Source organism: Phaethon aethereus (genome assembly GCF_964289735.1).
Source record: "Phaethon aethereus genome assembly, chromosome: 2".
NCBI lineage: Eukaryota > Metazoa > Chordata > Aves > Phaethontiformes > Phaethontidae > Phaethon > Phaethon aethereus.
The window spans coordinates 26,494,107-26,566,195 of NC_138582.1; positions in this window are offsets into that span (position 1 = coordinate 26,494,107).

Here is a 72,089-nt window from a genome sequence, read left to right on the forward strand (position 1 = left end):
AGTCCAACCACGGAGCAGAGCTGCAGAGCCTGCTTAATGCTGAGCTGGTTTCCTCTCATATGTAACCATCCTGAGTTTTTCAGAAGATGTTTTAAATGGTTTGATCAACCTAATTCAAATGTCTCTGGGGGAAAAACCTATCAGAAGTAATAGTTTTGGGATGATGCAGAGTTACGAACTGGTCAATGCTGGCTTTATGTAAAATACAGCCTTTCTTTGCAAGTGCTGGGTCGAATGAAATTGCTGAAGTGTTTCAGCAGGCAGCAGATGACTTGCAAAGGCTACACAGCAAGACACTGCTGGATGGATTGGTAAGGGCTGAACAGGTACATCACAACCTGTTCAGCATACCAGGGAAAAACAAGCTAACCCCTTACTGTGTTCCAGTAGTACAGCCTACTCCCCGTTCCTGCTCCTACATCCACCCTAGTATAGCTGTGGTTTTGGTCACCATTTTCTTTCTCCTCAGGGTGGTGGGGAGGAGGGAGCACAGGGATCTGCTTGCTGTGCTTCCAAAAGCAGGGTTTTCTTTCTGGCCTGTGTCCTGCTTTTGACAGAACAAAGCTGGAGGAAGTTTTCTGAAGTTCTGTCCTTTCATCTGTTTTCTCACTGGAGCTTATGTTGTCTGCTGCTGTAGAAACCATGTTGCAGAGACAAAAGTGGAGGATGACCCCACATATGCTGTTGTGGTTTAACCCCAGCCAGCAACTAAGCACCACTCAGCCGCTCGCTCACTCCCCCATGGTGGGATGGGGGAGAGAATTGGAAGAGTAAAAGTGAGGAAATTCATGGTTTGAGATAAAGACAGTTTAATAGGTAGAGCAAAAGCTGTTCACGCAAGCAAAGCAGAACAAGGAATCCATTCACTGCTCCCCATGGGCAGGCAGGTGTTCAGCCATCTCCAGGGAAGCAGGGCTCCGTCACGCGTAATGGTTTCTTGGGAAGACAGACGCCATCAGTCTGAACGTCCCTCCACCCCTTCCTTCTTCTTCGTCCCAGCTTTATATACTGAGCATGACGTTATATGGTATGGGATATCTCTTTGGCCAGTCTGGGTCAGCTGTCCTGGCTGTGTCCCCTCACAGCTTCCCGTGCACCCCCAACCTTCTCACCAGCAGGCCAGCACGAGAAGCTGGACTGTCCTTGACTACTTAGCAACAACTCAAAACATCAGCACATTATCAACATTTTCTCATCCCAAATCCAAAACACAGCCTCACACTAGCTTCTATGAAGAAAATTAACTCTATCCTGGCTGAAACCAGGACATAGGCTTATGGGAGAAGCAGAGCATCTTTCAGGTTAGAAGGAGCCCAAAAGATCCCTGAGCTCAGCAAAACATCTCCTTACTCTTTGTTGGCCTGGTTAGCTAAGTCTGGCTTATACTTTTGCACTTAGAATTTATTTTTGCATGGGACTGGCAAGATTCAAATCTCTGATGCTTACCTGTGCTTGGCTTTCTTCCTTACAACCCTTGTATGCCAGATTTGAGACTCCCCCGCCTCTCCCTGTGCGTTCCTGTCTCCCCTGTCTCATACCCCCAGCTGCTGCAGCATGGTACAGCACAAAGCATCATCTGTCCCCCAACCCAGTGCCCACCCAGGCTCCCCCTTCCACCTTTGATGACTCCTAAGAGATGGCAACTTGTGTTCATGTGTGGTGGATGGACACACCGATTTCCCCGGGGCTCGTTCCCTGCAGTGGGAGCCTCTGACAAACGCTGTGTTCACTGCAATGCAAAGATACCAAATCTTTCTAAAGTGAAAATAAATTAGCCCACAACTGCTAGGCAAAACAGGCTTGATAAATGGAAGTTTTAGTCAGCGATGTTTAAAGTGAAATCAGTAAAGTGTGCATAATGATGGATGAGTGCAGAGTTTTTTATTAAATACAATAGCCTAAAGAAACATAGGGCGCTATTATAAATGAAGTGAATGCTAGTTTAACTAAAACAACCTTTGTTTAGAAAAAAATGTTGGGATTTATTATCCTATTAGTTGCTTTTTTTCTCCTCTTTTTTTGTAAGGAGCAGCTCTCAGGGTGTCCCGGGCAGAAAGTCAAATTCTCCATTTACCCAAGATGTTTAAAAAACATCCTCTTGAAAGTCGAAACTACTGACTTTTTGATGGGACAACATAAATATATTTGAACTGTTGTCAGTACAAACTAGGCATCTTGAAAAGTGTAGTACATCTCCACTGGACATAATATTATTAATGTCTTTGAAACAATTTGGCATTTATTTTTAAATAGCAAAGAGTTTTGATTTGCTTCCAAAAGGAGCTGTAATCCAAAAATGTCTCCTATTATAATATTTTAAATGACTAGATGTACAGAAAGACAAACATGGTATTTTTCTGAGGCTCAGCTGACTGAAAATTAGTTTGGAAATGTCTGATGAAGATTGCCTCCAGTGCTGCTAGCCCTCCTGGACCTGCTCTCACCCTGACAGGAGTCAGTCAGGGAGGAGAAGGGGAGGAGTAATGTCTGAAGCAGAGAGGTCTTCAACTACCTCCCACTTTTCAGGTGGTGTTTTGGGAAACAGGGCAGATTGAGGCAAGCTACCCTCGGTTGGGTCATGGTCTCTGTTTTTCTCATCTTCCCATTCTGTCTTCCCTCCCATATGAAGAATTGGTATTGAAACAATCTGCTTTGATGAATTTTCCCAGTATGACCCAAAACTTCAGAGTTCATTGCTACGCAACGCTGAACCCGCTGCACATTTTGAACAACTGAGTGTCAAATGGTTAAAACAGTGTCAGATGGTTAAAAATGGTCTTGGGTTCTGTGTCAAACTATTTCCAGTCTGCTTTCACCATAGCGAGCACTGTGAAGTATTTCTTACTAATGCTATAGAAAAAGAAAGGAAAACAATTCAAAAATTCACATGTAAATGACTAAATAAGGCTTGCAGTGGAAGAACTGTTCCCTGTCCTTTTAGCTCTAAAGTATGTCTGGGAAAACTCCTGGCTTGAGAGTAATTTAGATGGCTTTTGAAAGGACAATTCTGAGAGAAAAGTTAGCTGGCAAGGGTAGAACCTAGTTTTTTGATTCAGTCTTATTCCCTTGAAGACATAAGAAGTCCCCAAAAAACACCCAAAAGGAGAAAGAGAAGAGCAGCAAGATAAAATTCAGTTTCTGCTTCTGGTGCTGCTTTTTCTTGCAGCCTTACGGCAGATGAAGTGCTCAGCATCGGTGGCCTTATTGCTAAACCTGAGCCTGGGGAAAAGCTCGTGTGCCAAAGAATTTCTTGAGGGATGCTGAAAAGCAGGTGACTGGCAGTGGGTGAGGATCAGGCCAGTGTCCTGGTGGACTGGAGAGCTGACAGGGCTCAGGGTCGTGCCTCTCACGCACAGTTGTGGTCCCAGAGGCAAAGAGTGGCCAATGGGGGATGTCAGCTTTCAGCCACTAGCACTATCTAATCAAACATCTTATTGTTGCTTTAAATGTAAAGCTTCTCCTTAACAGTGATGTTTATCCTCAGAAACTGTATGTATCACACCTGGCTTCTGTTCCTCAAGATAAATTAGGCCATGTCTAAACTGGTGGACCAGGTAGATCCTGGTTCTGTCCCGCCCCTGTATCAGTCGGAGACCTGGATGCACCCCAGCCTCAAGATGCAGAAATGAAATCAGGTGCACGAGCAGAATGGAGCCGTGGCACAACTGGCTGGGTCACACACCTGCATCCTGTCGGGTCAGGAGGTGCGTTTGTCCCTCAGTCCCTCATTCAGACAGCTTTAGGAAACAGCTCCTTGCATTCCCTTCAAGGTGTCCGTGGCCTGTGCAGCATCTCCCGACGTTTCCCTGGGAGGCAACACGAGGGACTGATGACTGTGCCAGGAGGACTGTTCATGTGGAGCTCACCAGCTAGCAACTATCTGGCCTGGATTTTGCAACAAAGCCCATTCACTTTTTAGCAATCTCTGCTTAAAAGGATACAGACACGTAAGATGGGATTTAAGGCAGAACTCAAAGAGGTGAATTACATCCCCCAAAAAGTCTTTAGTAAGCACCTCACACTGACTTCAGACGTCCAGCAAATGAGAAGGAGGGTGGTGCTGCTGGAGATTGACATCTAAGGCTGAAACAGCCCTGTCTTCTCACACCTGGCCCAAGAACTGTCCAAGCTTTTTAAATTGTAGCACTGGAGAAAATACAAAAATTTGTATGGCCGTTAAGTTGGAAATAAACAACAAGCCAACACAGTGAAAGTAATATTTTCCTGTGTCCAGACTGGGTCACCTGCCTTTCCTTTATCCTCTTAGGATCTGGAGAGAGAGGCCACAAAATATATTGCATTAGTGACGATTCCTACTACAGCCAGCCCTTGCTGCCGCTGATGGCTCTGGAGGGCTGCTTTGAGCTGGCCCAGGTCTGCACAGGCACCTGCAATTCCTGCTGAGTTGTCATTCCTGCCAGGCTCCAGCTGCCATAAGGAGCAATTCCCATAATCCAACACATCAGGACTGTCAGCTCCAAGGTAAGCAGATCAGAACGGAGCTTGGGTTTCTTGAACACTGCTGACATATGCCCGTTTTGGAGCAATAATCCTCGGCTCGAGGCCCGTGACTCAAGATGTGCCTCATCCATCTGGCACATGTGCTGGCCACTTTGGGTGACTTGCTGCTCCAGGCTGGTGCTCACACTTGCAGGACCTCTCAGGTGGCAAGATCCATCCTCATTTTCCTGCCAGGCAGGAGGGGAGATTGGCAGAAGAAATGTCTTCCTCTACTCCAGTTTGACTGCCAAGGAGAGGTGCAAACCTCATGGCAGAAAGTTTTGCTGTTCTTGCTCAGGGAATTAAGAGAGGAGGTGGATAAGCCAGCCTGAGAAGAGAAATATTTGTGCTGGACAGGAGATGCCACTAGAAATACACGTCCAGAATTAACCACTTGCCTTGTGCACAAAGTCTGGCAGTTTTCTTCCTTTCACACACGATATCTGCAGAGTAGTAACAAAATGTGGTCCCTTTCACCCTATGCAGATTGGTTGAAATTACTCATTAACAGCTTTTTTTCCTTTGACATTAGTATAAAAGTGTGATCTGGTATGAAAGAATTAGCCACATGTGTAAATATCTCAGGAGGTCATACCAGCATTGAGGACCCTGAGCACCGTACCTCCTGAGAAGTGTCATCAGCCTCATTTACAGATAGGGACACTGAGGCAGGGCAGACTGCAGCCACTGTTTTCAGCCTGGTATCCCCCAAACTCAGGTGCCAACTGTTTATGGCCTGGCACAAGCAAGAGTTTACCAGCAGACACCAGGAACCCTTGGCACCTGAGGGCAGACCTGGCCACAGCTAGAGAAGGCTTCTTTTTTATTGGAGGTCCTCAGTCCTAGGACAGTCCACCTACCCTTTGCCCTGGTGCAGCTTCAAGGCAACCAACCAGCTGGATTTTATTCAGGTAAATTTTGGTTAATTAGCAAATTCTATCTCAAAACCAGCCAAACCTATGGACAATATGCTTTCATAGTCAGTATCTAAGCTGTTACATCAACAGGGGACTTGGTCGTTTCCATCTAGGTTAAAAGGGAATTTAGCAGGCAGTTCTTCCTGACACCGTCACTGTCGCAGCTGCCTGCTGGCAACATCCCCACACTAACTGGGAATGAGAGGATGCTGAAGAACCGGCTTTAGGAAGAGATGTGAGAATCCAGCTATGCTGGATCAGCATGCTCTCTCAGGGTTGCCTTCTTCTATTTAAGGCTAAATGAAAAGAATCCTTTTTCTTCCTTTGGAAATATGCATTCTCAAATAATTCCCAGTCCACCTATTAGGAGCTCAACCCATTAGCAGTCTACGTGTTTCTACATGCTTCTGGCAAGCTTTAGACATCTCTGATCAAGACAAAGTCTTAGTGAAAATTTGCCAAAGCTGTGTGTCTGTAATCACATCACTGCATTTGGCAGCGGGATTGGTACATATGGCAAACTTCAAAGATTTGGCAAAGCAACCTCACCTTCAAAGAGAGTGTTCTGAGTTACTGGAAAATGAATTGTGTTTGACTGGTGCTAAGTGTTGAAATTTTTTTCTTACAGCAATAAAACTGAATCCAATTAGAAGTGAAGAAATGCATTTTCAAATACAATGATGAACAAATGTTTATAGGATATCAAACTCTTATAGACTAAGTTACCAGGTTAAAGCAACCCAAGGCAAAATGGCTATTAATTCAGCTAGACCAGAATTCATGTTGCCCTGAGACTGATACTTCCATCAAACTGACCCCTGGTGTTTCCTCTGTTCAATTTGACTTTTCTGAAATTTGTATTCTTTCTGGAACACTGCACATCCATGTGGATAAAAGCTGTGTCTTTGCTGTATCTGTACTGCAGGTAAAATAGTTTGAAAGAACAGTATCAAAACTGGAATGTCAAGAATCTTAAAGTTAGGTGTGGTGGGTTGACCTTAGCTGGACGCCAGGTGCCCACCAAAACTGCTTTATCACCCCCTTCCTCAACCGGACAGGGGAGAGAAAGTGTAACTAAAAGCTCATGGGTCGAGATAAGGACAGGGAGAGATTGCTCAGCAATTAGTTATGGGTAAAACAGACTCGACTTGGGGAAATTAATTTAATTTATTACCAACCAAATCAGAGAAGGATAGTGAGAAATAAAACAAAATCTTAAAAACACCTTCCCCCTCCCTTCCCTTCTTCCCAAGATTAACTTTATTCCCAAATTCTCTCCCTCCTCCCCACCAGCGGCACAGGGGGATGGGGAATGGGGGTTGTGGTCAGTTCATCACACGTTGTCCCTGCTGTTCCTTCCTCCTCAGGGGGAGGACTACTCACACTCTGCCCTGCTCCGGCACGGGGTCCTTCCCACAGGAGACAGTCCTCCAAGAACTTCACCAATGTGAGGCCTTCCCACGGCTGCAGTTCTTCACAAGCTGCTCCAGCCTGGGTCCCCCACGGGGTCACAAGTCCTGCCAGCAAACCTGCTCCAGCCTGGGCTCCTCTCTCCATGGGGCCACAGGTCCTGCCAGGAGCCGGCTCCAGCGTGGGCTTCCCACGGGGTCACGGCCTCCTTCGGGCATCCCCCTGCTCCAGCGTGGGGCCCTCCCTGGGTGCGGGTGGAGATCTGCTCCCCCGTGGAGCTCCATGGCTGCAGGGGCACAGCCGGCCTCACCGTGGGCTTCCCCAGGGGCTGCCGGGGAACCTCTGCTCCGGCGCCTGGAGCCCTCCTGCACCTCCTGCTGCTCTGACCTGGGGGCTGCAGGGCTGTTCCTCTCACACATTCTCACTCCTCTCTCTGGCTGCAGTTGCAAATGGGTTTTTCCCCCGCTTCTTAAATCTGTTATCCCAGAGGCGCTACCACCATTGCCTTGGCCTCAGCCAGTGGCGGGTCCATCTTGTGGCCGGCTTGTGCTGGCTCTGTCGGAGGCAGGGGAAGCTTCTGGTAGCTTCTCACAGAAGCCACCCCTGCAGCCACCCTGCCACCAAAACCTTGCCACACAAACCCAATACGTTAGGAAACACTAGAATTAAAGTTACCTCTGAAGTGTTAATCATCTGCCCTGTGCTCATACATACGGGGTAACCTTGGGTACACTCGTGCATGTACCTTTTTCTTAGGAACCCTTTCTTGTGCCATGCAACCGTGACACAGGTGGAGGGGCTGAAGCCCTTCCTGCCCACATGCAAGTTCTGCATTATAGGGTGGGTGCAGGTCCTGCTCCTCCTCCAACCCCCAGCCAACAGCTGGAGCCCAGCCCCTGCTCTAGCAACACTCCGCAGCAGAGACACTTGCCTGTGCCTGGCACAGACCCAGTGGGGATGCTCCAGCCCACGGGGGCTAATGAAGAAGTTCAAGGAAGGACTGAGAGCCCTCTTCTTTCTGAGAGTAAATCTGTGCCTGTTACTAACGTCAGCACTGACGTTAATGCCCAAACCACACGTACAGTCAATAGATCTTTTACAGGATGATACAGGGCACTTTGTTCAGGGATGCCTCTCTCTACTAACTTTCAGGGATCCTAAACTACTGAATCATTATGGTGATAGCAAAGGGATAACTTGGGGGGTGCAGAGCAGTTCAGCAGTCAGCAACCTGGACAAAGAGAGTCTATCCTCTGACGGGCATAGCCTGCTCTACACAGGACATACACACACCTATGTGGAGCAAAGCAGAGGTATGGAGTCTCCTCTGCCAGAATTACAGCAGTTGCTGGACAGACATTTGGGAGCAGGGACTGGTGGTGTGCTTCAGTGCTCATGCAGAATCAGCTTCTTCACGCTCACAGCATCCACATGTCCAAAGTGGTCACAAGTTCTCCGTTACAGACACCTTCTGTAACTTTTCCATTTCTTTCTTTGAAGCAGGCAATGTCTATGCTTGACTCAGCAGTTCTTTTTCCTTTCTCATTCTTTTTCTTTCCTCATTGGCTAGATTCCTTTCTTTAGCTTTCCCAGGAGGGTCTCTTTGCCTTTTCTTGTCTCCTTATGTCTTGAATAACTGCAGGGCAAAACAACTTAGTCATTATTTTGGAAGCAGGATGCAAATATGGGCTAGTTACACTAACAGTTGATCATATATACTGCAAGATACTTGGTCTACAGTGCCATTGATCTCGTTTTGTTGTAATGCTGTCACTGTTAACTACCTATTCTAAGAAGGTAATCTAGGCATTTCCTACTTGCCCACAGTAATAGCAGCTATTTATTAGCTGGGAGATCTTTCAAAAACAGCGATTACACAATTCAAACACTAGCAACTTCTGAATCAAAACAAAGAATGATTGCAAGGTTCTTTTGCATGAGTTGAATATACGTTGTATACTGTGGTTTAAAAACATCTGTTGACCGGGTTGTATATAGTAAAGATCCACAGAACACATGGCACTGCATTTGCATATAGTATGTCACTGCTGTATTAAGAGTGGAGAAAGATCACCTGAAAAACCTTATAAAGCCAGCAGAACGTAAGATGACAGCTGTATAAGTCACGGAGAGCACTGTGGTAACACAGTAAACATTAACAAAACTCTGACAAACTTAGGGCACTTGCAGTAAGTTTTCAGTAAACTAGCAAAGATCTGGTAGCTGTGCTCACACTGGCAGGTTGTTAAAATGGCCTTGAAGGGGGATAGATTGCCTTTGTACCTTCTTTTTCCACTATGATGCATAAAGAAAGCTCAAACAGTAGTTTCGAGTCCATTCTTGTTCCCCCATCTTTACAAACACCTCTGGCCTTTAGTGATAGTAGACCATTTTTAACTATTGCCAGAGCCTTTTTGTTCATGGGAGCTATGTACCAAAATCTCCATATGGCTAGCACATCCCTCAGAGGCCTTATGGAATGGTGAAATCCAGGAATGATTCATAAATGAGAGATGAGAACCAATCTTCAACATTTGTGTTTTTGGATGAGGCTGGGCTCGGTGCACCTCCTCATCTCAGGGAGCCCTTGCACTGTTGGCTGTTGCAGCTCCATTTGACTCACCTCCTCCAGTAACCAGAGGTCCAGGTCCCGGCATCCTTGGTACCAGCATGGTCGTGCTGCTGGCCACGGGATATATCCTCAGCTGGAAGGCTGCAGCTGAAGTCCAGGGTAAACAGTGTTGCAGCCTTGCCAAGGCATATAACTCAAACAGTTATGAAAGTGGTCTGATTTAAAAAAAAAGAAATTTGTTTCGCTTGTTTTTTTGGTGTGTAGGCTTCGATGATTCATTTTTAAAGTTCTTTCTCTGTCATTTTGGTGCTATGTTTTTCCTGTAAGCAAAGACTGAGATTCTTATGCCACCCCTGATTTCAGACCTTAGACATCTGTGGAAAATATCACCTCCTCCAAAGCCGTGAGGACTTCCAGTTTTTTTAACAGAGAGTATTGCATTTTCAGGAGCTGGGGTGAGAGTGCACAACTCCAAGCCTGGTCACAAAAAGGGATTCATAAAGCTTTACCATACATGACAGTCCTCACCAGATTCCTGCTGCGGCTAGTTTTACAAAGTCACATCATCTTGAATTAGCTGTGTACATTATCTTGAAGGAGATAGATTGTCCATCTGACTTCCTTTTGGTAAAGGGGCTAGGGGGTATTCTTGGTTGCTTGCTGCCTTGCTTGAGGTAGTTGGGAATCCCTGAGAGCAACAGAGCTCTGCTCAGTCAGTTTTTTCCTCTTCCACTTTCTCTGATCACAGAGAAAATTGCTTGCGGCAACTTCAGCTTAATTTATACCAATGGGACGCCAGCTCCCACTGACCACAACCAGAGCTCCAGCTCCAGAACTGGAGCTTGTGGCTGAGTCCATAAAGGCATCTTGATTGAACCACTTCAGATTTAGTACAAACCATAACTTGACAAAGATTTGTGATTTTCTGAATTTGTTAGAAAAATCCAAGACCAACATTTGGTGTTTGGGCTTATAAAACAATTGTCCATGAGAGTGACTAATCTCCTGGTAATGCCTGCAAGGGAACCCTTCACATGAGCATACACAACTTATGGTGATTCTATGTTGAAACAGAATCCCTACAGCTGATAATGGGGTAAACACAGTATGGTTTAGGCAGTTTATACCTTTACGCAAAGCATTTAAAAACGAAGGTTAAATCTGTTTAAACTTATATCTGTAGTGATCAGGTGTGGTGGGACAGTTAGTTGTCTACCAAACCACTTACGCACTAACATTTTCGATTCAAGCACAGTGATTTTCAAGCATATAATTTGTCAAAACAAAAAAGCCTACAACACTGTTAATATTAAATCTAATGATGAGTCTTTTATGTCTAACACCTTAACTGGCAGTGTTGATGAGTTTAGAGGATCAGATATTTAAAGACTCCATCAATTTGTGGAGACTCAACTAATACGGCTGCTGACTTCTTTGTACAGCAAGATGGTTTGTACCCTTGACTCACAGCATGAAATGCAGCCCCTCTTACACCTCTAGGCTCTGTGTACAGCTGGCTGCTGCACAGTATGTTCCAGGATCGCTGCTTAGGGAACAGCTTTAAAATTACTAGCTCAGCAAATAGCTGCCAGGAGTTGGCCAAGAGGAAACATGAAGGGTAGAGGTGTGTTACAAATCTGGCCCGTTCATGTGGCTGTAAGGAGGAGTTAGCTGCCATCCTGGGTCTCCTGCAGGAAGGTGTTACAACCTCTGTTTTGGAGCTGGCATGGGTCCCTTCCTCCTGTCAATGCGTGGGGAGGTGGGCCATACCATGCCACTACCAAGGCACGCAGCCCTTGTTTTGTTTTACATAAACAGTCCTTGGTGTGGTTTGTAAAATACTTTGTCCCCATTTTTGCAGAAAATGCCCTAAGCAGTAGACCACCGCCATGGAATCACATTTCTTCTCTCAATCCATTTTGTCCCCACTGGATCTGAGGACACGGTCCTTAAACTCAGGCATGCATGTCCCTCTCCAGCTCCCATGCCTCTTGGACATGCCTTGATCTTACCCCCCATGGCTCTTCCACAGCCTGGGTGGGTTTCCTGCTCACCAGGCTGGTGTTTCACAGAGTCGCTGCTCCTTTTCCTCTGCTTGAATTGAGAGTCCTCCCTTCTGAGGATTTTGTCCCAGTCAACAAGCATTAGGAGATGGTCAAGTGCCTTCAGCCATCCCAGATACCTGGGGGTGGTATTCATATATGTTCTACTCAGACCTGGCAAATGGGGTGCCCTGGGCACTCATGGAACAGAGGTTTTGGCACCTAGAGAACCTGAGGTTTTCCAAGTAGGGCATGTATGAACTTCAGACATCTCTAGGGCTACACAACAGCTGAGAATTTTGGCTCATCATCCTACTGAAATACAGAATCATAGATTCATATAATCATAGAATGGTGGGCAGGGACATCTTTCACTAGATCAGGTTGCTCAAAGGCCCATCCAACCTGACCTTGAACTCTTCCAATGATGGGACATTCATAATTTCTCTGGGCAACCTGTTCCAGTGTCTCACCACCCTCATTGTAAAATGACTATCTTCCTTATGTCTAGTCTAAATCTGCCCTCTTTTAGTTTAAAACCATTACCCCTTGTCCTGTCACAACAGGCCTTGCTAAAAAGTTTGCCCCCATCTTTCTTATCAATCCCCTTTAAGTAGTGGCAGGCTGTAATAGTTTCCCCGGAGCCTTCTCTTCTGCAGGCTGAACAACCACAACTCCTCAGCCTGTCCTCACAGGAGTGGTGCTCCATCCCTCCGATCATTTCTGTGGCCCTCCTCTGGACTCACTCCATGTCTTTCCTGTGCTGAGGGCTCCAGAGCTGGATACAGGACTCCAGATGGGGTCTCACCAGAGCGCAGTAGAGGGGCAGAACCACCTCCCTTGACCTGCTGGCCATACTTCTTCGGATGCGGCTGAGGATACAGTTGACCTTCTGGGCTGTGAGCGCACATTGCCGGCTCATGTCCAGCTTTTCATCCACCAGTACCCCCAAGTCCTTCTCAGCAGGGCTGCTCTCAATCTATTCATCCCTCAGCCTGTACTGATACTGGGATTTGTCCCGACCCAGGTGCAGGACCCTGCACTTGGCCTTGTTGAACCTCATGAGGTTCACAGGGACCCACTTCCCAAGCCTGTCCAGGTCCCTCTGGACGGCATCCTGTCCCTCAGGCCTGTCAACCACACTACTCAGCTTGGTGTCAACTGCAAACTTGCTGAGGGTGCACTCGATCCCACTGTTTATGTCATTGATGAAGACATTAAATATATTGGTCCCAGTATGGACCCTTGAGGGACACCACTTGTAACTGAACTCCATTTGGATATTAAGCCATTGACTGTAACTCTTTGGAAGAGGCCATCCAGCCAATTCCTTACCATCTAACAGTCCATCTATCAAACCTATGTCTCTCCAATTTAGAAGCAAATACACATTTTCCTTTCTTGCATGAGGCCTCAAAATACTGGAAAAAGTATCCTATTGGGATAGGTGGAGCAATGGCAATCACTACTATCCCAAAAATGTCTCAGCTAAGTCTGTATTATATGTTTCATCCATTATTACCACTTCAGAAATTGACATATTTTCAAAATATGAATCTGTTTCTAGGGAAATTTATGGGCATGGTATCATGCCTATTCCTCTGATCATTGATGCCTTCCTCATAAAAATTTTTCAATAGCAACAGTTTTAGTTCAAAGTATGAACTAATAGACTGAGGAAGGATATCTGAGTCTGGTCCTGTGTCTGTCTTCAGTCTGTTTCTCTTTTCTCTGCACAGATTCCTTGGGGTTTGGCTCTGGCATAAAAAATTAGCACTGGAATTTACTTTGACTGATATGTTTCTTTTGGTCTATTTTTGTTTTACAAGAATAAAAAATATTTTTCTGCTAAGTATTTAGGATTTTTCCCTCTTTCCTCAAGAAACTAAGTAACTAGAGGCCCAGTCCTACAAGATTTCTTGAGTGTCATCCTCACTTAGACATGGTTCCCTGGAGACTAGCAGGAACTTGCGTGAGAGAGGACTGTAAACCGAATCCTGAGAATGGAAATGTAGTTTTTAAACAAGTAAAACCAAAGCATCAATGTGGTTGACATTGCTTCCCACTTTGGATTATGTATTGTATATAATCCAATTTAGACCAGTCAAGGAGGGCAAAAGACTTTTGTGAGCCAAAACACAAAGAAGGAGAGAGCCTAAATCCTGTGAGATTTTGTTTGTATTTCAGAAACTAACCAGAGAGGAAATGCATTTAAAAAAAGCAAATTCCATTACTTCAGAGCTGACCTGCGATTCTTGCAGTCTCCTTACACCCAATCTGCATGTTCCTTCTGGCTTGCACGCTACTGTCTCTGAAGTTCCTGCTACTAATCACTACAATATGGAGTCTCTAGCCTGAATGTTAACATTAAATGTAGTAGATTTCAGCTGTAGCCCTCCTAGCATTAAGAAAATAAAATCCCCACTAAAAGCCATTTTCAGCCTCATATCGGCAGGGACCACAGGGACCACCAGCAACTGTCTTGTACTAAATTTTGAATTCTTGCTTTTGCCTTTCCCACTCTGACATGCATTTTTACAGGGTTTGCAGTCTGGGAGACACCAGAACAGCAAGTCAATCTCCTGTAGGTTGGCATCTGGGCTTCTGCAGTACCGAGCACCTCCTTTGTGGTTCAGAGCTGGTCCTAAGCATTGCCATGAGTCTGTGTGTGGCTGGTGGTGAGACAGATACTATGAATGTATACAGCCATGGAAACTCGAGGACAAGGAAGATCAAGAGACAAGGTGGCTTTTCAAAGATTGTAAGGTGGTAAGACTCTAGTTTTCAGACTTCAAATCTACTGAAAATGTCCCCATCCAGTGCAACCTCTTTAATAGTGAGAGACAACTAGCTTTTAGAGACCTTCACCCTTTGTGATGACTGCCAGTTTATCACAGCCAATTTACCACTTTCCTTCCTCTATCGCCCTTCTGACACTGAAGATTTTCAGCTATCCCATAAAAATCCCTGAGCAGTTCTGGTGATGGATAGGTCAGAGCTAAGGTAGAGGCAGAGGACTGCCTGAGCTCTGGTTCCATCAGATGCCAAAGTGGTACAACATGATGTGACTGAAGACTGGAAGAGGTAATTTTTGCTGTAGCTCTGTGTGGGTACCTGATCTGTTTGCCAGTTTGAAAGGGAAGGGGATGCCCTAGCTCACCCGAATGCTGAGGGTTTGATCCCTGTCTTTGTCGCGGTGGGCATTAGCTGCGGCGCTGAACAGATACATGATACCACACCTTCACAGGTGCAGCTTGCAGTTTACCTGCCAAAAAACTCTTTACTTCAGCAGCAGTCCATGCTATCCTGGCACACAAGTAACATAAGAACACGACTGTGAAGCGGGGCCTTTCCCACTGGCACGGAGTGGGCTTCTCCTCCTCCATCCTCCCCTCCTTTCCTCTTCCTCAGCTGAGGGCAGAAGACAGCGCTTCCCCTTGCGCAGGTCATCAGATAGGCCAGTTGTCTGAGCACTTTGCTATACTTGCTGGAGTACTTATTTAACATAGTGAGATCTGAGAAGCAGGTTGTGCACCTGAAATTTCTCATCTGGGGTATGTCTTAAGAACTATCATATATTCCTCTATAAGGACAATTTCAAACTGAAGACACAGAAAAAATATTAATTAGAGATTGAAATCCAACTTGATATTTCAAATGGAGACGTGCATAGCAAAGAGCTGTTTCTGCACATTTACTTCCTTTTCCCTTCAGTTCCTTTCACTTACCAGTGCAACTGAGACCCTTGGTCTCTCATCAGGTGCTGGCTGCCAAGCCAGTGGGGCTGGGACATCATTGCTCCCACCTGGTATCACTCCTGCTCCAGGCAAAAGCACCAGGAGTGCACAGGATCTCTGCAGAAACCAACAATTTCCTGAGTAATATTGACTTCTTGATGCAGCTTTGGCTTGTCCCTAAAAGATTTCCAGAGCTGACTGCTATGTGGGGCCCAGGGATGATGACTGGGTAAAACTCATGAAGGACACACAGCAGCCCTAGCTTGTTTGAGTATTGTCATAAGTATTTTAAGTAATAATAGGGTTGGGTATAATACATATGATTTAATCACAGGTGCATGAAGCCCAGAAGGGAATACAGGTGCATGCAGCCAGGCATGCAGAATAGGGCGCTCTTCCTGCTCAGAGCTGCAGGACAGGACCTGAGATGGGACAGGGTGCCGTGCAGGCCTGTGATGGCACTAGAGAGGGACACTGGGCACTGCATGGGGACCACATCACTCAGTAGTGGAAGACTTGAGTGGAGCAAGGCTGATGGAGAGCAAGAGGAGAGAAACCAGCCCTCATCAGCTCCCTGCTGGATCACACCTGTCTGTGCATCTCTGTGGTCATGGACAGATGTCCCCTCAGTAGACAGCTGCTCGTTGGAGGCTCTGCTGCTCCTCAACTGTTTCTCCCTGCTCATGGGAAGAGGAACAGCTTGAGGGAGAAAGTTCATGCCCACTCCTGGGAAAAGTAGGTAGGTTGCCTCACACAGAGCTCTCTGGAGTATTGGTTTTGCTCCAGGTTTCAAACCAACCTGTCCACTGGCAGAGCTGTGGGGGGTGCAGCCTCCAGCTGGTGAGCAATGAGGGGCACCTTGGCAGGGCAACATCTTCCCACAGCCTGTACCGGTGCAAGATACCCAAAAGGGAGTCTGAGATAGCTCAATACATCTGTTGAAGAAAGCCAGATGACAGCGTGCATTTAACTGACTTAGTCTCCCTACAGATTTCCCATAAATTTGGCCTCTGTTCATCCAGCTGTTCCTCTGACAGTGTGGAGAAGAGGGCTACAGAGGTATGCAGACCTCAGAGAAGACCTTCTGGAGCCCACTCAGCAGGTGACTGTGCCTTGCCCTTGTGAAGGGCTGGATTTGATGGCCTAGTAGGTCTTCTCTGTCCTGTGACACTTTGATCCTACATGGCCGTGGTTGATGTTCCGTCCTCTTCCCCGCCTGGAGTCTCCAACCGCTCTCCTGCTCTGTCGCCAGTGAGGCTGAGTGTTTCTGCCAAGGCAGCTGCTCCGTATGAGATCTGACACCAAAAGAGGAGGGAATTTTATTCCCCTGAACAGAAAACCCTGTGTAAATTCAGGAGTGCCAGGAAGGAATATTCTTGGCTTGTCTTTCATCTGCACTGTAAATTATGTATCTAGTGAGTGGTGAGCGGTGATAGTGAGTTGCATCCAAATCCTAATCAGCCAGAAGTATGGTCACAACCAATAAACTAATGAACCTCTGCAAAGTCCAGCCTCCCATGAGAGGTCAAAGCTTATTTATGCAGAGTGAGAAAAGATCTCTCTTTCACAGGCCCTGGAACAGCAAAAGCAGGTTATTCACTGGCACTTGCTTTCCCTCTGTGGAGCAGAGGGGAAGAACAATTGACCCCGTCTTCCTTGTTACATGGCACTAGAATATTTGGGGTTAAAATGGAGCAATTTTTTGATGAAGAGTAAATTAGGAAGGTACTCAGCTGTTTGTGAATTTAGGTTTAATTTCATGAGTGATTCCTGTAGGATAAAAAAAAGGGAAGAGTGGGTTTGGGAATAACACAATGTTTTATTCGGTTGCACTATTTGTGAAATGAAACATTTGGTTTCAGAACAATATTTTCAATTTGAAATGTCACCTTTAAAAAAGAATCGTAGAACGGTTTGGGTTGGAAGGGACCTTAAAGATCATCTAGTTCCAACCCACCTGCCATGGGCATGGACACCTTACACTAGACCAGGTTGCTCAAAGCCCCATCCAACCTGACCTTGAACACTTCCAGGGGTGGGGCATCCACAACTTCTCTGGGCAGCCTGTTCCAGTGTTTCACCTCCCTCATTGGGAAAAATTTCTTCCTTCTATCTAATCTAAATGTACCTTCTTTCAGTTTAAAGCCATTAACCCTTGCCCTATCACTACAGGCCCTGCTAAAAATCTTCTCTCCAGTTTTCTTGTAGGCCCACTTCAGGTACTGGAAGGTTGCTATAAAGTGTCCCCAGCACCTTTTCTTCTGCAGGCTGAACAACCCCAACTCTCTCAGCCCGTCCTCATATGAGAGGTGTTCCATCCCTCTGATCATTTTTGTGGTCCTCCTCTGGACTCAATCCAACAGGTCCATGTCCATCTTACGTTGGGGGCCCCAGAGCTGGACACAGTACTCCAGGTGGGATCTCACCAGAGAGGAGCAGAGGGGCAGAATCACTTCCCTCAATCTGTTGGCCACGCTTCTTTGGATGCAGCCAAGTACAAAGACCACCAAGGCTTTGGATGACAAGGAACACACAGTTACGGCATTTGCTATAGTTGGCAAAATGCTGTAACCATTTGATCCCAGCAAATGTGTGCCCGGCCGTACTTGTAGAGCTCTCCTCTGCAGCCCAGCCTTGCTCTCCTTTGCTTATGTAGAAAAAACCTTTGATTTAAATCCCACCTTATTGAAATCAGTAGCAAACCTCCTATTCTGTTCAGAAGTTAAGATGTCACATACATTCCAAAGAGAGAAACCCCTTCCTCTTTATAGTTTGTACTTCATGTTACCTGATCATAGAATCATTAAGGTTGGAAAAGACCTCTAAGATCATCAAGTTCAACTGTTAACCCAATGCCACTGTGCCCACTAAACCATGTCCTGAAGTGCCACATCTACATGTTTTTTGAACACTTCCAGTGATGGTGACTCCACCACCTCCCTGGGCAGCCTGTTCCAATGCTTCACCACTCTCTCAGTAAAGAAAATTTTCCTGACATCTAGTCTAAACCTCCCCTGGCACAACTTGAGGCCATTTCCTCTGGTCCTATCGCTAGTTACTTGGGAGAAGAGACGAACACCCACGTCGCCACAACCCCTTTTCAGGTAGTTGTAGAGAGCGATAAGGTGTCCCCTCAGCCTCCTCTTCTCCAGACTAAACAACCCCAGTTCCCTCAGCCGCTCCTCATAAGACTTGTGCTCCAGACCCCTCACCAGCTTCATCGCCCTTCTTTGGACATTAAAGGATATCCAATGATATTTCACTAATACACTGAAAAAGAATAGGGACTGGGTAAATGATTGTATACCAGCTGTAGCTAGAAGATCAGGTGTGACCGTGGCATGATTAAATAAAGAACCTACATGGTTTGTAACTACCAAATGGAGATATGACTTTTCATACTGAATAATCCATTTGTTGGAAACTGAGTATAGACAAATTCAACTGTCGAAAAAAGTGACATTTTTTAAAAGGGTTGATAAGGAATTACTAACACTGACCTAGGCACATAACGGAGTTTTCTACTCTTTGAGTCTTTAAATAAAAACATCTTAATAAAAGATATACCTTTGTGTATCCAGGGTTTTATTGCTTTCTGAAATGATACTTTGAAATTCTCAGACATGCATACATAGATCAGACTAAATACTAAAGGTGCTTCTTCTTTTAAAACTTGCATTTTTTTTCTAAATAAAAGCACTGCTGCATGTGCAACTCTTTGTATTTCTGATCATTAGAAATTAAGTTAATTATTTTCTTGATTGTCAACCTATGTATTGCATGAGAAAAATGTATAAACGGTTTTCAGATTTTTTTAGTTTACAGAGCTGCCTTATTAGACATTCTGTGAGCATTCTGTGAACACACGGTGCTACAGGTATGGGGAATAATACTGCAGACAGGGTTGAAAAGATAATCCTAGTGACTTTGTACTCTTTCTACATAAATCATCATCAATACTTGCTGGTCATATTCTGTACGGTAATGCCTCATAAAAGTGTTTCTGAATCTTCATTTTGACCCTCTTTGGTCTATAAAATAAACATTTTTGCACACAGAGTATCCTTTTACCTTTTGATATCTGACCTTCCACAATGAAAAACTTAGTAGCATGCTCTTCATGCATTAGGAAACATGATGCTTATCGCACTTCCCTTGCTTCCTTATTTTGCTGGAACTCAGTAAATGGCTCCCTAATTATTTCTTTATGAGTTAAAGCAGATCATTTTCTCTTGTGGGGATGGGTCAGTCTGAAAGCCCAAGCAAGTGAAATCTTGCTCCTTTTGGGACAAAAATGGCTTTCACAAAGAAAATATAACAACAGTAGCATGTTGCCGTTGGCAATATCAAAGTAACCATTTTCTCCAGGTGGAAAGTGAACCTTAAATCAGTAGACATGAAGCATTAAAGAAACTGCTATTTTTTGTGGAAAATCTCATACGTGCAAAAGTTGAATTTTACACTGCTCAACAAAATACCTTGTTGTTTTCTGTCTAGAAGAGGAACCGCTAATAAAGAATCAGTAAAGTTATGAAGCCTGTGGCAAGTGATGGCAAAGGAGCTGCTCATACAGGGGCTGAGATTGCGGGTAAGGGGAGGAAGAACAATTCAGAGGCACCGGTATGAGAATGAAACGAGCAGGCAGGAGGGCGACCTGGTGTGCTCCAGTCCCAGATGAGTTCTCCAGCCTTGTTCTGGGGGACCAAACATGTGAACCTGTGATGTTTGGCTCCCCCTCTTGGAGGGTTATTAGTTGTAAGTGAATAGATTAGAGTGCCCCTTTCCCCCCCTTAATAAAAGCAGATTATTAGAATTTCCTTTCCCTACGTAAATTATACACCTGGAAATAGTTTCAGCTTAAACCAGAGCGTTTTGTCCAGTGATTCAACATAAAGCTATTTCATCCCTCTTTAAACAAATGGACTTCACTCTTGTTTTGCTCTTGCTCTCTCTCTTGGAACTATCTTGCGCTAGTTTCTATGACCTGTTGTTTCACATTATGAATAAATTGGTTTTCTTCACTTTAGTTATCCCCTAATCCCTTTTAGGCATATGATAGTTTTGGAACTTTATACAGTGTCTCTGGTTAATGTACCTCTGAGAAGTTAGATAAGGCTGATCCTTATTTAGCCTGCATTCAGTAGAATTACATTGAGCTATTTTTGGCTGAGTGCCCTTTTAATTTTCCAAGCTCCCAAATGGAGTCATTTAAAGTATAAAAATGTATGAACATCTTTCCTCTGAACTAAATGGCACTCTTTTTCTTGGCTTAATTTCCTTTGGAAGTAAAAGCTATACTATGCTTCACTGGTACCAACAATCAGTAATGCAGTGTAGGTTGCCAGACGTAAAGATTAGATAAGTACTTGAATTTCCAGTAGTGTTTTCATGGAATTATCTATACGCAGCTCATATTCTATTTTGAGAGCCCAGCTCAGCTAGCAACACTAATTATATTTCTCATCTAAAATGAAATTATGTTTGCTAAAATGGAGGGACTTGAAATCTATATGATGTGTATTTGTACTTTCTTAAAACCAGCCTAAGGGTCAATATTGAAGTTGGTCCCGAATGTATTCTAGAACCTGAGAATCCCTTGAAGATGTAACATTTACACTGCACAATTTGCTCTAAACTGCCCAGAATGGAAAAAGTGGCAGGTGGTTCCTCCTAACTGAATTTTCTTTCAAGATGAGCCTATGATCTCAGTTACTCAATACTGGAATAAGAGTGACTTGCAAATAACAATCAATCAATTCTGCTCGAAGAGGTAAACATGTAAGACTGGCCCAGGCTTCCTCATCAGAGCTACTCCTTGAATGCACTGACTCATTTCTGCAGACTGAGGACAAAAATAGCTTTTTACTCCTGTCATTGTGGGAGAGCCAAGACAGCTTGGAGAGATGGGGCTGGAATTGATTTCTCTTCTGCATTATTTATTTTGAATGAAGTGAAAAATCTTCATTTTTAAAAAATATTTCCTGAAATTTACATGTTTCTCAACAAACCTCTATTGCAAGTAGGCAGCTGAATTTTCTCAGTCTTACTCTTCCACTAGGAGGAAGCTGCCTGTACAATTCTATATTTATAAACCCAAACCTATTAATATCTCACTTTTCAACAAAACCAATAGTGGAATTCTCTTTCTGGCCAAGCCAGCTTAGACAACTCTTAAAGAAATATCGGTTTTGGCTCTTTCAGAGAAGCTACGCAGAAAGATCCCCGAGTTCCAGAGCTGAAAAACTCAGCAATCATAATTCATAAAGAAAGTCCTCAGTTATTAATCTTGTTGTGTACTTAGGTGATGGCTAGAGGAGTGCTTACCCAGGAGGAAGGGCAATGAAGATGTCCCGTTGGTAGGGTTCATTTTGCCACCCTGGGAGGTGCAGGAACACGTCAACAAGCAGGGGACTTTGCCACTGTGTCTCATATGCTTTTTAATCCTTCCAGCCAGATCTGCTGTTTGGTCTGCATGTGTGGGAGGCATGAACCTGTTCTGCCCCATCCCCATGGGAGGATCAGGAGCAATGAGAGTGTCAAACAATACCTGTGCCTTCTAGGTCTGTTTTGGCCAGGTGCATTTCACCTCCTCAGGACCAGATGCCTTAGGAATAAGGTATTTTTTTTCTTGCCACTCTTCCCCTACACATTGCCTCTAATCCCTCTCCTCGGTGAATATTTGAAATTTCGGAATTATACAGCAAATCTGTGTAGCTGAGCAGCTCCTGAAGCTGGGAGCACTCCGGGCTGGGGATACCAGTGCAGACTTCACATGGGCTGTGATGAACAGCCGTGGTGTTAACGCATCCAGTGTGTTTTGTGGGGTCTTTTTGTGCCTCGACCTCAGAAGGTTTCAGTGCTCTTCAGAGAGCGTGTTTGTGTAATCAGGAGTGTGTGAGGGTGGGAGGTGAGACTGTGTCTCTTTATATACTACTTATTCATTTTTACCCACTTCCTAAATCCTTCACCAGAGCCTCAAGGGATCATTAGTTTGATATAAAGCTAATAACTTGTGTATCTTTCCAGTATTTAGGTAAGTGGAAAAGAGCCCATTTTCCTAATCTCATTGGCATCTAGATTGTATTTTATGGATTTTATCATATGGAACTAATATTTCAGTACATTTCAAAAAGGCTTTGCTTAATGCAATCCAGCATTGCTGATTATACTGGCCAATTTTTACAACATTATGAAACAATTAAGATGATACATATGCAATATGAATATGGCATAAGTAAAATATGAGCTGAGCAACATGATGGTGAACAGACCTATTTATGGGACAATCTTTGCTGGATACTTGACTGAACAAAGAGGGACAGGGATGAAAGTGCTGAGAAGGTGCTTCTCTGTAAGCCTTGAGGCTCATGTATGTACATTCAAATATGTTCAAATGTGTGCGAGAGATAACAGTGTCCGAAGGTCCTTATCAGAGATATCTCTTTTGCTAAGCCTTGCCGAACTCCTACAGACAACCCACAGGAGTGCAGGACTTCTGTCCTTCCAGCTCCATCTGTGAGCCTGAGGCCAATGTGAAAGCCATAAATACTGCTCAGAAAATTTGGTAGGCATTACACTGTTGGATCTATGGAAGAACAGGAGTTTGCCAGGCTGCAGGCACGGAGGCATGAGAAGGGATCTGCCCTGGGAACCTTTCTGGGGGTGGTGGAGAGCAAGGTGGCCTGCAAGACGAGGGCGATGTTGCTGGGAATGAGATAACCTCTCACCCAAACCAGGCTGGGCAGGGTCCTCCGAGCAGTATGCTGGGTTTCAGTGCCGGGGTGGCAGTGAGGAGAGAAACACAGACGTACATGCACACAGCCAGACCCTTTTTTTGCACCCCCCACTCTTTCACGCAAACATGGGCAGAGAGTTTCCAACTAAAGCTGTGGAAAGGGCTTTTCCCAGGTGGTTTACTTACTAAGTGGCAAGGCAGCAGTTTGCCTGCTTTTCATCCCCTGATGGGTTTGGTGGGCACTCCTCCCCGCGCTAAGGGCAGTGGCAGGTTAGGTTCCCCAGTTCGGCAAACACAGCACGTTAGCCCAGTATCAGACACTTTTGCAGGGCCAAAGATGGAAAATACTGGGGTCAGGGAAAGAACAGGTATAGACAATGTGTCTGCTGGTAAATGATTTGAATAAAAGCTGACGAGCAATCTTGTGTGTGTGCTCTACGCAACAGTTTTAGCATTGCAGGAACCTGTTGTCCCCTGCATGGTGCCTGGCAAGAGTTTAGCACTGATGGTCTCACGGCCACCGACTGCCACTGCGCTCCTGAAGGCACTAACGATGCATGTAAACACTAACTCTGCTGCTTCTATTTCTGCAGCCTTGCAGCAGTCACACGCATCAAAATCCTACTGCAGTCTCTCCCCCTCTTCACCTTTATTGCCCCGGGATCTTGTGGGACTCCGAAAGTCTCTCACTTCATTTTCCTTTAAACAGATTACTTCTGGACATTCAGCTGTGGGAGGGGAATGGGATTCTGGCAACTTTAATGAAGTCCAAGGGTATTTAGGTTCAAGTGATGACAAATGAATGTAATTAATATATTAAAGTATGAGTCTGTAAGTACTCCCACCCTCAGAGTAGTTTTGCTTGTTTTTAAATAGTTTCAAAACTTAATTCATTATGTGATCTGAGGGGATGTCGAGCCAATTTCCACTTGGATTCACGTCCTAGAGGACTGTAAGGAACGTGTTATTCTGCCTAGCACCAGGGATAATGCGTGCTTCTCAAACCAAATTCATGTGAATTGCTTTCAAGTAGCCGTGCTCTAGCAAGCAGCTGGTTGGACTAAAAGCTCCAGAGAAGGCATCTTTGAAGTCTCAGGCACACATGCAGTCAGATCTGTCCCAGCTCTTCCCAGTGGTCACTGCTTTCACTCAGATGCAGTCTTTGGTTTGAAAATACTTGCTTGCTGGCACCACCACACATGGCAAAAGCCATAATTCTTGCCCTAGGTTAATAGCCTCTTCTTTCAGAAAGATGATCCACCCCACTGGCCTCCTGTAGTTGAGTACCTGATCAAAAATATTGAAGGTATTACTACTTCCTAGTCCCAAACTCAGTCCCAGTGGCTGTATTCAAAACTCTGGCAGAATTCTCAAAATTAATGAGGACTTGGATTTCACTTCAGGTGCTTTCAGGGTTTTTTTCTTTGACCTTTCGGATCAGTTGATCTTTGGTCTTTATTGATCTTTATTGATCTTTATTGTTTACTCCATTGGTTGACACGTTTACCACCATAAGACACAATGTGTTTGGATTGCACAAGATCTTTTGCTGATGGAGAGCTGACATACATACACGTCTTTTACCTTTCTGGGTTTGTCTTTTATTTCCTGGGTCCCAGGTTATTCAAGGCACATGATTCAGAGGGTGAGTCAGAGCAGGAGTCTTATCAAGACAGTGTGAATTGCCCTTGACTGCCTCTGTCTCCAGAGATAACTTACAGAGATTACGCCAGGTGGCATCCCACACTGATGCAGTAGCAGTAGTAGTAGTGTTGTCATCCACAGGATAGGAAAATTCTCCTGATGACCTTGAAAATTATGGCACAGCAGAGTGATATTTGTTAATATATCTGTAGACAATATTATATTTCTGGGTAGAGAGAGGCACTAAACTATTAACCACTCAGTGCATGAGTCCAAACCCAGGAAGGATGACTATTTAATGAAAACAACACTCTTTAAAAGAGGCTTATGTTTTTTTAAAACATGTGCCATGCTAAGCATGTATGCCATCTTGACTTATTCTTTTGTTTGGAACTGTTCAACTGGATTGCATTTGCACATAAAATTTGAAAATGCAAACTGGAATAGATGGAGCAAGTATTTTAATTAGGGCTTATTAAAGTATATAGAGTGCAAAGCACAAACAGCCAATAGTTGTGCATGCAGTTCACATGGTCAACTTAGTTCAAAAGTTAAAAGTCATCCAAAATTTTCATGCATCATACTATATGTTGTGTGCAAATACTCTTTGTATTATGAGTGCTTTATACCACACAAAGCTAACCAGATCCCATCTCTGCTTCAATTAAAAGTCTGAAAACGCCCCCCCCTAAATAGCTACAGTGATTTCAGTAAGGAAATCAACATTGCAAAAAGCGGTCCTATATCTCTCTAGTCACTTGTAAAAATAGCGATTTTGCATTTTCCCACGAGAATTAAAATCTCAAGTTCTGAGGTGTGCACTTATGGTCTAATAAAAAATTTACTTGGCCTTGTAACAAAAATGGAAATAATAAAAGCGTGCAATTTCTGAAATGTGACTTTGTACCATTCTAAATATTTCATTATTATTTTTTATCCAGAAAGAAATATTGGAAGGCATTTATAGTTGAGACAGCAGGTGTCTTCATAAACTCTTGGAGTCAGCTGAAATATATAGTCTGGGTACAGGACAGATTCTGTTTCTAATTACAAGAAAATTATCTATAACTTCAGCTTGGAAAGGGCTGAATAAGACTATCCCCCTCCTCCCGAGCCCGATTGTGCCTGCTTGCCGCAATACACCTTCTATGTGACATGAGTGGGCAGTGACCACACCGCTGCACAGCCTCTCCCTCACCTCACAGCTGGTTGTGGCTCAGCAAGTTACAACTACATTTAAATGGTTGTACTTGATATTAAATTAGTACTTTCTGATTTGCATCAGCGATCTAATCTTGGGATCTTTTCTTCAATATAAGGCAGGCAATGAAGGGGTATTTGCTATGCCTACTGCAGTTGAATAGATGTGGCAGCTGCCTATAGGACACGTAATATGCCAAATCCTGTTTTTATATACTCATATCTTTCAAAATATTAACCTCTCAATTGACATTTACTGTCATTTTTTCTTGCCTTTTGGGTTTTGGATTTTTTGCAGTTGCTGTTAAACCCAAGCTTTTGATTCCCCAGCGGCTGGGACAGGCACACTCTTCCCTTTGCAGAAATACTCAAACTCCCGTCTGAAATTAAAATGGCTAGTACTTGAAATTTAGTTTAGCTCAGGCAAAAACTGAAACAAGAAAAAAGTGTAAAAGCCATGGAGTTTTCTCTTAGCAGGGCTAATGAGGCAACTGCCAAGGTTCTTGCATAATGTAACGAAGGCCTGCCCAGCTGGAGATGGACCCACAGCCTGGAGATCCCGAAGCTTTTCACTGACTTCAGCAGGGCTGGGATCAGCCCTTCTTTGGCAGCACTGCTATTTCTTCTCCCGCTCAGGCTTTGCTTCTGGGGCAATTTATCAACGAAGGCTCAGGCTCACATTGTGCCACACGGAAATTTTGGTTCATGCATTGACATGAATTTAGCTGTAGTAGAGAAGGAAAAGTAAGACCTGCCTTCCCATCCTCCCAAAGTACATCATCCTCCAGGCAACGGGGCCAACCGCCCTGCTTACTCAGATGACTATATAAGCTGCCACGTTGCTGATTTGGCAGTTTCTCCTACTTTCTCTGTTTCCCTTTGCTTCAGAGAAGGGCAGTGGACAGTTTGGTCTCTTGACTTGTCCTTGTCCAAGGAGGTGGACATCTCCCCAGATGCCCAAATTCTCCAGGGAAATACCTATCTGCAATTATATTCAAGCCCTCCAGGACAAATGTCAAATTTGTGTGAGTTTATGACATTGTCCTTGAATGTTTCCCTCTTGTCCTTTTCAGACACATAGCAAACTGTTTCCTAAATGAACTCTAAGCCAGGACACGAGCCTCCCTCATTCATTTGTACGCTGCTGGCTTCATGCAAACAGCACTAGCTCTGCGGTTTTGTGAAATGGACTCATTTATCACTGAATGTGATGGTGATGATACCACCACCCTTCACTTATGTCGGATGCCTCACAGCTGTCTGATCAGATAGGTTTCTCGTTCCTCTGGCAAGGCTACATGAAAGGCACAACACGAAAGATGAAATGTCAATTTTATATAATGGGTGAAAACAATGAGTAGCAGATTAAACTAGCTTTCTGGTAAATGGTGCCATTACTTTCCAGTAAATAATGTCATGAATTACTTGATGAATAACATAAGTAGTGAGATAAAGAAGATACTCATTAAATGATGGAAAATTAGGCAGCTTTATAAACTCAAATATGCCTTCAGTTTTCTTTCCACTATGATCTGGTCCTTGAAATATTTACCAACAGGTCATTTTAGCTAGGCTAACTAATGAAATCTGCATATGAGTTTAAGCTGAATTCAGTGTGCAGTAATAGTAATGTTTAATCAGCGTTGTTTCTAGTTTTACATGAATGTGAGATGGTACAAGGGTTGCAGCTCCTTCCAAGCAGCCCACCCAAAAGACCTTGGGCACCGCCCGCACCCCACAGACCCTCCTGAGAGCCTTCCTCACTGCTTGCATCACATCCCTTTTAAGCAATCATTTCCATTTCTGGTTGCAAGTCAAAAGCATCTCCCCTGCTAGCAAATAAGTAGAGAAAGGTTCTTTGCAGAGGTAGGAGCTTTTCTGTGGTTTTGCTTCCAAGGGGAAATTACAGCTGGCATGGCTGCTAGCCAGTACAACAACAGGAACAAGTCTCTTCTGCAGTGGAAAGGAATTACTAAAAAGAGGAAATATTCTTTCCAACCTAAAATACTCAATTCTGTTGTCTTTACAGAAGTAGAGAAGCCAAAATCAGTGGGGACTCTTGCATGAAGAACAAGAGGAAATATAACCTGGTCAAGTAATAAAACGTATTTAAAGTAATTGTCTTTCAAATAACTCCTCAGCAGAGCTCAAAAAATCCTAGAGAGCATTTGTGACCATTGCTAGTGGTATGAACAGAAGAAAGAGGCTCTGGAAAGCACTTCTAGCAGGCATAGTGGAGGATTATAAACGTAGCCTTTCAAAGCTGAACTTCATAAACTGAGAAAGGAATTATAACTAGTAGTTGCCAGTGACCTTCAGGAGAGTCAGTTCTCTCCACCAAGGTCCCTTCCAGTTCCGTCCCTGCACTTAAAGCCACTTTGCTTAAATGTGATTTAGCCTTTTTTTTGCTTTCATAAACACTTGTGCCGAAGGGTTTCTGTTGGCACAGATACGCAGGGAATGGTTGTTGTGGATGTGCATGTGTGTGCTCCTGCGTGCAGGTACTCACAGGGAGGGCTCTGTGTGCCAGGCTGCATCCTCTCCTCTTCGTTTTGACGTTTCGGTCACCCAGGTGGAGAGCAGAAAAGGGCAGTTGCATGTTACTGAGGAAGATGGCAACTTACCCTGGAAAAATAAACCAGCAAACAGTCAAGTGGTTGCAGCTGCACCTCTGCCATGAGAAATGGAGGTGGCAACTTGGTGGCATCTGACTTGCACAGTGTGGGTGTGTTATCTCTGGTACACCCATGAGCAAAGATTTTGACAAAGCTGGTCACGGATGTGCTTATGCAAACTGAGTATCATGAAGTCCTATGCCCACCTCTTGACCACCCCACCCCTGCCCAAGCTCCTCCGCACCCTCACACGGCAACCCAGCCCTACAATGACGTCTCCTTCTCAAGTCTTTGACCAGTGAACACCAGCCAGCAGTCAAAACCTGCTAATGAATAATCCCTGCCAGAACAAAGAGCTTTGTTCCCTGGGCAAACGGTGCTGGAGAACCTGATGAGACTCCCTCTCCTCCCCTATTAGGCAGGGCTGCAAATCAGCTGAAGATGTTAATCTGACAAACAAATATTTATAGAGTATCATTGACCGTTGCAGCCCAAGGTCGCTGTGGAACAAAACAACACAGTAAATTTTTATAAACATCTTTTGCTTGTGTCGTCTTCTTTAGATATTACAACACATTCGCTTTCTAAATTGTTTGCAAGGAGGGCAAGGAATGAACCACAAAAATACACTTTTTGCAATTATAATTAATCTCCAATGTAGCCAGAGGAAGTATATTTACAGATATATTTTCATCCAAACTGGCATCCTTTAATATTTCCATCTTTTTCCATCTTGCATGAATAACCAAACACAGATCACAGAAAGAAGGGAATCTGCTATTATTCATTTCTTCTTTCTGGCTGCAGTAGGGACCTCGGTTTATTGTTTGTTTTGGAATATGTAATAGCTTTTCTTCGTTACATGTCTGTTTGCTGGCTTCTGCCTCCTCAGGACATGTTACCCTCAGCTGATGCACAGAGGGTTTGACTGCTGGGAGAGCACTCGCCAGGATCTCTTTTTGAATCATCTGGACATCTATACCTAGAACCACTCTCCTGCTTTTCTTGCTGGCACTTGCAGTGTGTGGGGGAATGTGACTCAGTCCATCACCCAAACACCATGTGGTGACCGTAAGTGGGGCAGGACGTTTTTCCAGCTCCTCAGCAAAGCCCTTGCATTGCTGACACAGATTTGGCAACTGCCACCTGTTTTTCTGTGCCTTTCACCCAAACAATTTACTTTCAGCAAATAATTTAATTCTCACTATCTGCATTTACACTCGCTTATCCTGCCCAGAAGTCGAAGCTACGACAGCCCTTTGGGACATACGCTGTAATGCTTGAGAGCAGGACACTCTTTTTCAGTCTGTGCAGCAGGCAGCTGGTCTTCTTGCTCCATATGGGAAAATCAAGACTTTCAGGCTTGGTCTTAACAGAATCACAGAATCACACAAAATCATTAAGATTGGAAAAGACCTTCAAGATCATCAAGTCCAACCGTCAACCCAACACCACCATGCCCACTAAACCATGTCCTGAAGCGCCACGACCACACATTTTTTGAACACTTCCAGTGATGGTGACTCCACCACCTCCCTGGGCAGCCTGTTCCAATGCTTGACCACTTTCTCAGTGAAGAAATTTTTCCTAATATCCAATCTAAACCTCCTCTGGCACAACTTGAGGCCATTTCCTCTCGTCCTATTGCTAGTTACTTGGGACAAGAGACGAACACCCACCTCACCTTTCAGGTAGTTGTAGAGGTTGATGAGGTCTCCCCTCAGCCTCCTCTTCTCCAGACTAAACAACCCCAGTTCCCTCAGCTGGTCCTTATGGGACTTCTGCTCCAGACCCCTCACCAGCTTTTTTGCCCTTCTCTGGACACGCTCAAGCACCTCAACATCCTTCTTGTAGTGAGAGGCCCAAAGCTGAACACAGGATTCGAGGTGTGGCCTCACCAGTGCCGAGTACAGGGGCACAATCACTTCCCTACTCCTGCTGGCCACACTATTGCTGATACAGGCCAGGATGCTGTTGGCTGCCTTCTAACTATCTCAAAGAGTAAAATCTGGTGTAAGCCAGACTTGGCTCATTTGACAGATGTCCCAAGAGTGATTGATTGTGCCTGTCTCAGACAGCTACTTGAGGATGGCACAAGTCTCTCCGTGGAGGTACCTGTCTCTTTTTAGTGCCCAGTTTAGATTACATGACTACCTCCTAGATGGGTAAAAGTGGGTGAAATGACTCCTGCCTCTCATGGCTTGCTCACAGTTGGATGTGTGTGCCAAAGGTGGGCATGACATCAGGACAGCCCAGGTCTGGGTCAGTGGCTCAAGAGACAGACCGCTGTATTCCAGTTCATCAATCATTCTGCAGAGAGGTGCACCCTCGAGCTTCCTGAGGAAAACGTGAGCTGTGACTGTCACACTACAAAAAGGAACTTGCAAAGTCAGTAAGTAGGGGAACTTGCAAAGTCAGGCTTACCCAAGTAAGTCTGACTTTTGTTACTTATTCTATTCAGACATTTTTAAATACTAAATACTAAATTCTCCACTTGACATTTTCTCTCAATTACCCTAAATTGTTAAAACTATAAAAGAAAAGTCTCCACCAATCTGGAAACAATAAATCTCAATGCTGGAACACTAATCGGGTTTCCAAACACCCTCCTAAATAGCACTTAATTTGAATTATGGATACTAGCTGCAGCTGTGTTCAAATACGAACGACAAACATGGTTCTGTCACACCAGGACGTGACAGCGGCTTCACACTTTTATCGTTGAACCGAGGGGTCATTTCTAACCACCGTGCTAGCAGAAATCCACCACTGTCAGCCCCGCTTGGAAATGCCATCGAGACATAGTCTGCAACAGTGCTTGACATGAAAAAAAAGCGTGGTGTCCTGGTTGTGGCCATTGCAAATTGTTTCCCATGACCAAGGCCTGATCTGCTTTGGTTTCCATTCTCATTGCCCCTGAAACACTGGAATTTCCTAGCCACCCGGCACAAGATTTACCCCAATACAGTCAAACTGCATCTGCTTGAGGGTGCAGCCAGTAACTCTGTGAATTGTCAGCTGTGCAGCAGGTCTGCAGTACCCTTGGCTGTGCAAAATGTGCCGTACACAGTAGAATGTAATATATTCTAAGTAAGTTCACATCTATTCATACATGTATGCCGTTCAAAGTATGTCAATGGAAAACAGTCAAGGCACATCTTTGATGTTACTTCTATTCTTTTATGTATTCTGAAACCAGGTTCAGAATGACATTTTATATGGACTCACTCTTGCTGCACCCCTCAGGGTTTTTAAAGGTTGCTTTCTTGTTCAGGTCATTCAAAAAACAAAGGAAAGAGTATCTTTCCTAAACCAAAAAAATAAATCAAAAATTAAACATTCCCAACAGCCTATCCTTAAATTCTGTATGCTAAATATTGAAAAACAGCCCTCCTTCCACAACTCCAGTGTCTTCACAGCTCTCTAAATGAAAGGAAAAAAAAAAAACCCAACACAAACTCAAACCAATGTTCATTATTCTCTTCTGTGCTGGTGCTGCCCAGTCTGGCTCAGACCGAGGAACCTCTAGCTCAGATTACAGTAAGCCCTCTCGGCATATCACCAGATCATTTCTGAACTGTAAACAAGAACCCAAAAATACACTTATGGTGCAGCTGTGCTTGTGGCCAAGCTTCAATGTGCTATTACTTTAATTTGACTCTTATAAGCATGAACAGATTCACATCTTCAGGCAGGAAAGCACCCCATCCGTGGTTTCTGTGCTGTTGATTTGTATGCATGCCTCTGACTCTCGCTGTGACTGCCACAGCCAAAAGGAGAACCAGATCTCCATTTCACTCAGCCTTGCATAAATAAAAATATCATTAAGCACTATTTAAAATATGTTACATTTAACAGATCGGCATGAAATCTCTCACAATTTATTGCACTTGGCAATATTAATAAATGTGGTCTATATTCTATAAATCAGGAACATGTTTGCTGGAGGTGTGTGCACTTGAAATCACTTCTACCCAGAATTCTGCCCTTATTTCCATTAGGAAGTGTTTTCTCCTGTTTTACTGGATACATGTCTATGGGAGGGATTACAAGATATATTTTAGTCAAACAATATATTTTCTTTCCTCCCACCAGATGGGAAGTGCTTTTACCTCATTGAAAATATCATCTTGTATTGATTATCGATCACAATAAATACATTATAAGGGCTTGAACTGGTTCCTTTACTTTAAAAAGAGAATTCAGAAGGCAGAACAATGGATACAATTAAATATTGCAAAATGCTTTGCTGTTTTACTGTGAAAAGTCTTTGGGTTAAGTCAGTAGTGTCATCCTCTTTAAACCCTACATGCAATAAATTGTTACTAATTTTTTTACATTTTCTAATTTAAGAGGTACGTTTTAAAGAGCTGTCACAAACCACAGAGCTTTATACATTCCAGATGTGCTGGTAGGTGCAGAGCAGCGTGTCGGTCTATGACCCACTGATGTCCCAGATAAGGCATTTGTGTGATAGAGATCTACCCTACAAAAGGCTGTGGAAGCTACTGTTTTCCACCTCTGCGTAATGCTACAGCTCGTACATACAAATCAACAAAAGGAGGGAGCAGGCAAGTCATGGCTTTTTATCCAGGTATTTGGAGTCTAACCTTTCTACACCTTCTCTGAGAACCTCTTAAGCCCGCCAGACACAATATCCTTGTAACAGTGAATCTGAGCCACCAAAAGCCCAAATCAGTCCTGGGGCATACTTTGCCCTTCAAGGAAGAGACGGAAACAGACATGACTACGAAGGCAGCAGGATCTCCTGGGATACAGGAACCTTTGGTTCAGACAGCAAAATGGGACCAGAGGAGAGTGGATCCACTGGAATACATCCATTGGCTACAGCCACCTTTGGAGAAGACATTATCATTAACCCTCACACATAATTCAGCATAGAACCACTGCGGGGCTTGTGCAAAGCTGGTGGAAGATCTGTTTTAAATGCAATGTAAAATTCAGGGGGTGATCCTCAGACTCCCTTCCTGGAATAACCTGCAGCTCACTGGAAGTGCATTTCTCTCCTCTAATCCTGAGGCTCTGCCTCTTGTTGCTCCCACCCAGGCCAGCCCGTCAACGCCGCCTTTGTACATCCAGAGTAGTTAGAAGTACAGAGTAGAAAGTTCGAGTTATATAGCAAAACTTACGAATCACAGAATCACAGGTTTCACTACCTACCTTGGCCTTTCTGTTATGTATTAACATTCTTACCCCCTCTTCTTCATTGATAACGCTGCAAATGCGATATGATGGATCTGTTGTCAGGAGGTTGTCATTTGTTTCAGTTTCATATTTCTCAGCTGAAAAAATGCTGGAGATCGGATTATGTACTCACAAACACATGCCCTTCTCCCTCCTTGCTTCTTTATAGCAAGGCTGACTTTGACCAGCTGACCTCAAGTCAGCAGAAACTTTGCATGTGTTCTTATTTAGATTTCAAAAGGTTTTTTTATTATTCTTCCCTTGCATTCTCTTCTGTATCTCACTTTCAAACAGTGAACAACACAAATAAAGCATTCCTAATTGACCTGGTTTATTTTAATAATCATCACTACAAAGAAGCATAAAGACCATTAATTATTCTAAAAAAATATATTTTTGTCATATCTACTTTTCTTGGACTTGAAAAAGATGGTCATATATCACCTTTCTACTGTATCGCATCCTATATTTGCAGTAAGCATTGCCTGGTTTCAAAACAGTCTTTTTAATCAACATTCTTTAATCTCAGATATGCACTTGTCCTCTCAAGAGTCATGTTTTGTCTTTGCAAAAGCATCATGAGCATCACCACTGGGGTGTGTTTACTCACCTCACCCTGAACTCACACTGCTTCATGTTTGCAGTAGTGGATGGCATTTGGACCCATGATTTACTTCATGTGAAAATGTTGGCATAAATCATGTTGTCAGAGTGGAAAACGAGTAAAAAAGTAGCACTAGGAATTCACTGACTTGTGAAAAAGGCTGGAGGAAAGGTAGATGGTTTTAATAGTTACTAACTTCTGAAGTTAAGTGGAGCTTGACTGAGGGAAATGTTGGGTCCAGGAAGTATGTCCACAGTGATATATGTGGCTGTATGGACGGACTGGACATTCTTCCCAGATAAACTTTCTTCCCAGATAAACTTTCTTGATATTAATGACCACATTTTTAGCATTAAATGACTATTCCATCCAGATTTGGGACAAAATCCAAGAATTTTGTTACAATGAGGTATGTATTTAAGTGGCATCTTGACCTGAGGCCAGAATTAAGGGGCTCCTTTGACACAGCTCTGTGCAGTTGGGGGAGAAAGAACTCGCCTCTGCCACTCTCCCCAGGAAACACACCGTCACCCATCCACAAACACTCCCAGCTCCTCTTCCAGGAGCTCCTTGCTGAAACGTACCATGTGCTATAGTAGATAAAGGCAAGAATTTCAGGGATTTTTTTCAAATGATTGAAGAAGTTGCATCATCGCTAATACATCATCTCTAACACAGCGCGCTCTGCCAAGGAAAATCCCACACAGTCACATAAAGGCAACAAGCAAAGCAGCAGACATGAGCAAACCCAAAATTCCTGAATGCCTGCGTTAGACGGCTACTGTTGCCTGCAACACAGGCTCTACATGAAAGGCCCTGTATGCTGATCCATACATTATTTAGACATCTAAGCTGCTTACCCACAAATCTTCAAGGCTAGGCGGTACAGAACCCAGGCTGCCTGGGGAGAAGAGAAACCGCAGGCAGCAAAGCCAGACCCCTGGCCCTTGCCACAGTGTGCTCAGTTTACAGATAGAAAGGGAACTTGGGAAACCTCTTGAAGGTGTGTTTTCATATAGGTGGGAAGTGATGCAGGTTTACTTAATAGAAGAGTATTCTACAAAAGAAAGGCACTTTCAGAGTTTGGATCTGGTGCTATATGTTTGATAACCATTGTCACAGTCCATATCTGAAACCATCAAAGTCACCAAGGGTAAAAATGGTCTGGTGATCTAGGACAACATTTAGAGAGTTCATCCAACAAGTGGGAGCCCAAGGTCTAATTTCCTCTGCAGCTGGAGGAAGCTAAGGTTCAGACCTCATCCTTCTTGCAGGGAAGGCTGGGTCATGGGATGGCAGGCGTGCACTATCTCACATACCAGGACCACGCTGCTGGTCAGGAGAGGACTTGTACATCTGCTGCAGAGAGGGAGCAAGCAAGAGCAACTCCTTGGCCTCTTCTGCTGGGTGTTCAGCCTTGGGGTTCTCTGCTTCCAATGCAACTGCCATAGTTGATGTGTTTGTGTAGAGCAATACTGAGAAACAGGTCTGGGAGAAGTGCTAGAGGGGCCAAGGCTAGTCTGACCAGCAAGAGTGCCCTATGCAATGCACAGTGAAGTGCTCACTGCTCGGTGTCACAGCTCCCACAGGACACAGTTGGAAACCCCAGACAAACACGTGTGCACACAGAGACTGCCCTCCTGTGTTGACTCAGGAGCCTGGAAAGGCCTTCCAGAGGGGATGTACTCCAGTCCAAGACTGCAACACAGGAAGAAATACATACCTTTGTCATCCTGATGGATGTTGGTTTGGCATATCCTTAAATCTCCCCCAGATTCTGACATTCTGTAGCCATCCCAAGTAATCTGTTACACGGCTTCACTGTCTTGCTGACAGAAATATTTTGTTCTTCTCTCTAACCAAAACCTTTCTTGCTGCAATTTAAGTCCATTACTTCTTGTCCCAACCACAACAGACAGAAAAAAGGAATTATTCCCTTGTGGTCAATGGAAGCCTTTTTTATCTTTGATATTTTCTGTCATATTTTAGTCTCAAGTTTTCCTCCTTCAGGGTAAGTAACTCCAACTTACTGAGTCTTCCTTCTCTGTCCTGTTTTCCAGACCCGATCATTCTCCAGCTGAAGAGTTTCTAGTTGATTCACATCTACCTTGAAGCACGACACAGCAATGGGTGGCAGCAGTCCAGCAGAGGCTTTGCCGAAGCTGAGAGGAGCAGAAAGAGGACTTAGTCTGGTAGTAAGTCTGGTAAAGGCAGGCTGGTAATGGTGGTCACCATTCATACACCTGGATGCAGCACTGGTTCGTCGCAACATCTCAGTGCACACACACAGTGTGTGATCCACTAGCAAGGAGCCTGGGATCCCCTACAGCCCAAGGTCCTTTCCTGCAGAAGAGACTGTCAAGCCAGTTGCTCCCCAGAGGCGTTTCAGCAGTTGGTTGGTCTTATCTCATGAAAGCATCTTATAATGCTACCTGTTTAAAGCATCTTAAAATACTACGTTTGATAGCATCCTACTTTTTTCAGACTAAATCTCCAGTCCTGGAATGCTACTCCTGTCCTCCAGTGTACATGAAGTCCCTCCAAGTTATGTGACAGCATATTTAAAAAACATTTAAGCGCAGACCAATCTTACTAGTGCACGCCAGTAAGGAGGAGACCACACACCACACACTGCAGTTGTTCCGACGTGCTCACTTGAGTCCAAGAGATGGAGGCTCTCCATCTCCCCAGTAGCACCTTTCTGGAGCCACAGTGCTGGTATATCATCCTCCCGCCAGAAACCGCAAACAAAACTCCAGTGCAATGGTTACCCTGGTTCACTCCTCACTTAAAGTAAAATCCTCTTTAAGAAAAAGTGTATGCTTTTGCTTTTTCACGTTTCCATTACAAACATTAGGTCGGGGAATTCAAGTCAGGAGAAGAAGAATTAAAAATTTGCTCTTTTTGCTCTCTGTGGACAGTGTATTCAGTATGTCCAAAAACTATAGGAAAAAAAAAAATCTGAAGCAGTGTAGGAGCAGCTCTGCTTTGCATGGTGGGTATGAGACAGTAGGAGCTTCTCACAAGAAAACACAAAAATCACACAAAATACACATTATCTCTGAAGTCAGAAAGCTCCAGACTATGCAGTAACATAACATATATCTAGTAATTTAATGAGAAAAATATTAACTAAAATCTTTCTGACATTTGCTTTTTGCCTCTTATTTGTCTTCTTAAGTTGAGAAGACTGATGAAGCTGTTACCTAAGATTTACACTATGCGATTGCGATTAATTAAGCTTCTTTGTTTAAGCTCTAGAGTATCTTTCCATGTTCAGTTCTTCAGAAATTTGTGTCCAGCACTCAAAGCTTGCAAGCTAGACATACTTCAAATCAGGACTAGGAGGAATTGCTGAGGGTTCACCAGGAGCACCCAGTGGAGGTTTTCTATAGTATGAACTATGCTGTTAGGCAACCAAATCATCTGAATCTCAAATTTGGATTTTTTCCCATAACACAAGACAGGAGCAGTCTTTTGACTCTTGTCATTACTATTTTGAAGAACAGAACTAACACAAGTGAGGGACCTGGTATAACTAGGAGCAGAATCATTATCATATTATCTTTTTATTGACAGCAAAGAGAAATTTTGTTTCATTTCCTAGTGAAAAAAAAATCTAAATTCAAATTTTTATTTCTTTACTTTTGCATTTTGAATTTCAAATAACTTCAACAATGAAAGTTATTTTCCTGTTCTTTCTATTCTGCTCCAGTTAATTAGGTAGTTATTGCCCATTATTCCAGAACTTTAAAAACTAACCTTTCATAAGATTTTACTACATCATTTCAGTACCTCACAATACCAAAATGTTTTTAACTTCTGCTTTGTGACATAATGACTTTCAAGTGCTTCTTCAGGAAATTACTGAAATTGTTTCACAATTTTATTAAGAGAAATAGATAGGGAGAAATAAGAAATGCCTGAACATTACAGTTAGTTAGAATACAGGCTAAAATAACCCTTTTAATCCCTAAATAAATTGCTTCATGACCAAGAAATATATTTTTAGTATAGCATCTGAGTTTGCATTCATATTATAAATATACAGTTCTGATTCAAGCCTTATGACAGCATACCCAGGCATTCAGATGTTCACATGTATAATGAAAATTAGAAAATATTAAGCTATTTTTCTTCACCTTTGTGTTTATGTGAGTATGTGCAATCAGGTATTAGCAGCAACATCTTGGGCAGAGCTGATTCCAGTACTGTCTTTCTACTTAGCTCACCAGAACTTGCAGGTGCATATGACATCCTCTAGGTCTTAACCTAACCTGGTGCATTGCTTCCTTCCAGACTGTTGCACAACGGTTGTCTCTTCGGGAAGACTTCTCTACATTGCTTTCAGATGGGTATACTCTGGGACTACTGATGTTAGTCTGCTTCATAAAACCCTTCAGTCTGAAGAGATTTAGTACATCTCAGTACTTTAAAGTACGTTAAGATTACTGAAAGGACAAAAGCATCAAGGGCATAAGGTACAAGCCCTAAAAACCATCTCCCAGGCTGTTGCATTTTGCCTTGAATCTTTGAAGTTGCAGGTTTACAGCTAGCGTGGCTGAGACCTGGTTCAGAATTTGGGCCTGATTGTGGCCCTCCATACTGCTCCTGCCTTGACACATGTGTGTGCAATCATGTGCAACCCCCCTGATATCTCCTATAGCAAATCCTGTAGCAGTATTATTATAACCATACATAGCTACATATAATATCTGGAATCCAACCAGCAGCCAGATTTGAAGGATCATCCATAAAAGTTTCACATAGCTAAAGAGAGCAGTCAACCCACTCTTAATAAATTTAACATTTTCACAGATTCTCTGGTCAGCTTCACGGGCTAAGGTACTCTTTAAAGAGACATATACATTTATAAGCATGTACACAGGTCACCTGGAAAACATCCAAACCCTTCCTTAAAGCAGTCAGACACAAATTTCTAGACGTATTAAGCAAGATCTGTACGCCGTAGTAATGATATTGCTCGCAGCACTGAAGATTTATTTGGTGTAGCGGTGGGTTCAGCAGAATTTCAGACCTGCAAATATGTCATAAGATAAGCATGTCAGAGGCTGTGGGTATGTCAGGTAATTTGACTTGTACACCTATCTTTGTTCTGGCATCTGCCCACTTGTGATATACACAAACGATATCGCCGAGGGAGTACTGAAGATCTGACTGTTACTGGTACCTGTTAAAGTGAGACGTAAAATGGTAAATATAAGTATCTATCTATCTGCTCGGTTTAGAGAAGTCGGGCAATGTATTTCTGGCAGGATGAAACACTAGCCGATGTGGTACATGACACTTGTATCTGATACATTATTAAATGCCAACATGTAAGTTGAAACACTACAGGTCTGCTTTACTGCATGGTTTCTAGCAAAAAGATGTTTAACAGTGGTAGGAGAAAATACGCATTAGGAATACTCTCTCTAAAAGAGAATGTACCACATTTTGCGAGCAAGGGCTCACCTCAGAGAGCTTTCACAGGTAGCCTGCTGTGGGCCTCAGTGTGGAGGAGAAAAAGAAACAGAAAACAAGTAGTGAATTGGAATTAAGTGTGATGTTGAAGGTTATCACTCATCTGGGCGGAACAATATGGCAAGAAGGCTTGCAAAAGGAGGATACTTAAGGTTTTCTGTAATGCAAAACTTCATATGGGCCCAAATGTCACAACAGACTGCATTACTTTTTCAATAATTGCAGTGCTGAACTCCCAGGTCCTAGAGAAGGTGAGGAATGGTTTGGCAGATTCTGAACATGAGGAGAATTGGCATAATGAATTTTGGTCAGGCTTTTTACTAACCTTCCATATTTCTAAAGTCTTTAAGTTCAGTTTCTCACTATGTTTCCTTGAACTTATTAGGGCAAGACGGTGTGCCTTAAGGCCATCAATATTTCTATAATGCTATTAAAGTTTAATAATAATTCATATATGGTCATTCCCTAATTGGAAAATTAAGTGCACATTGATTGATAGTTTCACTTTCTGATGCCTACTAGGTGGCCTAAAGATTAAACCAATCTCCAATATATCTTTCTCTATCAAACCCAGTTTCCTGGCTATTTTTCCGAATTATGAAGTCACACCCCTTCCACCTTTCTTTAGCGTTTGTCTTCTCTAAGCTACCAGGAAAATTTTATTTAGTCATGAGAGAGGAAAATATGAGGCCTGGCTGAATATAGGACCAGGAGATGAGAACACCTAAACCAATTGCATCCTCGCTGAAATCCTCCACACATAACTCTTTGGAAAGGAAACACAGTCTACATGTATATTAGTAAGTCAATTTTAATCAGTGAAATTCAGGCCATAAATTATTATACAATACTTTAGGATAAAAAACCCTACATAAATCTAGTCTTTTTTTGTTTTTTTTAACTCTATAGAATACATGGTTTCAGGAATCTTCTTTTAAAATTTTTAGGTTTTTAAGGGGTTCTTTGTCTTTCAGATTTTTAAACTCTGCAGAATATATGGTTAAAAATAAGCAAAGAAAAACAGTTTGACAGAGTAAACACAGGAGGTAATTTAGTTAGCACTTAGAAGCTATGCCTTGTTCATGCTGGAAGGTAGCTTTCAAAGTTATTAATTTAAAATCATTTTGCCAGTATTTGAACTGAAGTGCTGCTGGAGGATCTTGGCAGTACGGCTACGTAGGCAGATGGATCTCGCCTGCTCCACTGAGCTACAATGAAGTGAGTTTCAAAAGGGGATGAATGACTTTTGTTAATTGAAGTGGGTAATGCAATAGTTTGTGGGCAGGGTTTATGAAAGCGTGATCTGAAAAGCTGAAGCAATTGCTAATTGTAGGGTGTTCACAAACCCCATTTCAGACCTGGAGTCTGAAGGGGTCATTGTGATTCATTGGATTGCTATGGCTTGCTGGGATGGTTAAGGTCGGGATTAGGAATTAAAATAGGATTTGAGACACCAAGCACCAAAGAGATATTTTTACTACAAAAGCCTGCGGTTTCTACAAGGTCTCTGCTGACAGAGGTCAGTTGGGATCACTGGCATGTACTTTAGCTGAGGGTGAAGACAGGCTTTTTTGGCAGTATGGGCTATGAAGATAGGGTCACTGTGGTATCTCACACACCTACATGTAGGCTCTGTCATGTGAAATAGGTGTGCAGCTGCCAATACCCCAAATTGTAGTTCTAACTGTAACCTACCAACACTTTGTAAAAATACATGTATCTGCCCCCGCTGACATAGAGTCATAGAATCATAGAACAGTTTGGGTTGGAAGACACCTGTAAAGGTCATCTAGTCGAACCCCCCTGCAGTGAGCAAGGACATCTTCAACTAGATCAGGCTGCTCAGAGCCCCGTCCAACCTGACCTGGAACATTTCCCGGAATGGGGCATCTGCCACCTCTCTGGGCAACCTGTGCCTGTGTTTCACCACCCACATTGTGAAACATTTCTTCCTTCTATCTAGTCAAAATCTGCCCTCTTTTAGTTTAAAACCATTACCCCTTGTCCTATCGCAACAGGCCCTGCTAAAAAGTCTGTCCCCATCTTTCTTACAGGCCCTCTTTAAGTACTGGAAGGCTGCAATAAGGTCTCCCTTGAGCTTTCTCTTCTCCAGGCTCAACAACCACAACTCTCTCAGCCTGTCTTCACAGGAGAGGTGTTCCATCCCTCTGATCATTTTGGTGGCCTCCTCTGGACCTGCTCCAACAGGTCCATGTCTTTCCTGTGCTGAGGGCTCCAGAGCTGGATGCAGGACTCCGGGCAGGGTCTCACCAGAGTGTGGTAGAGAATCCCCTCCCTCGACCTGCTGGCCACGCTGCTTTGGATGCAGTCTGGGATACGGTTGGCCTTCTGGGCTGTGAGCGCACATTACCGGCTCATGTCCAGCTTTTCATCCACCAGTACCTCCAAATCCTTCTTGGCAGAGCTGCTCTCAATCTCTTAATCGTCCAGCCTGTGTTGATGCTGGGGGTTGCCCCATCTTTGTCCTAGCCTTGAGGACTTGCCATGGTCCAGCAGTTAACTTGATCTACCAGACCCAGATGTTCTGAACCTAAATCATACCCTAACCCTAACTGCTGATCCGTTTATTTAACCTATGCCATAAGCAAGCACCAGCTTGCTCAGATTAAGCCATCTAGGTGGAAGGAAGAAGAAAACTCTACTAATCTAGAAAAATTTAGCCAAGCAAGGATACTTGGCGTGAGTCCACGTACTAAGCAGGAGTTCAATTCTCTTGTTCTGGAGAATCTTTGGGTGTCCAGGTCCTCTGCTGGGTATGCAACCCAATCTTTTTGTACCCAGATATACTGATCTTTTTTTCCTGATGTGATTTGTTGAATGATACTGCTCGGTGTCTGCAGTAGTTTCAATGACCACAACTATATCCACAAAAACATCTGAAGCCAATGTTAACATGCTTTTACCACAAGTAGTAGTTCATTTTGATTTTCTGTTCCTTCAAACTGCTTTAGTTGGTATTCACCTGTTTAAAGTCCTTTATTACTATTTACAGTGAAGATACAGTCTTCATAGCCTAGATAAACATTCTTGGATCAGGAAAAGCAGACACTAATAAAAACCAAAGCAGTTCTGGAATAACCCAGAGACTGAAGTTCCTTTGCATAAACTATTCCTTTAGTATTTATAAATAACCAATATATCCACTGAAATAAGGTTATGAATGACTCACATTCAGAAAAAGGCCAAAATTCATCGGACAATCTGTTCATAACAAATAATTTAATCAGCTCTAAAAATATTTGTGGGGTTTTGCCTTACAGGGGAAAAAAAGTATCTTACCAAAATGGACTTGTTAAAAGGCAAAAAAAGTCCAAGAACTGGCTCGTAACCCTGCAATCCAGCCCAAATAAGGACAGTATGTGGTTGCACTATCCCAGGAGCGGAGCATTGACCGGACTGTGCCTGACAATCTGATACTTCCCCTCTGAAGCGTGGGAGAAAGAAACCACTCAGCTGGTGTATCGCAGCTCCCTGCCTGCCCCAGCGCTGGCCGGAGGAACATGGGGGTGAAGCCAGCAGGCTCTGCGGTCCCCACGACACTCTGACAAGCTCCAGAGACACAAGTCACTCACCTGGGGAGCAGGCACTACCTCACGCTTTTATCCTGCACAATGCAAACATACAAGAAATCTCTGCTTAGTCCAAGTTTGCAAAACTTATTTTCCAAATCTTGAGCAATAGGTGGGTTTTGGACATTTGCATAGTTTAAAGAAATGAAATGTGTGAATAACTCACACTTTTGCTTGTATTCTGCAAGTTCTTGGTGCCCTGACCCGCTGCTGAACTGTTCCCTTTGACAGTTCCTGCCTCTCCATCCCTCTAATGCTTTCTGACTTACTGAGATTGCACCGATGTGTGGTACAGCACTAAATGCATTCCTGAAATCTGAAGAAATTATGTCTATCCAGCTAGGTTAACGTACCTCCAAGAATCCAAGTACACTTATCAGACATGAGCTATTTTTTTAATTGTTTCATGCTGAGTGACCTTTAATAAACCAGAGTTAAACAAGCCCTTATAGGTCAATGCATGTATTTCCTCCCCTTAATGTACTCCAGTCTATAGGTAGGTAGGAAAATGCTCTAACTTTGCAGCCTCATGCAAATTTCCCCTAAGTGCAACGAGAATTGGTGCTGTTCTGGCTGGGAGCCCGCATGCATAAACTCTTATGAGTAAGAGGTCATCTTACAAAAATGTTGCTCTCTTATATGACAAGGGTTAGGTAGACTCAACCTTACCCTGCTAGAACTGCTTGTGGCATACCTCCTCCAGGCCAGAAACCATGGGAATAAGATGCCACCATTCAGAGAGAAGCAACATGGGAAAATGAGCTGGATGCCTACAAGGTGCAACTACCATTCTCCAGGATATCTATAGGAAAATGGCTTGAGAGCAGAGAACAGAACAGAAGAAGTCAGTCAGTGTGTGACAACGACTGATAAGGCTGAAGCCGTTCATGGTGAAAGGTCTGGTTTAACTGTGGAAACCACTGAGGGAGATAGAAAACTGCAGTTCAAAGGAGAAGCCACATGCCAGAACTGACTCTTGAATCCAACTCCATAGACTTCTTAGGAGCATGGAGGAAAATGGGGCAGGGAAATCATTGGTGTGATTTAGTTTAGGGGTTTTTTGTTTGTTGGGCTACTGAAGGAGTGATTGGTCTGTGATTCTTTCAAAAACCCTTCCAAAGCCTGTGCATGTGTTTGCTGTTCAGATCAGTATAGACTGATTCCCCAAAATAAAAAACTTGGTTCTATCAAAATAAACCACTTGGTTCTACCAGCTTATTTAAGAAATTGCATTCAGCTGGGCACGGGATGGGCAGAGTGTCTGTACGTCTTGGCTGCAGCGTGTGTAGGCTCAGGATGTGTGGTGTGAAGTCAATCTCAGCGTACATGCAGTCCAAAGTACCGGTTCACCAGTGTCATACGGAGTCTGGGCTCTCTGAGGATGTGAAAGAGAACCTGGGTCTGCTGCACGTGGTGTGGGTACAGATCGTGAAAAGTCTTCTGAGGACTTGCACACCAGTGATATATATGCAGTTGCTTCACCAGCGTATGAGCTGTGCATGAATTGCCTTCTCTTAGGAGCCTCTCCAGCGGGAGTCAAGACCCAATCCATACCCACCACTTGCAATGCCACTGGCACCCAGAGTACTGTTACTACTCCTTATCCTCCTAGCAGACCATACAATGGTTTGTTGCAAGTTCGTATTACTGCAGTGCTTCCCTTGTCATATCAGGATCAAGAGATCAACAGCCTTAAGTTGGGCAGGATGAAAATGATTCAGGGTATGACACTGGAAGAGGAAACCAGGGGCTCACAGTTCATCCCTAGCTCTGCCCTGAGCTGTGGGACCCCAGTGGGGCACATTTACATCTTAGAGCAAACAGGATGCAAATTCCCAGCATATTAGTTATAATGGAACTTGCTCAGTTAAGTTAGATGTAAATTAAAAGCAACTCACCAGTGTTGAGAAGCAACTGAATGCTTTCAATGGTATGGTCTAAATACAGCTTCAATCTTCCAGTTAGTCCATGAGGAAGGACTTCTTGCCCATACAGAGCATATTACAGGATTGGGGCCAAAACCAGCAAAATTATTCTAAAGTACTGAAGACATGAGTGATTTTTGTAACATAATATTTATACCAGAGCAAGCCACCATGTATCTTGTTCTGCCGTGTTCTGGAGAAAGCACTTCACAGGATATTTACCATTTATACGTTTTTATTGATATTATGTATGTCTGGGAAGTCCAGAAGCCTTTATGAACTATACACTGGCCTTGAAATTAAAAAAAGAGTTTTTCCAATTGTCCTAAAATAGCTTTCTGATGCTAGTCTGAGTTCCTTGCTTGCTAGAAACTTGCTACAGGAAGCTCCATGTCTGTTGCTTTAGTGTAACCGCAACTGTAACCCCAAACCAAGGACTTCCAACAGGCACGTCCAGCTCTGGCTGATGAACCAGACCCCCAGCTACAACATCCTGTACCCATTGCTGGTCTCTGTTCTGGACTAGCATAATTTGGGGGAGGAGGATAAAAAGGGAAACTCCATGTTTACAAAGGAAAGAAGGAGACCGTCTGTGACAGGTTTTTTTTCGAGCATTGTCTGTTTGAGCACTACTCAGAGGTTTGTAATGCCAGAAGTGGTCCCAGCAGAAATGGATTAGCAGGCAAAGAACAAGTGGGGAGGTCAAAGGTGAAAAATAAATGCAATTTATCACATGCCTGTGCTGTTTATCACCTGGTTAAAGGAATTAAGGAAATCACACAGATATCATCACTTTGCATAGGATGATCCTACACACATACAATCTGATCTACCACTCCGGGCTAGCTTGTTAATCTTATGTAAAGGGATGGTGAACTAGACCCAGCTATTTTGCATCATCTGGTAAGTTCCTGTTCCGGGACTAAACATATGTCAATAGCTTTAACATGACCAATTTTTACAGTAAAGGGCGGAGAGGAGATTTCATACCCAGACTGGGAGATTTCCATGGCAGTTTTACAATTCAGAAAATATACATATCACACACACACATATGCAGTAAGCACAAAAGATTAACATTGGAACTGACAACTTGTAAGCCAAGTTTTAGCTTTATGTGATTCAAAACAGCTGAGTGATAAATTAAAATAAAAACAAATGCCAGCAGCTCCTTAGCGCTAGTGGGATTGGTGGGTGCTCCTGTCATGAGAGCTTGGTGAATACATATTGTTATAATTGGCCGGGTGGAGGTGGTAGAACAAACGTGACTCTTCCAAGGCAGTGTTGGCACCGACAATAATTGTTAACAGATTTAGTTTCCTATTCACCTCTTTTTTCCCCCCTATAGCTCCTTCTTAACTTATCAGCAGATTTTATTTTTGAGTTATTAGAAATCGCATCCTTCTTTTATTGATTCTTGCAAGTTGCCAGCCATCCTCTAATTGCTTCCAGCTCTGGCGTTTCAAAATTACTGATTTCCTTTTAGATACTTTAATCATTCATATATCTTCCCTCCATCCCTCCACCCCCTTTTGACTTTCTTTGGCTTGAGATTTTCTCAGAGGATCTGTCAGCTTAGTTAACCCTAGTCGTTCTAGCCAAACACTGCTCTTATTTTCCTATGGCAAACGAGTAGTCAAGAACTGTTGATAAATGTAAATCCTTATCTAACTCAAAACCCAGCACGAGCACTTTAAATCCAACTACTCGAAATTTGAACACCGAGTTCATGTGCTGTTCAGGTGTACATATATATTTATACATATGCATACACACATACATATATATATACACAAAGTGAGCGTGTGTGTTTATATGTAAACATACATAAACATACATATACATATATATGTATAAATATAGCATACAAATAAATGCATATGCATACGCATATGTATAAATTAATGGAAGTGCTTGTATTTAGGGTCTGGCTTGTTACTCCCTCCCTCCCTCCAGGGCTCCTGGAGCAGAGTGAGCGTCCTTGCACCGTTGGAGTCACCCAAGAGTCACAGATTAGCAAGTCACCATGCATCAGCCGAGCAGCAGGAGCTGCTGACAGATGTGTTGCTAACCCAGGGCAAAGGGAAGGAGAGGTGACTGCTGACAAGAGCTCGCTGAGTGTGAGCGAAGATAACTTGAATTACATCGCATTAGCTGGGCAACACAAATGTGCAGACAGGCTGCTGCTGGGGCACTGCTGAGCTGAATAACTCCTCAAGAAGCAGTAACTGGTGCACGAGCTTGAGCTCTGCCCCACCGACCAAGGGCCCTCTCCCGTCTCTCCACGCAACATTGTCTGTGCATCCCTCTGCCCTCTCTTGCCTTGGACCACCAGCATGGCTGCTCCTCATCCCTCTGGCACTGGCACAGCAGATTGCTGCTGAAGGAGACCTCTCCCATTACGCTTGAAGGGACCTCAGCACTGCTGTGCTTTGAAGCGTGAGGACTCACAGGGCATGTGCAGGACAACCAAGGGATCAGGCCCAGTCAGCACGGGTTCATGAAAGGCAGGTCCTGCTTGACCAACCTGATCTTCTTCTATGACCAGGTGACCCACCTAGTGGATGAGGGAAAGGCTGTGGGTGTTGTCTACCTGGACTTTAGTAAAGCCTTTGACAGCGTCTCCCACAGCATTCTCCTGGAGAAACTGACGGCTCGTGGCTTAGACAGGTTTACTCTTCACTGGGTAAAGAACTGGCTGGATGGCCGAGCCCAGAGAGTTGTGGTGAATGGTGTTAAATCCGGCTGGCGGCCAGTCACAAGCGGTGTTCCCCAGGGCTCGGTTCTGGGACTGGTCTTGTTCAACATCTTTATTGATGATCTGAATGAGGGGATCGAGTGCTCCCTCAGTAAGTTTGCAGATGACACCAAGTTGGGTGGGAGTGTTGGTCTGCTGCAGGGTAGGAGAGCTCTGCAGAGGGATCTGGACAGGCTGGATCGATGGGCAGAGGCCAACTGTATGAGGTTTAACAAGGCGAGTGTTGGGTCCTGCACTTCGGTCACAACAACCCCATGCAATGCTACAGGCTTGGGGAGCAGTGGCTGGAGAGCTGCCTGGCAGAAAAGAACCTGGGGGTGCTGGTTGACAGCTGGCTGAATATGAGCCAGCAGTGTGGCCAGGTGGCCAAGAAGGCCAACAGTGTCCTGGCCTGTTTCAGAAATAGTGTGACCAGCAGGACTAGGGAAGTGATCATGCCCCTGTACTCGGCACTGGTGAGGATGCACCTTGAATCCTGTGTTCAGTTTTGGGCCCCTCACTACAAGAAGGACGCTGAGGTGCTGGAGCGTGTCCAGAGAAGGGCAACGAAGCTGGTGAGGGGTCTGGAGCACAAGTCTTCTGAGGAGCGGCTGAGGGAACTGGGGTTGTTTAGTCTGGAGAAGAGGAGGCTGAGGGGAGACCTCATCGCTCTCTACAACTACCTGAAAGGAGGTTGTGGCAAGGTAGGTCTTGGTCTTTTCTCCCAAGTAATTAGCGACAAAACAAGAGGAAATGGCCTCAAGCTGCACCAGGGGAAGTTTAGACTAGATATTAGGAAAAATTTCTTCACTGAGAGAGTGGTCAAGCATTGGAACAGGCTGCCCAGGGAGGTGGTGGAGTCACCATCACTGGAAGTGTTCAAAAAACATGTAGACGTGGCACGTTGGGACATGGTTTAGTGGGCATGGTGGTGTTGGGTTGATGGTTGGACTTGATGATCTTAGAGGTCTTTTCCAACCTTAATGATCTGTGATGCTGTGATTCTGTGACTCCCGGGGTGCAGAGCATGCAGGTTGCCTGCTCTGCATTGTGGAGCAAAGCAATAAAACCCAGAGACTGATACTGACGTGCCATTTTCCTTTATGAGGTCATGGGACTGTTTCCTTTTTGAACCTCATCAATTTTTGTTGCTGCTTCTGCACCACGAAGGCCTGAGGGGAAAAAAAAGGGAAACACCAAGGCAAATTTTGCTCCTTGTGGCTACACTATTCCAAATCAAGTCCCAAATACTGAACTTTCCTTCTTATGGGCCAGAGCTGGTCCCGGACTAAAAACTCCCCTGCCCCCTCCACACCTGGTCCTGGATCCCTAGAGCCACACACGTGTGCAGAGGGGTGCAGGAGAGGAAGTGTCCCCATGGTGCTGCCCAGGCACTGCTGGTAAGCCCCATCACAGCCTTGTCAGGTCTTTGTCTTGGGCAACTGAGCCTGGCAGCGCTGTTACTCCAGACACCCAGCCCCGCATGCCCCATCCACCCCAGAGGCATCCTGGCGGTGTGGCCAGGCAGCTGCCAGCACTTGCAAGACCAGCATGCTGCAGACCAGGGCTTTCCAGGCTCTCAGCCTTGTTTGACCTCTCGAGAGGCCGGCGTTACTGTCGCAAGTGCATGTGACTGAGGGGTCCAAATCAACATAATCTTGCAGAAACAAATAGAAATTTTCCTGAGCACAGGTTTTTTTTTCTCTGAAAAATGCAATGCTCTGAGCTGCCAGCAGCACAGGGCTCTTTTGAAAATGCATAACCCATAAATGAATCAATATAGGACCTTGGCGCACTTGAGGACAGTCCTTTCCCTGTTACATGGTTGCTCCCTCTCCAGACCTTGCCTAAATCATCCCATTGCTGCTGAAAACACCTAATGGCAGCCATTAAACATATGGTTTAATTTTAGGGATCTGTCCCAGGCATGTAAATCAGTTTTTGCTTGGATTAAATGCACGTAGTAATTAAGCATCTCTTTGCATAGTGAGAATAAAAACATTTGGAAGCTGCTGCCCAAAGCAAGATCCTGCTTGAGAAGACCCATCATCCTCGAGGTGCATCCCTGAGCACAGGCACAAAGGAGAAGGGATTGATGGCTGCAGCTGTGGGAAGTAGTAAAGCAAAGGCCTGAAGATGGACAAGGCTTTGGGAGAAAACCACATTCCTTTCAGACATGATATTCATCAGAAAAGCAAGCTTGTTGAGGGTAATAAGCAAAGCCTAATCTCTCTTAGTATTGCCTTGTCCTATTTGTAAAAGATCTCCAAAAATATGCAGTATAGGATGTTTTAAAGAGCTGAGTTTAAGAAAAAGGAAGAAGAAAGGAACTTAGTTACCCAGAATGGCCATGTCTTTTTCTTCCATAGGCCACTTCCAGTCATATGCATTTTGTTTTGATTGTAAGTTTACTGCAGGAAGAGTGCTTAGGTTTCACAAAGTGGCAGTCAGCATCCTGGGATGATGTAGATAACAAGTATCTGTAGGATGAAATGAGTTGGTTTGTTCTGGGTTTGGGGTTTTTTTTCATTTTAAAGGACTGACTGTTCCTTTTCATGCAGCAGTTGAGCATTTTGTGCACAGTTTAGAAGATTTGTTGCCAATGAGAAGCATATTTCCTTAGAAAAAAATCTGTTTAATATGTGATGTTCAGGTTGTTGATGAACCCACCTTTATTTTGATTGACAAAACCTCATGTTTTCAACCTGTAATGATGAATGGCCTGTGAGGGTCAACATGATACATCATCACAGTTACAAACCAACTCAGTGCATGCCATCAGGCTTTGAAAATCACCTTTCCACTGCATATATGTAGCAGTGGTTGTGACTCTGGTAGTAAGGGAGAGCTAGTGTGTCTCTCTGTGTCCTGGAATTAAAATAAAAAAATCAGTTCACTACAGGCAAACCAAATCCTCTCTCCAAGCCTGGATAAGTGGTCCTTGTTCCCCACCTGATAAGTTAGTATCGTTTTCCAGTTCACCAAAACTTCAGTTTTCAGCAAAATCTTTCAGCTCTGAAAATCTACAGCAGAGTAAGCATGTAGCCAAGGAAGAGAAATTCTGTTTCCAAGTCCACAGGCTCACCCTTTAAATTGCACCAAACCTTGAATTCTTGTCCTATTTCTGTGGTTGAACCATAATTCTTGAGTGGTGTCTCAACCAAAAGAGAACTTTCAGAGTTTCCTTTGCCTCCAGCTTCCTAGAAATGTCGCTGTATCACTGACAAGTTGGCTCTTGACAGATAAAGTGGGATGCTACAACTGCAAAAAAAAGCCTGAGTGTTGGAGAAGATTCTCCTTTTCAAATTGAGCAGGGGGAACAGTTACCCTGTTGAATCACAGGAGGGCTGTGCCTGGTTAATTTAAAAGATTTTCCGTCTGAGAAAGCACATCTTAAATATTCCTTTTCTTTCTTCAGCTATCAAGGTACCACTGGGACTTCACTAGGTCCATAGATCTGCTGCATAATGTGTGAATGGCCATACCTCACCATGGAGCCAAGAGTTGAGCTGTTATGACTACAACATAAATAAGACCAAAATCAGAGTTGACTTGTGAAGAGAAACGTAACGGCTGTGGGTAAAAGCAGGAAGGTGGGGGGGTGGAGAATTCAGATGAGTAAAATACAAAATAGAAAGATGTGTTGGCTAGATGTATTTGTAATATTCAGCATCATCTCAACAGGTTTTATCAAATCCTGCTTATCATTTTGAAAATGGCAGTTCATTTAGGTAATCTCAAAATCATTGAAGAGGTGGCACAGTTTATTCAGATTTCCTGTATCATAAGTCTCTGTGTAGATTTCTCAGGTCATCCCAAGTACTGATGTATCACTCTGGAATAAGCAAATCCATTAAATCAATATATTTACTGCTGATTTACAGTATTATCACTGAGCACAAACCCTATCTGAAAGATTCAAATGTGATATTGCATGAACAATGGCATGAGCTGAACTCTGTAATACAGATTAAGGTCAACTAAAGATTTATGTCCTAGCCCTTTTTATGTCTGAAGGACTGTATTACAACAGCCCTACAAAGGACTGAAAACAAATTGTATTTCTCAAACTTTCTTTCTCATCAGTATGTGAGGTAGCCAATCCTTTTAACATGGCAAGTACCAGAGATTATGTTAAAGCTGAACAGAGAAAAATTAAAGCAAAGCAGTGTCAACAGGAAAAAAACCCAAAATGCTCTTAGGTTAGCTTCAGTGGACAGGATCAGAGGAGACCCCATCCGGAGTCCTGCACCCAGGTCTAGAGTCCTCAGCACAGGAAAGACATGGACCTGTTGGAGCAGGTCCAGAGGAGGGCCACCAAAATGATTGGAGGTATGGAACACGTCTCCTATGAGGACAATCCTATGAGGGTGCCATCCCTCAGCTGCCAGACCTTGTACATCAACAGCCAGAGTCCAGCCCAGCAGCAACAAGGAATTGCTAGGGATGAATTAGGTTATATGCCCTAGCAGCAGCTTTACTTTGGCAATATACTATACAATTTAAATATACTAACATCTCAATTTTTATAGTTACATGGTAGTATATTAGCTAAGGGATATTTTTAACTTGGAGAAAACAGGAACATGAGACTGCCGGAGTCACTGAGTTGGTTTCCCACTAGGACCCCCCCATGAACATACCAACAACCACCTGAGCAGCACAGCTGCCACCCCCACAACACCTACAGAGAAGCTCTTCCAGAACTTCCCCACCTTCATAGCTACAAACAACATGCCTATATACGTTTGCAAAGTCTTTCTATGTTCGTTCAGAACCAATTTATAGGCACTCATTCTCAAATCAGTAGAGACTATTATTTAAATTATCTTCTCTCCCTTCCTCCTTATGGTCCTTTGTAAAAAATATTCCATCCTCTCTCAGATTTTTTTTTTTTTTAACTGAAAAACATGGTCTAAGGCTTCTCTTGTGGTATCTGCCTTTGCCCTCTTAGCAGATCTCCTCTGCCTCTGTTTTGGTTTTAACTCACCATGCCTTAGCATAGATGACTTGAGCAGTGTCTGTCTTCTCGGGTGAAGACTTGCCAGACACCTGTGTAGTGTAGCAGCATTTCACACCTCTCCTGCAAATGGCTCACCTTTACCTTTTTTATACCTTTATTACTTTAGTGCATTGTAATTATTCCGGCACTAATATATCGTACTTGTCTAATGTTATACCCATTTCATGAGCTCCCAGTTTTCACAGATTACTTAATGCTGAATAACTGACTATTGACCTTGGTCTTATTTCTCCCCATCCCATGTTCTGCATGTTGTTAGTGTTATTTGCACAATATTCTGAACCTATGTTATTAAATGGTGCCATATTCCAGCCAATAGTCCTTGCTTAGAGTCAAGTAATTAACATCTCCTCAGAAGCCAAAGCAAAAATTCCTACCTCTTTTCAGTTGAGTAGTCTAAATGTAGCCTGACTACATTACCTGATCATGTGAACAAGAATGTTGTGAAACATTGGCAAACTGCTGCGCACGTGCCTGTGAGAAATAACGGGGCTGAAAAGATGAATGTATGGCCAGTGGTGTGGAAATGTGCGCTCAGTCTTAGCAGCTATCCAGTTAATATTAATTAAAAGCACCTAAGGAAAACACACATAAATGCAAGATGTCTTTTTAGAGCAGACGTGTTAGATTTCTCATGCATATGTGAAACTTTGTAAAGACTCTTGAAATCCTCGTAACTTTATCTAAACTTGTTTGGACATCAGCCAGGCACAGGGCCCTCAGGGCTGTCTATGCTGGAGTCTCTCTTCTGAGGAGCAGAATGTGATTTTTATTGGTTATTTCTCACAGAGTTTCAAGAGATTCTCATGTAATTACAGAATAATTCAAATGGGAAGGGGCCTTTATTTGCCAAGGCCTTGCCCAACCTCCTGTGCAAAGCAAGGTCAACACCAAATTCAGACCAGGTTGCTCAGAGCTTCACCATAGTCAGGTCTGGAAACCTTCCCAGGATGGAGGCTGAGGCACTGCTTGACTGTTCTCATCTTGGAGGCTTTATTGTGTACATAAATGTCTCCCTACTTCAGTTTATGACATTATTAAATTCCTCAAAATCCAGTCCTCTTGGATTTTTGCACTTCTCTAAAGTCAGTAATTTCTGACAGGCTTGAGGAGAAAGGACAGTCAGATTTCTGGTAAATACAGTCAGCACAGGTGGAATCGCCAAGGAAAATGGAAGGAGAGCAAGTAGTGGGGTGAATGACAGGAGCTGGTGGGGGCAGGTGAGGAAGAACGACATTTCTACTACAGTTGTACAATGTAGGTGAAAATGGGAAAAATTTACAATACCCTAATCAAACTAGAGGAAAATGTGAAATGAAGCTTGTTTTCCTCCAAACATACCAGTGTGGTATGCAAACCATATTGCAAAAACGCTACACGGCTGCTCATTTCTTGAGCACGTCGTTCTCGAGATGTGAGAAGACCAGGGTTGTCCAGCAACTGTACCCACACTAACCCCCAAGGTAACTCAATTCAGAACTCCTCTTCTGCTAGAAAACCTGCCCTGCCAGATGGTTTGTGCTTCCTCCTCCCGGCCGGGATGGAGCTGGCTCCCAGCAGGCTGGGAAGGAGCCCAGCACCGACAGCAGGGAGATTCCCAGCCAGAGGTATCTCCCTGGAAGCAGTTCTTTAAATAAACTTTACAGTCCTTTCTGCTTATAAAATTATTGTTCATAATTTTGGTACTCTGTCAGATCAGCATAAGAGACTGGCACAGCTTGTCAAATAAAATGCCAAACAGAAAGCTAGTGTCCAAATCCATCCTTCAATTTGAAATGCAAAGTGTAATATGCTGCAGGGATCCAGAAGGCTAATGTAACAAGGAATGCATCCTCCCCTGAAGTGAAGGATTCATTTCAAAACACAATGATACTTTGGCACAGAGCAGTGACTTCATCAGCATAGACAAAAATAAGAAAAAATATTATTTAGAAGATATTACCTCTGGGCCAGATCATCATATGTCACAAATTTGGATTAATTTAAACAGAGCTCCATTAGTTTTTGCCAGTTCCAAATCCATCTATTTCCCATGGTCTGGAGCATTATAAAATATTTCCAAATTTTATATTTCCTAATATTTTCCAAATGTTGTTAGAATTTTAGGGAAGGGGGATTATATTTTCCCTTTTCCCCTTTCCTGCCTTTTACCACTCAGCAATCTTTCATGAGGCTTTCTTCTTGATTTGACAGAGAAAATCTTTAATAAAAACAAAAAAAGCTGATCTGCTAGTTCTTGCTAGCCAACATTGTAAAATGTCAGTCAGGTGGGGAATCATTAAAGAATTGAACATTAAAAATCTGTAGCCTTAGAAAAGCAGATATAAAATAAATGACAGGAAGGAAACTTTCTGCCCAGTACTCTGGAAAGTGGCTACTATTCAAGGCAAAGTTCAAAGTAAAAGCAAGAAAATGTGACTTATTAAACTTTATAGTCTTGATTCATTTTTTCATTCTCACAGTGACAACTTTTTTTAAATGTCCACTTAGCATGAAATTAAATTAGCACTAAGAAGGCTCAAGGGAGACCTTATTGCAGCCTTCCAGTACTTAAAGGGGGCTTATAAGAAAGATGGGGACAGACTTTTCAGCAGGGCTGTTGCGATAGGACAAGGGGTAATGGTTTTAAATTGAAAGAGGGCAGATTTAGACTAGATGTAAGGAAGAAATGTTTCACAGTGAGTGTGGTGAAACCCTGGCACAGGTTGCCCAGAGAGGCGGTAGATGTCCCATCCCTGGAAACGTTCCAGGTCAGGTTGGACGGGGCTCTGAGCAACCGGATCTAGTTGAAGATGTCCCTGCTCATTGCAGGGGGGCTGGACTAGATGACCTTGAAAGGTCCCTTCCAACCCAAACTATTCTATGATTCTATGAAATTATCTACTTGAGATTGGGAAAAATAATATTCATATCCTAAAATTTCATATAATTTCTGCAGTAGGGCTATGTTGTTTTAACTTCAGGTTTCACTGCAAGGAGTGTACCAGGGGCTCCTAAGCCACATCTGTACCATCTTTCACAGCTGGGCCAAAGCCTGCACGGCAGGCAAAGACTATCTCACCTCAGCACAACTTGCTTGAACCTCAGCTTCCTACTGGGGGAATTATTTCACCACAGAGAGAACTCAATGACTAATTAGTGTTCACACAGCATTGGCAAGGAGGGCACCAGGACCTGTGAAATGTGGGGAGATTCATCTCAGCATAGCATTGAAACCCCGATTTGGGGTGTCTCCTAACTATTACACTCTGAAACCCCCTCTCCTTTTTCTACTGATGTTGTTGTGTAGATATCTGCAGAGAGAATATGAACAAATTTAAAATGGGACGGTAACTGTGTTTCTGAACTCTGAGCTATGTTTTAGCTAAACATACCCAAAAATAGTCAGAAAATTATTTAATTTTTTAAAATCTCACCCTTTGGACCCAGTTTTCTTGTGAATGGGTTATTTTCAAAACATTCATTAATAACCTGAGAAATTACTTTACTGAATGTCTTTGAAAATTCAGCTGTAAAATGTCTCTACCTTTCCATAGTTACTGTGGCAACTATATCTTTGAAAAAAAAAATCAGTCAATTAAGTATGACCCATACCTCACAAAATCACACTCTAAAAAGTTACACTTTTTATTTTGTTCCCTTACTGAATCCTTTTAAAATGTTTACAGTGATATCTGACCACCCACGCAGAATATGCTGGCTTATTGCTGCCTCTTCCTAGTCACACATACTGGGCCCACATTTCCTAGCCCGTGCAGATGTGAATACCTACCTATGTTTATCAGTAGAGGCATCGTTCATTTTTATTCTTGCTTCTTTCAAAACTCAAGGGTGAGAGCTAGCCAAAGCCCACTCCTTCAAACTCTGCCTAGATCAAGGGTTTATAATCCTTCACAAGCCCCTGGGAAGGTATTTGCTTACGGTGGAATTCCTCTTCTGCTGCACTTGCGGACCTCTTGCCTGCTGTGCATGGCTCTGCTCACCTTGGCACTCTAAAGTCTAGAGGGAAGACAACAGCTCACTCTGAGTAGCTTTTTAGGTGCAATTTGCTTCTAATGCTCTTTTGCAGATTTTCTGTGCTTAGAATTTCCTGCGTGCTATTCTGTAATCAAAATTATTTGTTCATCAAGACCCTCTTGGCACCCCACCTGCCCATGGGTGGTTTTACTGGGGCAGCAAGAAGCGAAATTCAGAACCGTACTGGGGTGAATTAAGTCGGAATGAGTGCAAAGATGATCTGATCTGGATGGAGGTAGCTCTCAGAGTAAGGTTCATTGCAGCATTGCTCTGTATCATGTTGGGTATTAAGCTAAGTTCCCAAAGTTAGAAACACTGGTGGTGCCTAACCTGTGACCACAGGACACTTCCCAGTGTGCAGAAGGGAGACAAGTGTGTTCCAGCGAGTCCCCGGTCTGGGCAACTGAAGGATCAGACTCACCATGAGTTTGTACAGGTAGGATGAGGAAACCCTTCTGCTGTACAGATACATGGAGACACCCTGCGTTCATGTATGTGAGAAAGAGCCAGGTGCTCAAAGCAATTCAGATTTTAGGTAAACTGCTTTTTAGAGTAACCCACCTCTCTTCATTGGGAACGGACGTCAATGAGTGAAGCTGAACTGTTAACTGAGAGACTTCAGGCTAGTTGCCTGAATTTAGGTGGAATGAATCCAGGCCCTAACATATACACTAATTCTTCTGGGTAGCTGCAGACACAGCAACATTCGTTATTTCCATGAAAGCACTCGCTAGTCAACCTTTTCCATACAATATCTGCCGGCAGCACAGACCAAAGTGTGTGCTTGTAATAACAAGACAGCAGAAATTTCAGACAAAGATTTGAATAATGTGTTTTGCAGTACTTGCTCAAGCTAGTTAAACCTAATTCAAAATCCTAAAAAAAAGTTGTTCTTTTTTTGTGAGGTCTGTATCTCTGTTTCTTAAGGGAGATTATCTTAAAGGATAAGTTAGTTTCTTTTACATGTTACTGACCATCAATACATCTAAAAACCCATTACCACTTGCATAGTTCTGTTGATATAAACTTTTCTAACCTTAATTTAGCTCTACAGCTCTGTGGCTGGACTTTATCCTGACTTGGCCCTCCAGACATTTCTAGTCTTTATCTCTCCAAAAAGATGACGCTACATGAATTCTGTACTGGAGCTTAAAGATTTTTCCTGTTCAGCTAGTGATCAGATACTTTACTGATGCTAAGTAATCCATAAAGATGTAAACCTAGCTGATACCGATAATTTCATTGCTACTTATATTCAGCAGAAGTAACTCCACTGCAGTCACAACGTGGTTCACACCAGTGTCTATGAGGTATTGAGAACAATAAAAAATGTTGCTACCAGCAAAAGCCACAACCGAACACAACTGCACACAAATGTGCAGCATCTTGACTTCCTGCACATGTACAGAAATCGCTGTAATTGCATGAGTGTACATAACTCACTTCAGTGTATCGTACTAAGAAGAGCTGACTTCAGGATTCTTCTGTTTTGAACTTTGAAAACCTTTCACAGTGTTACTCCTACCTCCTCATCCAAATGTTTAAGTCCCTGTACATTTAAATATCAAATCTTATTTCTCATTCTCAACTAGTAAATCTCATCCCTTTCTAAATCCCTCTTGAAATATTAGTGTTATTGTGCATGTTCTGTCATAAGTATTACTTTGTGGATTACATTGCCAAAATACATTTGTGATCTGTCTGAGCTTAGCCATTTTAAATCCAGCCATTAATACACATCTGCTCACAGCTGAGCAAAATTCTCTATTGGAACTGTAAAAGATAATCCTAATAACTAGTTATTGTGATAGGTGTTTTCTGTGTGTGCTTTGTGTTTTACTTACTCCTAGACACTGGGTCCCTGGTTGGGATGAGACACTTGCTCTTGGCTTCTTTGGAGCCTAGTGAAGCAGTCTTGGTGGGGAAGGTTTTCACCCCATGGTGGCAGTTTTGAAAACGATCTGTTAATTGAGCGGGCCACAGCTGATGTGTTTGGCAGAGACATGGCCAGAACTGGTGCATATGTCCAGGCACAAAGCCATTCAGTCTGGCCAAACCCACTCTTGGGTTTGCAGAGGGGAGGTGATGGCACCATCAGCAGTGCCATCAGAAGGTTTTTGCTGCCAGCCCAGGTGACTGGGTTGAACCCTTCCACAGATGTCCAGGAAACACAACCAAGCCATTGCTGGCAAGGGCATGATGAACAAGTAAGTTATCTTGTGCCAGCTGACTAGCAGTAACAGTCTGTATAGATATTTCTACCTTGCTGCACCTCTTAGGTAATGTGACTGATTTTACCCCTTGCCAAAATACCCTTCAACGAAAGGGGTACAAAGTTATTTCACATTTGCTGTGGAGAAAGAGCACCTCAGGTGAGACATTGTCTTAGAGTGACAGATGTATTGCAAGTTGCTTATGCTGGGCTTTGAGACAGCTGCAATGCTTAATATTTTTAGTTTTATATATGTTAAAGTTACAAGAATATCTAGTTTGGTTTCTGCATATCACAAGCCTTCAAACTTTGCTATCACACCAGTCTCAGCAACCTTTCTATGGTTAAAAACACATTTCAGAAGTACATCTGTTTTGATTGAAGGGCACCAGGACAAAAAACGCCTGTTTGCACTGTCCATTTGCTAGAGCAGCCAGTCATATCTCCAGATGAATATCTGTGTCTTTACTTCTAATTTTAGTCTGTCTGTCAGCAGTTCTCAGACCTTGGCTCTAACGCCTTTCAGTTCTGAAGAGAGGACTCCCAGTCTCTCCAAGGCCACTGACTCCAGCCTGCTGTCACGGCGGGCGGTGTAATCCCTTTTCCTACACTAGCAGACCGGGCAACCCAGCTCTGCAGGTCTCTCACTGGGAGGAATCCTTCCCCAGGCCTTCAGCAATTTCCCTCATTTTCTACCCTTGCCAGGTTTTAATAACTTCTTTAAAAAGTGTTCAGGAAAGCCAGGGGGAATATTATAGCATGGGACTCACCAAGGACCCTCCCTCCTCCACATGAAGCTACTTGGATGGCTGTTTATGGCTCATGACATTCCAGACTGAATGTAGAAGCATGCTAAAGACAGGAGGGACTAATCCACAACCCTGGCAGGTAAAGAGCTTCCTTTGTTCAACGAACTGAAGCACTTGGCCATATCCAGACCATTCCCACTGCCATCACTGCCTTCTCCTGTCCTCTGGCCTTTCCAAATCCCACGTACATCACACACTTCCAGCCTCGCCAGATGGCTGCAGCCCAACTCATGTAGTCAGGCGGTTTCACTCCTCCCTCTTATACCTTCCCATTATAGACAAATAAGGAAAACTAGGTCTGGAGCAGGATGCTGCATTGCCGGTGGTGTTTTCAAACACTTTGTTGTGCCTGGTCCAGATGGCTGAGAACTGCTCAGATCCCACTGGGGGAACACAGCCCTTTTTTGCAGATCATCTGCGGGCAGATTAAAACCTCCCAGGCTTTATTCAGTGTTCTAAATCAGGCTGAGAGCTGCTGCTTCAAAGGGGTGTAAGCAGTAGCGAGGAAGAAATGTTTCACAATGAGGGAGGTGAAACCCTGGCACAGGTTGCCCAGAGAGGTGGTGGATGCCCCATCCCTGGAAACATTCCAAGTCAGGTTGGACGGGGCTCTGAGCAACCTGATCTAGTTGAAGATGTCCCTGCTCATTGCAGGGGGGTTGGACTAGATGACCTTAAAAGGTCCCTTCTAACCCAAACTATTCTATGTTTCTATGTGCTCTCCTTCCCTTGCCTGTATGCCAAAGGCTCCTACCAAGCAAGAGGGTAGAGGGAAAGGAGGGAGGGAAGGGAAAGGAGTTTCATCATGAGGAGAAAGTAGGGAATGTCTGCCCTACATGGGGATGCCTGGGGAGCCCAACTCAGCTTCTGCACTGCCCAGAATTTATTTATCTGTTATACTTTGATGTTACTTCTGGAGATTACTTTAAACTAGTAAATATTGTGCTTGCAGCAAGTGATCACAAGGAGCCTGAGCAAGATGAAATCAGGGTTCATATTCCACCTCAGATGGATGTTGGTGGAAAGGCTGTACTACATCTCTTCTGGTACCTGTCCCCAGTCCAGCTTTCTGTGAATTCAGCTGAGTGAATTCAAGCAGTCTGCTTGTGGATATCATATTTTAGTCCAAAACCCATGGCTCAGGCAGTAGGCACAAACTTCTTGTTCATAGCAGTGGCCAGTGGCCCCAGGCCTACCTCCTGGGTGGACAACATAGACCCAGGAGTAGTGCTGTGAGTGGTAGAAGGGAAACTTTCCAGGAGATGAGGTATTCTGGGAGGTCCTTTGTAGGGAGGCCAGCAGGCTGACTGTACCTGTGGGAAGTGACATTTTTTGAGAGATGGGGCACTGTTTGGTGGCACTTCTCATGGACATGAAGTAAGATGTCTGTTCCCAGTGGGTGCGCATCAGCCCCACCTGGACAGGGACTAGGACACCTCACTGTCCCTGCACCTGCCGTAGCACCCAACAGACCCTTCCTGGCCCTTCCTGCAGGTGCTAGATCTCCAGCACCAAGAGGAAACTAGGGCTTTTCTCAGTACTGTGCCACAAGCCCCCACATGGCTGGGTCCTACCAAGTTTTCCCCCCACTGCATAAGGAGAAGAGCTATCATTCTAAGGAGACTCACTCCCAATACTGTCCCATACTTTCTCCACAGAATTTGTGCCAAGCAGGGGCAGGGAATCAGTGGCAAACCAGCGCCCATGGACATGATTTCCATGTGGTGTCCCCAGCATGGGCAGTGTCTGTCTGATATAATAATTCCTTGACTTCTATCAGCTGTAGGGCAGAAGGTCCTGTCTGCTCTTCTACAGGCCATGATAACAAGTCCTTTCTAACAGCGGCCTGTAGCGTTTACTTCCCCTCACCATACTTCTCCAAGCTGCTGGTCCACCTGGTGCCCTTGGTGGCTAAGACAGAAAACAGCCTGGTTTCGTCCCCGCTGTTTTGCTGGTAATATTATCCCCCAAGGCTCTATACCTATAAGGGTTGCTACGTGCATTTGGCGTGGATCCACGAGCTACTTCCCAGGTCAGTAATAAAGAGCCTGGTCTCTCCTGATCTTTGCTCTTGAAGAAAAATTCCTCAATTGCCTCTGTCCCTGCAGCAGGATGGTCTGTGCGGCACCACGCTGTAGCTGGCAGCTCCGAGCCCCAGGTGCCCACCCCAACGAGACGTGCTGGTCTTGCCTTCGTGCTCTCCTGCGCCTCGAGCAACACGCACTGTCCTGATGGATAAGAGAAAACTGGGCAGCTGACACGCTGCTACAGGGGCATGATGGACACCGCTGCTGCAGCAGCAATGCCGCTCTGCTTTCCACCCCGAATGGTGTGGTCAGATGTGTGATGAAAGGTGTTTATCACCTCTAGACCTGGGCAGTCAACTTAGGACCCATCGACCCTGGCTCAGCCAGCCCGGTTGTGTCGCAGCCATCCTCGCCTGCAGGGACTCACTACGTTGGCTGTGGTGACAACTGAAACTGGTCCCATCTTTTATGAAAACCTTCATCCCTCTCCCAAAATGAAGTGGCATGTGTCTTGTAAACCTTCCTCTCTGGGCTCTGGTGGGAGATGTCTGTCAGGGCACAAAGACGGGAGGAACACATTCAGGCACAGATGTACACTAAAGCAGATACAACTGCAGAAAAAAAGGGGAAAAAAAAGTTGGCTAGGGAACAAGTATTTTTAATAGTGTTCCCTTTAACGGAGCCTAAAGAGAAGTAACACTTCATTTTACCTTTTCTATTAAAGCAAAGAGCTCACCAGTGTCAGTTGTGTGCAGGTGCTATGCACAGTGGGAAACAACCCAAACCAGCATGTGTTCTTTGAAATATTTCTTTTAAACAGACACTAAGTATTTTCAGCTTTCGGAGAATGAGGTTCGAAATAACAAGAAGATAAAATATCACCATGCTGTGCGAGGGAGGATATGTGCAGTTATCTTCTGTGATTTCATACTAATATTTAGCTATCATATAGCACTCTCTCTGCTGACCCCACTGTATAAACATTCAGTAATTAACCAGCACACTCCCTGCTATGCAACAGGTAGGTAATATTGCTCTTACCGTCCCCGGGCTACAGATAAGGGATTTAGACAGCGAGCTGACAAAGCTTACCCAGGCCCGCTCAGGAAGCCTACGGCGAAGCGGAGAGCAGGATCAGTTCCTGCAAGACGCGTTTGTTTTCCCCTGCTCTGCCTTTAACGTTACAGTCCGGAGACACGTCAGACTTCAGCGCAGCCCTGAGCGGAGAGGAGTCCACCTGCAAAAACTCCTAAAGCTGTTTCACACCACTGACAGTTTCTGGAGCAGACGAGGCTCAGAGGGGAGCCGCGGGAGTGCTGTAAATCAGGACCAAGGCGTATTGGCAGCGCTCTGTGGGAAAGCTTGCCTGGGGTCCGCCTGTTACTGCTCGTTTTTCTCAGCGCTTTTGGTGCTTCTTGTTCTTTACAGCCAAGCACTGCCCCCAGTCACCCCACGGTCATCATTTATTAATTGTGCAGTTTAATTACCACCTGTGGTTTGCTTGTGGAGGGGGTGCGAAAACAGCCAGAATATGAGCACTGCACTGATTTACTGCGGAGGGCAGCTGCTGATACGGCTTGTGAGCTTCCTACAGCCTGTTGTGCCTCAGCAGGGACATTGTCCCTCACCTGCACGTCATGAAGGAGCTGCCCGTCTCTCTCATTTCATCCCATTTGCCTTTACTGCCATCAGAACCAGCAAACAGAATAATGCAGAATGGTTCTCAACAGAAAAAACCCCACCAAACCCAAGAATATTACACATGTAAGGATTAACTTCTCACATTTTGCACTTGATTTTGCTTTAAGCTTTGAGTGATGAGGAAGCAGAGGTCATGGACCACTGAGATTATTTTCACCACAGGAAATGATGTGAAGCAAAAGGCAATCTTCATGAGGAAATTAGTCAAATCTTGTTAAAACTTCAATTCACCGTAAGGACTGCATTTTTTTCTGCAAGGATGTCAGCAAACTTGGGAAGGTAGTAAAAAGCACTGTCCCATTTTTCCCATTTTTGTCCTGAAGGAATCAATACATGCAACTGCAGGGACAGTTCGTCAAAAAACAGGCTTAGGAAAAGCAACAGCATTTTGCTGGCACAATATTCAGAGAGTTTTGGCTTGGCTGTTGAAAGAGGCTGCTAGTTTCTCCACTTTGTTGCATGGGAAGTGTTTTTCATAGCCCAATATGTTCTTACTCTCTTGCATAAAATATATCCACTTAAACTGCAGCAACATTGCCACCACTTCTAAAGCAGGCAGTGCAGTGCAGTCCTGACTATCAGAGCTCACATCTACTACAAAAATCAAACTGCATGTTTTTCCAGGTGCTACCATGTTGGAAACAAGGCACATGGGGACCAAAAAATGTGTTTCAGGACTTAACGTGAAGCCTACAATTAAAATTTTTTATCGAATCCAGTTATTGCAAACTACTTTCAACTGAAGTGTACATTTGTTTAAACACCTTCGAACCCATATTTGCTCTGGCTGTTGAAGTATACTCTCAGAGTCAGTAGGAGAAAATAGTGCAGTTTAATTGGCAGCGTAATTTCTTGTAACTGAAATGCTTTATTTAAATCAGTACCATTTTGCAGAGATGAGCATTTAAAGAGATACTGCAAATGTTTTAAGTGTGCAGGATAAAGTTTCTCCGTGGAAGCAGGCTGTGTCGTACACAAGCAACGCAACACGTACGTCCCAGCTCAAGGGCATACGGATACATATGCACGGTGCTATTCAGAGTTTCTGTGTAACTCAGGCAGAGTTATCTAGCACATGTATCTGCAGCTGACTTCAGATGGGGCTAGCTCTGAAAGCTAAAACATCTTTTTAGCTGGAGTTTTAAAGGAGTCTGAAGAAACGATGCAGACCTTACGCAAAATGCTCCTGGCTCCTTTAAGAATGAACCTTTGGTTCCTAGTTTTCCCCTGCAAATAAGAGCAATGATACTTCTTTTTTCCTAACGTTTGCCTGTCTGGTTTACGTGTTCATGCAACACTTAATCCACCTTGTCTGAACTCTCCAGGTGTTACTCTGGTTTGAATAGCATCATACTTACCGATCCAAACAGGACAATGCCAAGCTCCCAGCTGTGGTCTCGTGGACCTCAAGGTTACAGCAGAACAGTCACCGACACCACAGAGCAACTCCTGGAACGTCTCTCAGTGCCAGATCAGAGCCCCAACATGTCACTGTGAGCTGGAAAAAGACTTTTGGCCTGTCCAAGGATGTTAGTGAGACTCAGTCCAGCCCAATATTCATGTGGGGACTCCTTTTCCATTAGATCACGACAGTTTAAACATTAAGTGCAGAAAGAGAATTAGGTGTTAGGAAATTCTGAATGCCGTCTAGTTCTGTGGTTTGACCAGAGCGTACAACACATATATGCACGTACACATATTACATTAGCAATTTTCTGTATTACAACATTTCTCAGATTAACACCAGGAAAATCCATAGAATAGCCAAAATTAAAACTCCTTAAAATGACTGTTGGGTCCTTATCGATTTCCTTGGATTTTTGTCTTAATCACTGGGATTTCTCAATGGTCAGATCTTCACACATGAACTTCAATGTGTCCTTGACAGGGTCTCCTTTTTTTTTGCAGTTCTTGTCATTTCTAGTTGCAGACTGGTTTGGAAATACACAGTGACATCAGTTTTAGAGATAAACCTCAGCAGCACAATGTGCATCTGATCTAGAATCTGTAGCTCTAGGCCGGAATATGTGGAAAATTGTTTAACTCAAAACCTGTGTTGAAAAGAACGTGAAACTGTTGGTGTATTTACAGCGGTGTACACTGCATCTACCATACCAACAATATATGTTATAAATGTAACATTGACACATTAGAGAGTACAGCAAACAATAGACACTTCGTGTGAAAGGCAGAGTACAAAGGAAAGAAAAGATGACCTTCACCCCGCCCCACCCCAAAAGGAGGACTCCTAAAAAATGGCAGAAGTGGGGAATGTGGGTTAGTGACAGACAAGAGGCCACAGCCAAGGCTGCTGGAGCATGTTTTATTTCAGCACATCCTCACTATGTCCCTCCATCCACCCTCGTACTGACACCTGGCACAGCATGAGGTAGGTATCATCTGTGGTGTCTCCTTTCTCTTAGGGAGGACGGCTTAGAAATAAAAACTCCCTTCCTCTGCGATACATCCAAGGGTGTCATCGTTTTCACAGTTCACCAAATGATAAAGCTGATGGCCTCTCCGCAGGCGTTGTTCCAGGAGACCTCACTGCTAGGACATATCTCTTTTTACTCCACCGGTCACTGATTTTCTGAAGGTTCCATTGTGATCCTGGGTAGCACCTGCCAGACTCTCTTGAGCAACGACAGCAGGATCCATTCCTCCGTGCGTTCAGCATGGGTCCAGGGTCAGCCCAAACATCGCTGCTAATTCCGCGGTTTTAGGAAATCCCAGATAGCGCTTGTGCAACATTTGCTACTTCCAAGCCGGCCACATGGGCTAAAGCACAAACTCCGTAATGATTTTGGCAGGAAAATAAAAAGACGCAGATTTTTTCCAGGATGGTGTCAGTGTGCCTGTATTTGTTACTCTCCTCCTGTTACAGTAAGGAATTTCCCCCCCTCCCCTTTATTCACGGTTTTTGGCCAACGCTGACCAGATGGATCAATGAGAAGAAACCCCATTCCGGTGTAAATCAGGTATAAACTGGTGCAACGTCACAAAAAGTCCCTGCCTCTATTCCGGCCCCTTATCCTGAACACTTCTGCAATCACTTTAACCGCAAAGAGACGAAGCGTGGGAGATCAGGGCGGGTATGAGGCAAGAGATAAACATCCCAAGTATTGAGACTGGCAGCCAAGATGAAAAACTGAGTGACTTTGTAGTAAGCCCTGCAGTTGCTCAAAGTGGCTTCACGTATCCTGCTCTGCCTCTGCCCCCCTCCATCACGTGTAGTCCTCGCTTTGCTAAAACATACGCACTTAGTCCACGGAGTTTTTCCCATTTCACTCTATATCCTCAGCCATGTCCGTGGCCGGTTGCTGAGGTAGAGGATTCACTCTCAAAGCAAGGAGCCCAGAACGGTGCTGAGCATCTAATCCCAGAGGAAAGCCTCTTGCAGCACCTCAAGAGGGAAAATTACCTCCCTGAGAGCTGACAAGACGTCTCTGTGTACACGAGCCACAAACACAACTGCACCTTTGCCGTGACAAGCTATTGCTAGGTCATACCTGGTTTGCTACCTATTATCTTCCCTAAATCTTTATAAACTCAAAGGCTTCCAAGTATTTGCCTCCTGCCGATTATGCGGTTAGGATGATTTTTTCCCGAGATATATTAGTTTGTGTTGTTTTCTCAGTTGAATCTAATTGTGCTGTTTCCTGCACATATTTCCAGCTCTGAAAGTCCCTTTGGAGAAAGGATTTCTGCATCCTCACCGGCGTACATGTGAGGAAGACTAAGCAATCGCCCAGGGCAGGAAAACAGGAAGGAGAAAAGTAATAAAGGTTCTCAGTTCCCAGGTCCTATTGATTTCATATGCACTGCGCAGCTTGCAGTGGGAAATCAGCACCACGCAGGCATGCAAAACACAACCGATCCCCGAGACAGAGGGACAGGAGAGCTGGCAATGCATTACCAACCTCCAGTAATTTAAGAATCATTTGTTAACTACTTCAACATGCTAGGCTTTTATATTAAAAAAAAAAAAATTATTTTTACAGTGTAAATAAAGTTATTAAATAAAGTCAGGATCAGCTATAATCCCTGCAGACTTCCCTCCAACTCAGTATATTACTGTTTACCGTTAGCATTTGTTTCCAATCTTTTATTCAGTTTTCACTCCACATAATAAAGTTCATGTCCAAGTAAACACTCCAAAGCCTAATAACAAAGAATTTACCGAGTGTTCTAATCAGTAGGATACTACAGTGAAACCATCCAGATACTGCAGTGATCTGCTTTAAGATTTCTATCACATACAGACATACACACACACACACACACACACACACTCTTCTTTTTTTTGCACAATTCATAGGTCACTCTGAGATTGCCTTGCTGGCAAACCAGCTATTAAAAATAAAAAATTACTCTGCCGCTATACCCAATAGTAATGATTTGAAGAATATTTTCTCTGGTAATCAGGATCAGTGCATCTTCTAATCTCCAAGAGAAATCTTAATAAAAAGTACATAACTCCTGTAATTTCTCAAATTTTAAGAGAATGAATGGCATGTATCTGAGACAGTGAAAAAGAATTGCCCAGTGTTCCTCATCACAGAGAAGGTGTTTCATGCAGGAGCTTTACTTAAGAAATGAAGAATTATTCCCTTCCTAGATTTCCAAAACACTTTAGAAGACCATCACTGAGAAACCCAGTTACCTTATGGAGTTAAGAAATTGTGTCAGGGAACCTTAAAAATATTTAGTGTGTTTTAGGCCACAGCTTCTGTTAAACATGCTCAAAATTTTCATCACAATGTTCAAGATGTTCTCCTGGACTCCAGAGGCTTTGAGAAGAGTCTGGGTTATTTTCTAGCTCTGCACCAACATATTTATGACATTTCCAGCTTGGGTCAGCTTCAGTTTGGAAAATGAGTGGAGTTCAAGAGCTCTGAATAGGTTTTGTTCTGTGATTTTTGCAGTATTCAGAAGTTTACCGGGTCGAAACCCACACAGATCAAAACTAAAGAAAATGTTCCCATGAACTCCTGTGAAGATTGAATTTTTGGCAGCTCTGCTGAAACCTAAAACAAGCGTGAGAGAGCTGCAATCGACAAAAATTATTCATCAACATTTTCAGTATATATGGGTCTGTTTTATTTATACAAATATTTCCTATGTGTTAGGATGTATGAGCTGTTTGCCTGTTATTCATCACCAAGGAACCTCTGGGCAAGCACCAGGATTTGAGTGTCCGTCTTCTTGTGGCCTTATTGCAGAGGTGCCGAGTTCCTACTGATCTCACTGTCCTGAGAACTGTAAGCACTCCTCACCACCAACTGCGAGACCACTGGTCATGAAAAATGCAAAAATATTGGCTTGTTTACCATTTGTGTCAAACCTGCCAAATTCGTAGTTTCCTCAGAATTTGTTGAAAGGCTCTAGGCATGTCTGCTGCTCTGTGTAATCTGAAGTACAAAACCCTGAGGTGATCCTAATGCTTCCACGCCAGCCCAAATCAAACCAAATCAAGTTACGCTAAGCCACCTGAATTTAGTTTTAGTATGAAATGGAGGGGAAATTCCCAGATAAAATAGCAATAGAAGATGTTTTTCTTTAGAAAAATGGTCACAGAGGATCTGTATTCATAGCACAACCAGCAACAAGACAGAGAGCGAGTGATTTAAAGTAATCTAGTAATCGTAAATACATTTGTCCCCATTACACTTACCTCTGATTCCACTATTCTGTCGAGGTAAAAAAGTCTCACAATAGGAGAAGCGTGTGCCAAGGTGGCACGAAGGAGCTCAGCGCAAAGGATAGACAAGCATTTATTCATCCTCTTCGCTGTGTCTGTCTCTGACCTTCCCTTCAGCTCATCGCGTCTAAGTTTCTTCCCCCTCACCCAAAGAAAGAAAAATGTGCAGACGGGTATCATAACTCTGTCCAAATGGTGCCTTTGTGAATATTTGGGCTTCAGGAATGAGAAACAAAGCTGAACGTGTCCAGCTCCCAAAGTCCTCAAGAGGCACCTCTCTGACAGAGTTATAGTTGCCCCAAATGAACCTGCCAAAGGTTGTATTAATCAGAGGTTTCCATATTTTAACCAAGAGGGAAAAAATAAAGAAATGGCAAAATCTCCTCAGAGCATTTTGCACGTAAGTGATGGTCCTGTTAGAGCTGGAGAACTGTTCTCAGAGGTCCCCCTGGAGCATTCCTGACCTGGAACACAAACCGGGGTAATCGTGCGCAATAACCGTCAGGATGAAAAAACAAGTCATTCCCGCAAGAGACCATCTATAGCCACAGGAAAACGACATAACTTTGTGAGTAAATAACTAACTGGATGGGGTTGACAGTTTTGCTTTGTCTAACAGGAGGGGACGCGCATTTAGGTACGAATTGACAGCTGCTTCTGGGATGAAAGGGCTTTCATTCACAGTGCTGAGTATGATGGATCGGTACCAGTGTGAGAACTGCAAATCCACGTTTGCACGCACAAATAGCTGCTTCTGGGAGGCTTTTAAAAATTCAAGAAGAGAAGGAAAAATGTTGTCTTGTGGACTGCTCCTCTGCAAGCTTTATATGCAAGGAAATTCTGAGAGCTTAAGACATCTGGCTTGTCGGTAAACTAAGAAGTACGAAGCGAGGAAGGAGACTGATACCATGTGAGGTACAGAAAGGTCTCTTAACTGTAGATTCTCAAAGCAATATTATCTTGGATGTTTCCCTTTCTGTTCCCTGTTTAGGTTTCTTATTCAACCCACAGCCTGTTTGTCCAGTGTTGTTCCAGTGCCATGCATAACGCAGAAATATTTGAAATGAGGAGCAATTAGGGTTACTGTACCATAAGGCTCAAGTATTTAGAAAGCAGGACTTTTTTAAAGTCAGGGTATGCTGCAACCAGCAGTTTCTATTTTTCAGTTTTTATGTCTCGGAGCTGGCTGACCACACTACTGGCACATGGCACGGTAATAACAGCTACGGGGAGTGGTATTGCCATCTGGGCCCAATGAGCCAGGCTGATTTCCCCCACCTGAGAATGTGATCCATAATCTTTCACAGGTGGATTTGGCTAGAACTAGGAAGTAGCAAGATGAGCACAAATAAAAAGCAATGGTAGCAAAGTTACCACAGCCTCTCCTGCATGCAATGAAAAATCGCTTTCAGACTTTTGCAATTTATTTTCATCCCCTTCTTTTTTACCTTTTTTCAATTGTTATTTTTTTTTTACTCTGCTTGTCTTTGCTGATTGCGTACATTGCTCATTCCTGCTCACGTGGTACCAATGCCACGTTTTTGTGGGTGCTCAGCCTCCTGGTGGGCTTGGGTCCCTGCTGCAGAGATTGGCCTTTGGGCCACTCTGCCCCTTATTCTAGTGAAGGAAAAACCGTTCCCTACAGCGCTTTTCCTCACATATGAAGACCAGACCTGGGGTACCGCTACCCCCCGACTATCATGTTTAGTTAGTTGAGAGTGGGGGAATTTTCCAGCGGTCCAGCCAAGCGAATGCTTATGAGGACACAGAGCATACACAGCGCCTGTATGTATGCACAGAGGAGATGATCTAAAAGTTTCCTGTTACTGTAGTACAGCTACTAAATGTAAATTGACAGAATGCAAAGAATATTATCATGGAAACATCAGCAAGCAGAGTAGCCTGTGGGAAAACATCACAGGAAAAGGAAAAAAGAGTTCCCCTCCACATTTGGAAATTTGGATGAAGTGCTAAGCTGCAGGGGTTGGATCTTGAACTAAATGTCAGTGCTTTGGGGTCAGTGACCTTACCTCTACAGTACTTTATTGGTAGTGTGATAGATAATTTATGGCTTTAAAAAATGCTGGAAGGACATACTCTTTCATTGAACATATGGTTTGGATTTGTACTATGTCCATTATTCTTGTTTCTGACAATCTGTAATAAGTCTACATAAATTTGTTACTAAATTGCTATTCTCTAATAGATACACAATATTTCCATTATTTGACGATATTATTGTCACAGGGGTACCTATGTCAAGTCCAAAAGCTCTTATGAAATGTATGAGTATGTGCCAGGATTTCACTTTAACATACAACCTTTAATTTTAAATACAATCGTATAAGTAATAAAGCTTCAACGTTTCAGCTTGAATTCCTTGTAATAATAGCCTTTTGTTTATTTCCTTCTTTTAAATAAAACTGACACCACCAGCATATTGGCAAGGTTAAGACAATCCTATTATTACAAACATTTTATTACAATAAAAAGGAAATAATGTGTTTTTTAAAAATATTCCTTTGAAGCTTTACTGCCTGATTACCTCATAATATCTTTATCTCTTAGCTATTCCCTGCCAAGCCTGTGTTTCATTCCTCTATCTGTGAAGAATGTCATTTTTTTTCCCCCAAGTAGACGCATAATTTCTTTCAGTGGCTGCAAAATTCTTTTCTATTTCTG